We start from the raw sequence: 72,089 nt of genomic DNA, 5'->3' as shown, positions 1-72,089 counted from the left end.
CATTGGACTGCAGATCCAGCAGATGGAAGATGGAATCTTTATCACTCAGTCCAAATATGTCAAAGAGGTACTGAAGACCTTTGGCATGGAAGATAGCAAACCGGTTGGTACACCGATGGTGACTGGTTGCAAATTGACAAAAGAGGATGATTCTGCACTAGTTGATGAGAAGGAATACCGATCAATGATTGGTAAGTTGCATTATGTAGTGCATAGCAGACCGGATATTACACATGTAGTTGGCATTACTGCAAGGTTCCAGAAGAGTCCCAGAGAATCCCACTTGATTGCAGTCAAACGGATTCTTAGGTATCTGAAGAGAACAGTTGACTATGGATTTTGGTACCCATATAGCAATGATTTCAATCTGAAAGTGTTCACAGATGCTGAGTGGGTAGGTAATGTGGATGATCGAAAGAGCACAACCGGTGGTGCATTCTTTCTTGGTGGTAGACTGGTCTCATGGATGAGTAAAAAGCAGAGTTGTATCTCTCGGTCTACAGTAGAAGCGGAGTATGTTGCAGCTTTCATGAACTGCACTCAGACAGTTTGGATGAAGTGTGTACTGGAAGGCTTCAAAATCCCTGTATCTGAACCGGTAAGTATATTCTGTGATAACACAAGTGTTATCAATATATCAAAGAATCTAGTTTTACATTCTAGAACCAAGCATTTTGAGCTTAAGTATCATTTCTTGAGGGAAAAGGTTCAAAATAAAGAGATTGCACTGGAGTATGTGTCCAGTAAGGAGCAGTTAGCAGACATATTCACCAAGCCTCTCCCAAAGACTACATTTGTGCATTTAAGAGGCAAATTGGGGGTATTGCCCCTTCGAGAGGTGAACTAAAAGTAATTGTTCCACATCAGTCAGGTATTGGAAAGACAAATTTTTGGTTGATTGATGTGTTGAAGGATGCTACTCCTCAGGGGGAGCAACATGATGGAACAAAGATGCTTATACCTCCACTTTGGCATTGTTGTCAAAGGGGGAGAAGGCATGAAGCGAAAAGATATCTGCAGCAAATGGGGGAGAAGATGTGAAGCAGAGAAGATATCTTTGTATATTGCCATCAATGCCAAAGGGGGAGATTGTTGGCATTATGTGAACCAGCATGAAGACATAATGATATTGTATGTTGTCATTGATGTCAATATGAGACATGGTGTGAACCGGCACATGTGATAGGTGAAAAGAGAGAAGAACTGGCATATGTATGAATCAGCTTATATGCCAAAGTGAAGCGGCATATTTGTTCAAGATGAACTGCCATGTAGTTATGGGAACCGGCACATGGAAGCATTGTGTTACTACCGGTTGGTAGGTAATTCACACTTCAGGATTTTTGATTGGAGCACCTCAAGCCTGTGTGACTCAATCGGTGATCTTTGTGTGATGAGTTAGCAGTAAAATTGAGGATAGATCATTTTGCCACGTAAGATCTGTGCGCATGAAGGATCTTGCATGAAGAAGACTATTCCTATCTACCTTGGGAATGTGCGAAGTCTGTCAAACGGTGATAACGTGTGATGGGTTATCAGCCGCTATGAAATCGGTGGAAAATGGATGATGGAGAATGCCTTGAGATTGATTCAAGATTGTTGCATTTAAAGCAGTATGATTCAATGGTCAAGATTGAACGCTTGAATTGCTTAACCTAACAGGTTTAGGGTTAGGGTTTTTGCTATCGACCTGTCTATTTCCTATAAGGTCGATGTTGAGTTTCTTTCTAAGGTTGTTGGCAGAAGTTGTGAGTGTGTATCCAAGGGAAGAGATACATGATTCTTTCGAGACCAAAGGAGAAAAGAGATACCTGCAAAGTAAATGTGCAGAAGGAGAAGAGGAGCCAAAACAGATCTGCATTAGCATTGAGTGATGTTATCAGATCATTGTAATTCCTATTGATCTCTAACCACTTCAATAGTTGTGAAATCTGCTAACAGGGTAGCCTTAACTGGCTTGATGCAAAATCCCCTAACAGGGTGGTCTTAACAGGCTTGATTCAAATCCCTTAACTGGGTAACTCGAGGTTAATGATTTATGAGAAGCTATAGAGCTCGGGAGATCCTTTAGCTATTGAGTTTTAGAAATCCTCTAACAAGGTAACCCTAACCGGGTTTAACCCTTAACCGGGTATTATAGCTATCCCTTAACCGGGTGATCCCTAATAGGATCGGTTCCTAGCAGAACCTATTGTAATGTCTTTAACCGGACAAGGCTCCTAACAGAGTGGACTTCAAAAGAGTTCAAAAGTAGCTTGTGGGTATTCATCCCCACCATGGTTTTTCCCAGTTGGGTTTCCATGTGAAAAAAATATGTGTGTCATGTGTGATGCTTTTATCTTGTGATGCTTTGTTATTACCTATTGAGCATATGATGGTTCTGTGTTTTATGCCTGTCTATAAAGCATACTGAACTAACTGTTGTGAGGATCAGAGGATAGTTTACCTGTTCATGCATGAGGGTGAAATAGTAGTGTTGTTTTGAGTTAAATGAAAAGCTAAGTGTTCAACCGGCCAAGGCTTGTTTTAGACACTCTTGGCTTTACCTATTGCAGTTTGTGTTGAACAGGTATTCCTGTTTGCCAGTCATTTGGAGTATTTGCTGTCAAACCGGTTTTGGAGTGTATTTGTGTTTGTATTGATTCACCCCTCCCCTCTCAGTACCGGTTTGGTACTAGTGGTTCATCATTAAGTTATCACATTATATCCTACTGGTGTACCAGATACTGGTGGTTGTGCATAAGTCATTTGCTTGCTGGTGAATGTTGTTGATTCTCCAAAGTGTCAGAGTTGATAAGGTTTAGTGGGTGTTGACATCAATGGCAAAACCATACCAAAATACCAACAACCACATTTCAAACACCATATTGTATGACCACTCAGAAGCTAAGTGAACTTCATTTGTAGCTGGAGGAGTTGCTGAAGAAGGGACGCATTTGTCCTAGTATTTCCCCTTGGGGAGCTCCAACATCTTTGTGAAGGACATGTCTCTTTTCTTGTGCATAGATTATAAATTGTTCAATAAGCTTATGGTGAAGAACTAATATCCTTTTCCAAGGATATATGATTTGTTTGTGAAATGAGAGGAGCCAGAGTGTTCTCCAAGATCATCCTCAATTTAGGTTACCATCAACTTTTTTTTCATGAGGTTGACATTTAACAGATGACATTTCATACTAATTATAGGCACTATGAGTTTACGATGATCCCATTTGGATTGGGCAATACTTCATCTATTTTCATGTATGATAAGTGGAGTGCTTCACACCTACCTTGAAAGATATGTCCTTGTCTTCCTTGATAATATTTTGATTTATTCAAGGATAGTGGAGGAACGTGAGGTCCACTTACATTAGGTTTTGCAATGCCTCAATGACCATTAGCTATATGGAAACTAGACCAAGTGTGAGTTCTTTTAGACTAGGGTGAGATATTTGGGCAACATTATCCCCAGATAGGGTATCTTAGTAGATCACTTTATGATTTAGGCTATTTTGGATTGGCCAACATTGACATTCATGTCTCTAAGGTTCATGGTTCCATGGTTTGGTGGGCTATTACTGTCACTTTGTGAGATAATTTTTTAGGTTGGGTCATCCTATCACTTCTCTTCAGAGGAAAGGGAAGAAGATTTTTTCGTTAGAGAAGTGTGAGGTAGTATTTTGAGCTCTTAAGGAACGTTTGACTAGTGCACCTATCTTGGCAATGTTAAATCTAGTAGGAGATTTTATTGTTTGTAATAATGCATAATTGTATGGTTATGGGGAAACTCTCATGTAGGAAGGATGAGTGATTGCATATGCCTCATGTAAGCTCCAAGATTATTAGTTGAACTACCCCAACCAAAACTTGGAGCTATAGACAGTTTTTGACACACTTGTTTGTTTGAGGAATTTTCTGTAGGGTCATCGATTTAAACTTCATAGTGATCATCAAAGCTTGCAGTACATATTTATTCAACCAAATTTAAATTCCTAGTAGCATTGTTGGATGGATTTTCTATGTCAGTGTGACTTTGGTGTTCACTACAACAAAAGAAAGAAGAATGTTGTCACAAATGCCTTAAGTAGGAGGCATGAGATCTCAATTTGGACCCTTCATGTATATTTATAAAGTTGTCCTCCTAAGGAACTTCCTAGTGATTCTTGGTATTGGGAGGTAAGAGTGGAGATTGAGTCTAGTCCCCTGAGGGTAGGTTTTTAGGTTACTCTTTGGAGTCAGATGGGCTTTTGCGACATCTTGGTCATATCTATGTTCTAATTTATGGTGATCTTAATTCCTTGGTATTGTCCAAGGTACATCTCACTCCTTATTCAACACATCTTGGCATGAAGAAGATGCATTCTGACCTCATAAAGTTGTATAATTGGGTAGGGATGAGAAAATATGTTGATTTTATGGCTAGATGGCTAGATTGTCAAAGGGTGAAGGTTGAACATTAGCATCTGGCATGTCTCTTGCAACTACATTCCATTCCTAACTAGAAATGGGATAAAATCTCTTGACTTCATTGTTAGGCTACCTATGTCTTCATGTTGTCACAATTCTATTATGGTTATGGCAAATAGGTTATCCAAGGTGGCTCACTTCTCCCCTATTATATCTTCATATATTGTGGGTAGTAGCACGTTTGTTTATGGGGGACATTGTGTTCTTGCATGAAGTACCTTGTAGGATCATTTCAAATCATGACCCAATGTTCACATCCATGTCGTGGACTTCCTCATAGCACACTTTGGGTGCCCATCTTATTTGAAATTATACATACCACCCTCAGGTTGACAGACAAATATAGAGAGTTAATCATGTTCTTGACAATATGCTTCATATGTATGTCATGGATCAAAAGTCAAGGTGGGAGTATATTTGTACTTAGTAGAGTTTTCCTATATTATTGGGTACCATAGTTCTCTTGGAATGTCTCCTCTTTGGGCTTCATATGGTTGACCATGTTATACATTGTTTATTTGGGATTGTTTGGAGGATTGAGTTGTCCTAGGCCTTGAGATGCCTTGAAACATGGAGTAGCAAGTGGTTCAGATTAGAGAGAATTTTCCTACAGACCAAGATTTCCAAAAGAGGTATGTTGATGTCCATAGGTTGAATTGAAACTTCTTAGTTTGTTATCATGTATTCATGAGAGTTCGCCCATGTAAGAGCCCCATCCATTATGGGAGGGGCTCTAAGTCAGCACCGCATTTTGTTGCATCTTTTGATATCCTTGAGAGGATTGGTTTTGTTTCCTACCACCTTGCCTTACCACCTATCCTATTGTGCATCCATGATGCATTCCATGTATTAGTTCTTAGACAATATATTTCCAATGTGACCCATGTTCTTGATTGGGGTGCTTTATAGGTCAAAGAGGATGGGAAACTTTGGAGCTTGTGCACATTATACAAGATCATAGACTAATCCTTGTGAGTTGAGACATGGAGTAGGTAAGTGTCTAATGGGACCTAAATAATGAGACTTTAGCTACTTGGGAGTATGTGATGAAGCTAAGAGATCTTTATCCCTATCTTTTTGTAGGCTTACAAGAGTAATTCTATCCCTAGGAGGGAGGATGTTTAACAGCTCCTGCGCTTCAATTTGTCATCATTATTTGATCCCTTTTTGATACTCTATATGATATATTGGATTGTACGTACCACCACTTTTTTTATTGGCATCCACATTGTGCACACCTTATGAGACAATTATATTATTATTATGTTCTTATCATTTCATCTAATTATGAATGTATGATTTTATGATTAATTATACTTTTTATGTTGACCCAATCAGGAAATTTTTATGTTCTTCAACTATGATATATATAAATGGGTACCCTTAATTTTCATTGAGTGATTTAGGTACCAGGTATCAACTTCATACGGTATCACGGGTCTTAGCATACCTTCATGGTGGTTAATAGGAAATAGCACACTGGCCAAATGGTCACTAAACCTTACCAATCATACTTAATTGAGTATAATTTCCTATGTGTTTACTAGTCTATACTCGGCTACCATAGTTGGCAATGTATGTACAACCACAGTATCCCCTTGTGATCGACTAGTATAGAGTGTCTTCATAATTTGGGTCAATTGTATTTTTGTAAAGTTCTGATGCCAATAGCTAACAAGATGAGAGGGGGGGGTGAATCATACAAACTTAATCTTCCATAAAATCAACAGATTCAACCTCAGTAACTTATACTTCAGCAATATAACCAAAAATTGCTAAACATGCTAACTCATAAACACATTAATCATCATAACACATATAAAACCAGATTTAACGTGGAAACCCAAATAGGGAAAAACCACTGTGGGATTTTGGACCCACTAAGAAATATACTCTTCTAGAGTATGCTCAGTTAAAAACAAATCATGTTAAAGATTACAAACACATTGCTAGATGTGACCCGGTTAAGGGATTTCCCTCAGATCTGTTAGGATCTTCACTTTGTTAGAAGTGACCTTATCAAAGGATTTCAAACACTTATTTAGAATGTTACCTTGCAAGAGGATTTACAAATAAGACTGTTAAGTCCACTCGGTTAAGAGATTTTCTGTCACTACAAAATAACAGTAATAAAAATATATCTACAACTTCACATCTAAAATGCTAAAGCAGATTCTTATTTTCTCAAAACAACCTTTTTATAGGACTTATCTTATCCCTCTGCTGGGCTCCCTACTCTATTATTCAAATAGGTCTTCAAGCTTTTGTGCTCGGAAATCACTATGTAGCATCCCTGTGCTTACGCTTGCCCGCATTCATTGTTTATCAACAATTCCTTATTTATAAACAATTTGCTAACTGTTGAATCTCCTTGATCACATTTCCCATGATCAATCTTGGCCATCAGATCTTCAATCTTTACTAGGTTCAATGTATCTTTCGATCTGAAAATGTTTTACCTCGCCTTGGAACTTGAATTCCTTACTAGGAACTTGTGCTATGTTATTGCAGTTCAATCTGTGTTGTAGATCTTCCTCTTGATTTTCCATTACCGTAGATCCTTAACAAACTTCATGCATGGCATACCAATCATTTAATCATCTCTAGCTCATCAGCATCCTTCATTAAATATTGCTTTTATCCATCCAATGCGATCTATCATAACTCGGTTGTTACTTGGTAAATACTAAACTTCACTCGGTAGACATTCTGCCTTCTTTAACCAATATCGATAACCTTAGGGTTTACCGACTAGGTTCTTTGCTCAGTGACATAGTATAGTATTAACCTTACAATCAACGACATATGTAGGATGTCAAAACAATCAAAACAACATGATCTCATCATTGTCTAACTCGGTAATAGTTGCCCATTGAATAACTTATTTCTCCCCTTATTCATCACATTCTTTCTATGTCACTTACCGACATCTTAATTCTCATCAATACATACTTCTCAAGATATGGCAACATCATACTAAATCAGAAAGTCAATTTCTTGACATCAATGACAAAATAATATTATAAAGACAGTAATCATCCTTCTTCGATTATATCAATAATCTCCAACAACCTTCTCAATATCCTTATTGAAATGCCAACAATCTCCTTTCTATTGTAATGCCAACAATCTCCCCCCTTGGCATTGATGGCAATACCAGCTTGTAAATGGTAATACCAACAAAATATTCAAATTGATTCGGATTCAGATTGTTGTGGAGACTTCTCCTATTATCTGTGAGCTATTTTCTTCTTGTGAAGTCTTCTAGGCTTTCTCCCTCTTCCATTAGTCTTCTGAGCTGTTATCTTGCATTTTAATCTTCTCCCTTTTTCAGTAATCTTCTCCCCCTGTCATTAGTCTTCTGTTATCTTCTTCATTTTAGGGCTTTACTATTTAGACTACCATTTAGTCTTCTCCCCCTTTGACAAGAATGCCAAAAAGTAAAAGAACTAAATCATGAACTCTTCTGTTGTGAAGTGCTTGCTTTTGTTGAGTTACACATGCAAATGTAACATCTAAAACTTGATTAGAGCAATCTTTCCTTCAATGCTATTTCCTGCACACCTTTAGAAAACCTCCTAAAATGCGTAAATCAGCATCAATCCACAAATGATATTTTGTAGATTTATCAAATTGATGCTTTCACCGAACTCTGTCAGTGAATAGAAGATAGGGGTAGGACCCCTAACTTGCTTCTGAGATACTCAAAAGTGTCCCTTGGCAGTGGCTTTGTGAAGATGTCTGTTATTTGCTCCTTTGAGCTGATATATTCCAGCACAACTTTCTTCTCTTGAACTTCTTCTCTGAGATAATGATACTTTATAGAGATATGTTTTGTCTTAGAGTGCATTACCAGATTCTTTGAAATGTTAATGGCACTAGTATTATCACATAATATAGTTACTGGCTCGGTAACTTTCTCATTTATACCTTCCAACAATTGCTTGATCCATGCTATATTGGTGCAATTCAATGTTGCAGCAACATATTCAGCTTCTGCTATTGACTGTGAAATACATCCTTGTTTCTTGCTAAGCCAACTCACTAGTCTTTCTCCTAAAAAGAAAGCTCCACCACTTGTGCTTTTCCTATCATCAATGTTGCCTGCACAATCAGCATCAGTGTAAACTTTTAAATCAAAATCATTCATCTTTTCATATACTAAGCCATAATCTTCAGTGCCTCTCAGGTATCTAAAAATTCTCTTGATTGTTGTCATATGGGTTTCTTTGGGATTTGCAGAAAATCTTGCAACAATACCTACTGCATGTGCTATATCCGGTCTACTATGCACAACATATTATAACTTTCCAAGCATAGATTGGTAAAGTATCTCATCAACAAATGTAGATTCATCATTCTTTAATAGTTTACAGTTAGTAGTCATAGGAGTACTTACAGATTTAGAATCCTCCATTCCAAATTTCTTCAAAATTTCCTTTATGTACTTGGATTGAGTAATGAAAATCTCATCTTTCATTTGCAATATCTGTAAACCTATAAAATACTTTATCTCACCGATTAATGACATCTCAAATTCTTTGCACATTTCATTTCCAAAGTTCTTGCATAAGGAGTCATTACCACAAAAAATAATATCATCAACAAATATGGCTAAGATCAATATTCCATTTTCCTCATCATTCTTCATGTACATATTGTTGTTTTCACTTGTCCTTATAAATCCAATCTTGATCAAATAAGAGTGCAGTCTTTCATACCATACTCTAGGTGCTTGTTTCAGACCATATAAAGCTTTGTTTAATTTAAATAACTGATCTTTACTCTTGTCTTCAACAAATCCTTCAGGTTGTTCAATATAAACTTCTTCTTCTAGTATACCATTCAAAAATGCAGATTTAACATCCATTTGATATACCTTGAAATTTTTGAAAGTAGCATATGCCAACAATGTTCTTACTCCCTCAAGTCTAGCCACAGGTGCAAAAGTCTCACCATGATCTATTCCTTCTTCTTGAGCATAACCTTTGCAAACTAGTCTTGCTTTGTTGCGAATGACCTCACCTTTTTCATTTAGCTTGTTTCTGAAAATCCACTTTGTACCGATTACATTTTTGTCCTTCGGTCTTGGGACCAATATCCAAGTTTCATTCTTCTTGATTTGATCAATCTCTTCTGTCATAGCATTTGCCCAATCTTCACTGATAAATGCTTCTTTTACTATTCTCGGTTCAAATTCAGATATCAGACATATGTTCTGTCTTAGTTTGTTCCTTGTCATTACTAGATCATCCTTATCTCCTATAATCTGACTTGATGCATGATGTCTTCTGACATATTTGGCTAATATAGGCTCGATAGGCTCTGTATGATCTTCTTCATCACTCGGTAACTAGATATTCTCTTCATTTTCTTTAGTAACTCTCTCTGTAGGATTTCTCGGTTGAACATAAACAAATTCTTCATAATCTTCTGGTTCTTTGGAATTTCCTTCATCATTTCTTTCTGCAAATTCATCAATTTTCACATTTGCACTTTCTACTATTTTGTTAGATGATTTGATCAGACACTTAAATGCTTTACTTCTAGAAGAATAACCTAGAAATATTCCTTCTTCACTTTTCTGATCAAACTTTCCATTTCTGTCATCTTTGTGTACATAACATCTACTTCCAAAGATTTTAAAATAACTTACATTAGGTTTCTTGTCATACTAGATTTCATATGGTGTCTTCATAGTTCCTTTCTTCAGTTGTACATGGTCTAGGGTGTAAACTACAGTGTTGATTGCTTCTCTCCAAAATGTTTGAGGTACCCTCTTTTCTATCATCAGGGTTCTGGCACAATCTATAATTGATCTGTTTCTTCTCTCAGCTCTCCCATTTCACTGAGGTGTTCTCGGTGCAAACACTTGCCTTTTTATACCATGATAATTGCTGAATAAGTTAAATTCATCAGAAGTGAATTCTCCTCCTCTATCAGATCTAAGAGATTTCAGTTGTCTTCCTGTTTCATTTTCAACTCTTGCCTTGTACCATTTAAACATTTGAAAAGCTTCTGATTTTTCTTTTAAAAACATAACTGACATCATCCTTGAGTAATCATCCACAAATAATATGAAATATTTATCACCATAATAACTTTGAACTTTCATAGGACCACAAAGATCAGTGTGTACTAGATCTAAAATTCCTTTAGAAGTGTAGGACTTACTTGTAAAGCTTGATCTTGTCATCTTACCCATCTGGCATCCTCGACACATAGCATTCTCAGGTTTTTACAGGCTCGGTAGACCTCTTACTCTGTGCTTCTTACTTATTTTAATCAGATTATCAAAATTTACATGACAAAACCTTTTATGCCATAACCAGGTATCTTCTATTTTTGCATATAGACATTTGTTCCGAGTTGAGTCAAGATGAAATGTATTACCTTTTGTTTGTGTCCCGATAGCAACCAGCTTTCCAAGTTTGTCATGAACTTTGACACATCCCTTCTGGAATTCTATTTGGTATCCTATATTGTTTAGTTGTGCTACACTCAACAAATTGTATTTCAAACCTTCAACCCAGTATACATCATCACATTTAGCATTGTCAAGAAGTGTTATAGATCCTTTACCTTTCACCAGACATGGTGCATCATTACCAAATCTTACATAACCTCCATCATAATCTTCTAATTTAACAAACTTGTATTTATCACCTCTCATGTGATGTGAGCATCCACTATCTATGATCCAAGAATTATTATTATTTATGTGAGATATTAGGGCTTTTTCTTCATACCTTTCTTCATCTAATCCATCTTTAATAGCCACATAAACAACTTACTTTGTATCAATTTTATCAGATTTATCATCGTTGGATTCCTCATCAGCTACTAGGCATGTCTTTCGGTCTCTCCTTCTGAAGTCTCAATGTCCTCTATATTGGTTGGCTTTCAGCCTGTTATCCCGATATTCTCTCTTTTCACTAGATTCTTTGTCAGGGCAGTTAGAAGCCATATGTCCTATTTTATCACAATTGAAACATTTTAAAGGTAGCTTTCCTTTATACTTACCTTTTCCTCTCGGTAACCTCCTGGCCAACAATGCTTCAAACTCTTCTTGCTTTTTTATTTCTTCATACAGTTTGTGCTCTTCTTCCATGTTCTTACGAAATCTTTCACTTTCTCCACTATGATTCCCTCTAGAATACTTACTCATTCTATCATTGTAATCATTAGATTCACCAATATGAAAAGAACTAAATGCATATTCTACTTTATTTACCAAAAACCCACTGTTATCAAAATTACTTAATTCAAATGCATGTAGCTTACCAATAGTAGTATCCAAAGAAACTAGCATATTTGGTACAGACCTTAGTTCATTGATTGCAGAGACTCGGATTGCATAAGCAGGTAGAAGGGTTCTAAGCAACTTACTTGTTACATCCTTTTCTTCAATAGTTTCTCATGCTTCTTTGATTTGAATGATAGTCTCCTTTAACCTTGTACCGTATTGGGTTATGTTCTCACCTTCATTCATTCTCATGGATTCAAGTTGTCCTCTTAGACTATCTACTTTTTCTCTCTGAACATGTTCATCGCCGCCATACACAGATATGAGCTTGGTCCACATTGCTTTTGCATCATTACAGCCTTCTAGATCATTAAACTCTGAGTCGGTCAATGTTGATGTTATTTCAATCATAGCTTGAATATGTTCTTGCTTCGCCTTTATCTCTTCCAAGGTCATCGGGTTGGTGTTTGGTGGTATGTAATCATTCTCCAAATAATATGTTGCATATTCTTGAATTCCTAATAAGTGCAGCTTCATCCTTTTCTGCCATGTGGAGAAACTTGACTTGTTGAGCTTTGGTGCATCCCTTTTATACATCTTCGGATCTTTGCCTCAAGTACCTTTAAACTTTTCTTCCAGAGTCCAAAGCTCTGATACCAATTGTAAAGTTATGATGCCAATAGCTAACAAGATGAGAGGGGGGAGGTGAATCATACAAACTTAATCTTCCATAAAATCAACAGATTCAACCTCAGTAACTTATACTTCAGCAATATAACCAAAAACTGCTAAACATGCTAACTCATAAACACATAATCATCATAACACATATAAAACCAGATTTAACGTGGAAACCCAAATAGGGAAAAACCACTGTGGGATTTCGGACCCAGTAAGAAATATACTCTTCTAGAGTATGCTCAGTTAAAAACAAATCCTGTTAAAGATTACAAACACATTGCTAGATGTGACCCGGTTAAGGGATTTCCCTCAGATTTGTTAGGATCTTCACTTTGTTAGAAGTGACCTTGTCAAAGGATTTCAAACACTCATTTAGAATGTTACCTTGCAAGAGGATTTACAAATAAGATTGTTAAGTCCACTCGGTTAAGAGATTTTCTGTCACTACAAAATAACAGTAATAAAAATATATCTACAACTTCACATCTAAAATGCTAAAGCAAATTCTTATTTGCTCAAAACAATCTTGTCATAAGACTTATCTTGTCCCTCTGCTGGGCTCCCTACTATGTTATTCAAATAGGTCTTCAAGCTTATGTGCTCGGTAATCACTATGTAGCATCCCTGTGCTTACACTTGCTCGCATTCATTGTTTATCAACAATTCCTTATTTATAAACAATTTGCTAACCGCTGAATCTCCTTGATCACATTTCCCATTATCAATCTTGGCCATCAGATCTTCAATCTTGACTAGGTTCAATGTATCTTTCGATCTGAAAATGTTTTACCTCGCCTTGGCACTTGCATTCCTTCCTAGGAACTTGTGCTAGGTTATTGCAGTTCAATCTGTGTTGTAGATCTTCCTCTTGATTTTCCATTGCCATAGATCCTTAACAAACTTCATGTGTGGCATACCAATCATTTAATCATCTCCAGCTCTTCAGCATCCTTCATTAAATAATGCTTTTATCCATCCAATGTGATCTGTCATAAGTTGATTGTTACTCAGTAAATACTAAACTTTTCTCGGTAGACATTCTGCCTTCTTTAACCGATATCGATAACCTTAGGGTTTACCAACTAGGTTCTTTAGGGTTTACCGACTAGGTTCTTTGCTCAGTGACATAGTATAGTATTAACCTTACAATCAACAACATATGTAGGATATCAAAACAATCAAAACAACATGATCTCATCATTGTCTAACTCGATAATAGTTGCCCATTGAATAACTTATTTCTCCCCTTATTCATCGCATTCTTTCTGTGTCACTTACCGACATCTTAATTCTCATCAATACATACTTCTCAAGATATGGCAACATCATATTGAATCAGAAAGTCAATTTCTTGACATCAATGACAAAATAATATTATAAATACAGTAATCACCCTTCTTCAGTTATATCAATAATCGCCAACAACCTTCTCAATATCCTTATTGAAATGCCAACAATCTCCTTTCTATTGTAATGCCAACAATTTTATCATCAATTTTATTTATGGAAATGATTTTTATAGTTTTAATTGTAATTTAATATTTAAATAGTCAAACATGTTGTATGTGTATTCATTTTAAATTGCATAACATAATTAGGGCATTTTGGTAATTGGAGGTATTAGAAATAAGATTTTATTTTTTATTTTTTATTATTTTTCATAAAGCAAATAGGCCAATGATGTTTTATATGGGAAAATTTTTCATTTTCAACACTTAGTTTTATTATGAATATGGAGTGCTCAATACTCTCTTACACTTGGATTTTCAATTGGAGATTTAGGAGGAAATTGTGGCAATTTTTATTGGAAATCTTGCATTAGATTAGGAATATGTCTATGATCTTGTTGTTCCATGGATTCAAGATTTCATCTTGAGTTTTCGAAGATATTCAACTTTTCAATTTGTTGCATAATTGAGGTAGGAACCTCTTTATTTTCTTATTTCTTCTCCTTTTTGTTATTTGATTGTTTGCAAGTGGATTGGATTGGAATTAGGGACATTTTCCTTGTTCAGATCATTTCATTTTAATGATTGAATCTTTAGATAAGAGTAGATTTTTTTTAAAATTGCATATAGTACTCTTACCATGTCAAAATTTTAGTTAAATGGGAAAATTTTGAAATTGATCATGAAAACCTAATTTTGGGTACATGGAAATCAAAAGGGTGCCTTTAGAATTTTGAGTTTTGGATTTTGAAAATTTAGTGTTCTTGAACGTATTTTCATGATGGAAAGCACTACTTCCTGAATTTTGTGAAATTTAAAAGATGTTTAAACAAGTGGAATGTGTAATATATTATGTTAAATTATGATGTGGAATGATGGAAAACATATAAGAAAATTTGAAACTGGATCATTTAAATCCGTTATCATGATGTATATGTAATGGTGAAAATAATTAGGGTTTCCGCCCCAAGTAGGATAAAATCTGCTATTTTTTGCTTAGAGACCTCCTACATTCAAAAGAGGGTTGAATCCAATAGATTTAGTCACAAACTAGCAAGGATAAGGACTAAATACTGATTGGATTCAAGGGGGTGGGATTTGTTTGCCCTCTTTTGTGAGTTGAATTGTTGAAATTAGGGAAAAGTGTTGAAAATGAAGATAAAAACACGCAAACAATGAGCTACAGATGTGGAACAGAGACACACACATGGATTTGACGATTATAAGCATATTAAAATTTGATCCCTAAAAAAGCTCCAAAAATGTTGGGACCGGAATGCCCATCGATCTGGTCCTCCTAACTTTTTGCACACCAAAAGGGGTCAATTCATCTCTGCAAATAATTCTAATTCCGACGATCACAGCTTTGTACCTACTTCTTACACAGAGAAATAAAGGGAAATAGGTTGGGAATAGGGGCTTGCCTAAGTCAAACTCCGATTTAAGAATTAACCTTGATTGAAATATTGCAAATACTGAAATGAATAATGGAAGGATATACCTCAGATCTGTAATGACTGATAATGATGCTTTGCTTCTTGAATGTAATCACATATATTGTATGAAATGGCATGAACATGACAAAATCCTAATCACACACACATCCTTGCATATGAAATATGTAATGTTACTCCACAATTAATGAATGAAGAATGCAGCCTTGAAGACCTCTAGAGATGCTTGATGATGAATACTTCAATGCGTGATGATTATATTTTTTCATTGTATCCTTGTATCTACAAATGAGAGGGGAAAGCCTCCTTATATACTTGCCCATCGAAAAACATGCTAATTTCCTGACATGAGCTGACGTGAAGAGAGATTTCCCACTCAAATTTGAGAATTCAAGAGGGGTTCAAAATAGGGCCCAATTAAGGAGGACCAAAGTGTGGCGCCCTGGTCCCAGTGAGGACCAAAGCAACACGCCCTAGTCCCACCCTTTTTTGGGGCTAGACCAAGGGGTCATGCGGCGTTTGAAATGAAAATAAGGACATTTTTGCATGATATAAGCATAATCAAGTCTTAATTAAGCATTGGGAGATGAACACTAAGGTGAGGGCCCAAAATATGGACTAAATTGTAAGGGAGTAAAATTTAGGATGCTACATTTAGCCCCCACTTTAGCGGGAGTATGAGCTTATGTAAATACTCATAGTAAAGTAGACGAAAGAGAGATGAAGAGGAGAAATGAGGAGAAAAATAACAAGGAGTATAAGACATCAATAATTTAGAGGAACCAATCCCCCAATCTTAGGATCTTAACTAACTCAATCATATGCAAGGGCACACAAAACAAGACAAAAATAAAAAGACAAACAAAGGCAAAAAGACAAAAGATACACAACACAAGATAAAGACCAAAAACAAGACCTCAAATCAACTAGCTGAAGAGACCTCAATATCAAAATGTCTCAACAACTAATATCATTCTTGAAAAATGCCACCTCACGAACATGAGAGACCACATAAAAGAGAAAAGCACACATCATCCATGAACCATCAATAGAAAAGCTACAAATTCATGAGAAGAAGGAAAGAGAGAACATGGTAGATGCATTTTTGTAAATGATCCATGAGAAGAATGATGAGAATGAACATGGACACCTTTCCCCTAAATGTTTCTATCTAGGTGATCCATGTTGGGGAGGAGAATAGGAATAGTCTAGTTGTTTTAGCTAGTTCTGATCATCCTCATGCATGTGTGCAAGTGATGACTGGTTTCAAGTATATAGCACCTCGTATAAGAGTTTGTTTCCTCTAGTTTCAAGTGTGCATCAACCTATTAAATGCAAATGCCAAGAGGTGACTGTTTAAATGCCAAGGGGTGAACGTTTGACTTCGGGAACATCTTGCTCTAAGAGTTTCCTCTGGTTTTGAGAATTTGTAACCCCGATCAAAACAGATACATTCCTAGTTTTGAGGACATCACATGTAAGATTTTGTTCACTCTGGTTTAGGTGATGTGTAACCCCGCTTAAGACATATATCAATGTTGCATCTAGATTCAGGTGTGAAGCATCTTGCTCTAAGAGTTTGTTTACTCTTGTTATGAGAATGAACACACTATTTAAGACATGCAAAAATATAATATAATATGGTACAAAGGGAGCGATATGGGTGCCCCCCCCCCCCCCTTAAGATATCAACATAGCTCTATGTTGATGTATTAAGGAAGCTAGAAACAAGGATACCTGCCTTCAACACCAAGGAGATATCCTTTAGGCAACGATGTCATAAATCCAAGCTAAAGAGGAAATACTCTTATAAGCAAGGATAAGATAGTTGAAAAAGAGATATCTTGCAACCATTGTAAAAGGAGATCCTTGGAGGAGAAGAGATCTTTTTATTAAAAGACATCTACCTCCAAGAGGAGTTTCTTGAACAAACATAAAATCTTCTACCAAAAGAAAGAAATCAAGAATGCATATCTTTCTCCTATTTCTAGGTGAAAGAGATTCTTGATGAAGGATGACACACTTTTGACCCAATGAGAGGGGGTAAGTTTATAATAGATATAGATTGCCAAGTGAAGAAGAGGTTGTAGCCAAGGACATACACCTCTTACATAAGAGAGAATCCTTGAGGAAACAACAACTTCACACAAGGAATAACATCAAATCATAAGCAAACACCAATCAACAAAGGAAAAGTAGATCCTTAGAAAGGATAAGAGAGGTAAATCATTGCCCCCCAAGAGTAAGGAAAATGAGAATAATTACAAAACCTCTAAGGAGAGATAAAACATAAGAAAATGCACAATATACTCACATGAATAAATATCCAATGCAAGAAAATACATTAGTAAATGTAAAATGCAACTCTAAACAAGTGGTAATCTTCAAAGAGAGAGAGATAGAAGAAGAGAGAAAGATCGCAAATTCTCCTAAGGAGGGATCAGTCATAAGAGACATACCATTCCATGCAAGAAAGGATATCAGCACATGAAAAATGCAACCCCTAAAGGGAACATTGATACTATTCATAGAAAGAGAGAAAGTGAAAAATGTCATCCTTATCCCCCAAGCAAGAGGACAAGGATAAATGAGAACAAAGGATCACACATTCCCTAAGGAGAGATTATCCATAAGAGAAGTGTTATTTCAAACAAAGAATAAGTCCTAACCAAGGAATACACATGTATTCGCATGAAGGATAACTCTATCCAAGAAAGGACATCAAGTTATGAAGAATCCAATCCATTTAGGAAATGTTGAAACTTTAAATGTAAGAGATAGGATGGAGGTAAAAGGGAATCATGTTTCTATCCCAAAATGTCTAAAATTAAAACACCACCACCTCTAATGACAAAGAGCCCTCAACTAAGTTAAATACTTATGTCATAGGGTGAGGAGAAACATGAGGGTGAAAGGAGTGATAAGGCACTACCTTTTTACCAAGAAAGAGAGCAAGATATGTCGAAAGACATATATGAGCAAGATTGTATTGTTCTTGGAAAAATTCCTTAAATGCTTTACACTTTCCAAGAGAATGAGAACCACCATGATGAAAAAGAGAATATCCACTACCTTCTTTATGCTTAGTGCTAAACTTCACAAAAGGAAAAACAACATTATTGTCATACTTCAATTTCCAAAAGATTCTAGTAGCCAATTTTTCTTGATCATCAATAGTGTAAGATTATTCTTTTAAGATTGAGGACAAGGATTATTATTAGAAGAAGAATGATTAACATATAGGATTTTAAATTTTCCACTATCAATAAGATCTTTCATTGAATTTTTAAAATCGGGACAATCATTAGCATGTCGATCATGAGTTTGATGAAATGAACAAAAAGGAGTTGAAGAAGAAGCACTTTTACGGAAACGAATGGCGTGTTGTCTTGTAAGATGGTCTTTGAAATCTTGAATCCTAAGGAGGTCATCCATAGGATATTTATTATTGTTTCCTAGGCCTTACGTGGTAATTTGTGTAGGGTTTATAGGGACTCTAATTCCTTGTTTAAATTTTCTAAGTCCGTGTCCTCTAAAACCCTATTTTGATATTATGTTAAAGTCACTCCTATAAGAATCTTTAATTGATAAGGTGTAGGAACATTGTAATAAATTTCTTTCAAGTTTGTAGTGTAAGGATGTTTAGAAGGAATGAAGAGATTAGTATATGAAGAAGGAATATCTTGTTGAGAAGAATTTTCCTTTCTTTCATCATGCATATCCTCTTTGGTAGATTGGGAAGGAAAATCCTTATCATCCAAGGCCTCATCTTTAGTTAATGTTATGTGGGGAGAAAGATCATGAATAAAATTCATAACATCATCTTCTCTACAAATGTTTTGATGTTAAAGATAGGCTCTTGGAGAATAAGGAGGATCTAGGGAGATGGAAACACCAATATTTTGATCCTGCCCCCCTTGCGCTAGGGTATGTGTATGAGAAGAAGATGGGGCCATGTTTCTCTTCAATTCTTTATCTCCATTAGAGATATCATTTATAGGAGTATTAGCTCTTTCTTCATTCACACTAGATACCCTAGGAGAGGTACAAGTGTTAGGTTTTCCATTAGCATCTCTAGAATTGGGATCTACAATATCTTTGAGGTGATCTATATATGAAATGCTTTTTCCTAAAAATGTCACCATAAAAAAACATGCACTATATATGAAAGCTTTGAGATCAAGTTGATTGAAAGGAAGGAGTTTTTAAACCCTAAAAACACAATATGCCAAAGTGCTATGAATGAAAAGAAGCAATGTGAAATGAAAGAAGTCATTATCCAACACATGATTTTGATAAATATAAGTGAAAAGCAAAGTAATCATATGTGAAATAGCAAATAAATCAGATGTATTATGTGCCATAATGAATGTTTTAAAATCAAATTGGAAAATTGGTGTGGCAAATTGAAGCAATTCACAAATCAAATTAATCAAAATAAATTAGGTTTTTTATGAATTAAACCTCTAAATTTATATAATTTGATTAAAATGAGATCTATGGATTTGAATTTGAATTTTGAAATGCTTCTAAATCAGATCTGAAATAATTAATCCAAATTAAGCAAATTGCAAGCTCAATTTTAGAATTAAAAATTAAGGTTTTTGTGAAATTAACCACCAAATTTTTTAAATACAATTTTAAACTAAACTTGTAAAAGTAAATTTTAATTTTAAATTGCATAAAAACTCAGATTTGAGAACATAAATCAAAATTAAAGGTGTAAGGAGTCGGGTTCACCAAAATGTAATGGTGAAAATATTAGGGTTTCCACCCCAAGTAGGATGAAAACCGCTAATTTTTGCTAAGAGACCTATTACATTCAAAAGAGGGTTGAATCCAATAGATTTAGTCACAAACCAACAAGGATAAGGACTGAATACTAATTAGATTCAAGAGGGTGGGATTTGTTTGCCCTCTTTTGTGAGTTGAATTACTGAAATTAGGGAAAAGTGTTGAAAATGAAGATGAAAACACGGAAATAGCGAGCTACAGATGCGGGACTGAGACACGCACCTGGATCTGAGGATTATAAGTAGATTCAAATCTGATCCCCAAAAAAGCTCCAAAAATGTCGAGACCGGAATGCCCATCGCTCTAGTCCTCCTAACTTTTCACACACCAAAAGGGGTTGATTCGTCTTGGCAAATAATTTTGATTCTGAAGATCGTAGCTTTGCACCTGCTTCCTACACACAGAAAGAAAGGGAAATAGATTGGGAGTAGAGGCTTGCCTAATTCAAACCTCAGTTTAGGAATTAACCTTGATTGAAATATTGCAAATACTGAAATAAATAATGGAAGGATATACCTCAGATCTACAATGACTGATAATGATGCTTTGCTTCTTGAATGTAATCACATATGTTGTATGAAATGGCATGAACATGACAAAACCCTAATTACACACACAAGATTGCATATGAAAGATCTAATGTTACTCCACAATTGATGAATGAAGAATGCAACCTTGAAGACCTCTAGAGATGCTTGATGATGAATGCTTCAATGCTTCAATGCTTGATGATCATAATGTTGCCCTTGTATCTGCAAATGAGAGGGGAAAGCCTCCTTATATACTTGGGCATCAAAAAATATGCTAATTTCTTGACATGAGCCGACAAGGAGAGAGATTTCTTGCTCAAATTTGAGAATGAAAGAGGTGTTCAAAATAGGGCCCAATTAAGGAGGACCAAAGTGTGGTGCCCTAGTCCCAGTGAGGACCAAAGCGCCACGCCTTGGTCCTGCCCTTTTTTTGGGCTAGACCAAGGGGTCATGCGACGTATGAAATGAAAATAAGGCCATTTTTGCATGATGTAAACATAATCAGGTCTTAATTGAGCATTGAGAGACGAACACTAAGGTGAGGGCCCAAAATGTAGACTAAATTGTAAGGGAGTACAATTTAGGACACTACAATATATATGACTGGTCTATTGAGCATATTATGTGAATGGTAATAAAATGTGATGATGCATTGTGATTTTATCTTGATTCCTTGTTTGTTTAGAATTTCTAGAATGAGTTGAAGGAGTGGCTCCCAATGTGTCCCTAGCCCAAAGTGGCACACGAGCAATCACAATGTAGGGAATCTTGTAATCAATTGATAACTTAATTAAATATTTGGTTAAATGGTAAATAAGATAATTGGATGCCCCTTGCATTCCTTGAGTGCTCGTATTAGGCTTAGGATGACTAGGGAAGACTTTCTCAGACATGGAGCGTCAGATTGGGTAAGATCAAGTATTCTCATCCATATGAGAGAGGTACTTGGATCTTGCATGAGGTCATCTCTTTGTGCTCACGTGATGACACTTTCCGTTCTTGCACTCTAGCATCGAATTCCTAATGTAAATTGACTTCTAGTGTCCTAGTGTCCTTATGGCACACCTATGTTATATTTTGGTGCCCCTATCCAGTGTCAGCACCCTAGTTTAGCGTAGGCATTTGATGGGCTTTTTGAGGCCTCTAAGGAGTAGTTTTGGTCCACCAAAGATGCTCCTTAGGGCTTGGAATGTCTAGGGAACTCTGAGGTGACTTGAATGTGTCTTGAGTAAGTTTGAGAGGTGTCAATGGTGTCAAATTGCATGATTGGTGTTTGTTGGAGGCCAATCGTCGCACTTTGTAATGTCCCCTACTTGGTTTAGACCTATTATAACCATAATTAATCTATTTCTATGTACTTATGACTTGAACTAACTTGATTAAGAGACAAGTCTATCTTAATGTGAATCAAATCTATGATATCCTCTCTTCCCTTTGTCTATCAAGTATTTGCTAATTTACCATACTAGATAATTGATCTTATTTTGATTCATTATAAAACATTTACATATTTATTAATAACTAGTTATATGAATTATTCTTTTGCATTCTTGCAGAATAGTTTCTGAAAGATATTATAATAATTATTATTATTATATTAATATTCATATTTATAACCATTATATTAATATCTATATTTATATTATTATTGAATTATGCATATGATCATTATTGGGCTTCCAATCTTACTCATCATATTGAGCACAACACCGTGCATGCCCCCGAGAAGGGAATATTGCCAATAACTTAATGACAGTTTTAATCTAATATGAACAATCATGTTGACAATTATTATATAGATAAACCTATTATCCTTTTCAAACTTAAATAGAAATAAATAAAGGAATCGAATTATATTATCAAATATTTATGTATCTTCTAATTACCGAATATATAAATCAATAATACCATCACTACCTAAAAAGCAATAATTATATTTAGTGGGGAGTAAGGGCAGACAGATCTGGCCATACGTCAAATCTAGTCTCCCACTATATAAGAAATTAAAAATGACTGCCATACGTGCTGCAGTCTATATTAATATTACTGCTAATATTTTGCATTCAAACCTTCTTAGCTATCCCTTCCTAAGCATACGTGTTCAACCTCCTTTTATATTCTCAACTCCCAAGGGTCATGTCCTTTGGAAGTAGCCTTCCCTTGAGGAGACACGTCTTATATTAATGGCTTAATTGCTCTTCAATGATGCTTGATGATAGTAACAATTCCCTTCATACTATCAACGTAGACCAAGTAAGGATCATAGCGTTGCTTGGCATAGCCTGTGTTTATCGGAATTATTATAGTAATCTATGGTGATCGATTCTTGGTGCTTTTCGTTGATGATTTCATTATATCAGAGACCCTCTTCACGATGTATTGCTGAATGTAGGATTGTCTTGTCTGTTACCCAAAGTCGTAGTGCTTTAATAAGCAGATCAAATTAGATACAACACCCAAGGCAAATTTCTCCTAATCCTCACAAGTATATATTTATTATTTTAAATATATAAATTGTGTTTGTGATTAAGAATATGTATAATCTGTTTATAATATATAAATATAATATTAATTTATTTGTATTTGAATAATTTCATAATATTATCATTAATGAATATTAATTAAATAATAATATTAAATATTAAATATTAAATAAATAACTATTTAATAATTGTAATGACACACTTAGAGCCTAGGATAAAGCCTAATTTGTTGAATGGAGTCTTGTAAATTCTAGAGGGATCTTGTGTGAGTTGAAACACTTTGTAGACCATTCCTAATGTGTATTGAATTTTCCCCTATACTCAATAGAAGTTTTGGCATCTACTCTTATGCTTGTGTGTTGTCACATGTCGACTAGATGTTGTAAATTTGAGGTTTGGGTTAATGAAGTTTTGTATGTTGCATATGTTTATCTTTATTGTTTTTAAAAAAATATTCTAGGTTTACTTATGTTTGCATAGCTCATATTCTTGGGGGTTCCTTGGCGATGCATTACATAGGTGACTCCAATTCCAATTTTTTGCATAATTCCACTAAGGAACAAAGAAGTAGGAATTGGATCTCAATAGTTCTACATGAGAATGGATATTCCTTGTCTAATCTAGAAGCAATTTAGCAATTGGTTGTGTCTCATTTTTAGAATATTTTAATATTTTTTGGTGATCATAATATGAGAGATATGTGCTATATTCTTGCTAATATTTCAAGCTTAATGAATGAAGTTAACAATAGAAATATTATTGTTTGTATGATTGAGGAAGAAGTTAAGTCTAATGTCTTCCAAATGCACCCAGACAATCCTTGGGTTCATATAGGATCCCTCTTACTTCTATCAAAAATTTTGGTACAGTGTGGGATAGGATGTTTGGGTAGGGTTGGATCTTGTTGCAAATTAAACAAAATTATCAAGGACCTCTGCAATACAAATATTTCCCTACTACATAAGAAGTTGGATTGTTTTTCCATCTCTAAATTTTACACCATGTCCTTGTGTAGTAAAATTTATAAATTTATTTCTAAAGTTATATGTTCTCCCTTCTATTATCTCTTGTAAACAAAGTAGTTTCACTTTAGGTATATCCATCTCGAATAATATCATTATTGCTCATAAATTTGTTCATTCTATTCAAGTCTCAAACCCAAATTATGTTAAGGCTAGAGATTAGCAAGGCCTATGATTTAGTAATATACGTTTTTCTAATATGCATTCTCGGTGCTTTTGGCTTCAACTAGGATTGGTTAGATTGGATTATCATATGTGCATTCCATCAATTACATACTCAATTTTGATGAATAAAGCATGTGTAATTTCTTTAAGAATTCCAAAGGCCTTTATCACGGTAACCCCCTCTCTCCATCATTTTTCATTATAATGGTTAAGTTAATTGGTAGATCAATCAAAAGAATGACTATTGTCATGAAATGGTTTGGGGTGCAAGTTTCCAAGGGCCTCAAACCCATCACTTATCAATAATTCACCAATAATACTATTATGTATGGCTCAAGAATAATGGATATGGAATTAACATTAAATGGGCATTTGACTCTCTCTTTTCTCAAATCAAACAATTAGCAAATATAAATCCATCATTTTCTTTTACAATTTCAAGAAAGAAATAAAGACTAATTGTAGACTTTATTGGTTTCAAGGTTGACTTGCCTCTTAGCAAGTTTATTGGAATCGCTCTCTTCAAAGGCACTTCTAAGACCACTATCTAGAAATATTCTATTGATAATTACAAGGTTAGCTCCAAAAAATTGAATGGTAGATAGCTCACTTTTGTGAGTAGAATTGTAATGATCAAAATTTTCTTATTAGTTATCCCCATATGCATGATCCCTTGAATCTAACTTACTGGGAAAGGAGCTCAAGATTTTAATAAATATATAAAGAAATTGTTTACGAAGTGTTGGTTCTACCAACTAATTACTTGAGAGCTTCTAAAGATTTGTCAATTTATCATTACTCAAAGACTTACTTTAAATAAAGAAAAGATTGAAATTAAATTTTATTTGTAAAATTTTGAGAGTGATTCTATTTGACAAATACAAGAATTCCTATTTGTGCCTACCTAGGGTTACAAAGTCAAATTTAGAAAGCAAACAACAGATATACAACAAACTTAGTTTCAATCATAGGGTTCTAAGTATTAATGATTGCATTTATACCCCCCGTTGTATCCCATCAGAATTCTTCTTTTAGATCTCTAACATGTCACTCAAATACTTATATCTTATCTTAAGAAAATTAATCTTTTACTTGAAAATATACATAAAATAAGACATACACCATGAAAATGACATAGAGATAGAACCTACAAAACTTGTTCATTAAATTTCAAAAGAGATTGGACACAACTGCAAAAAAAAATAGCATAATTTGTTTCTCATTCTAATCAAAATATTTTCTATACTAGTATCATATGAACAAACTATCTCTTCTTCCTATAACTCCTAAATTGACATTTTACAAGACTTGACTCCTTGTACAATGGCTTGGAATTCCCTTTTATAAAGACAAGGGAGTAAAAAGTTTAAAGCCATGTCCATGTGTCACTTTTTTAATTGACAACAATTTGTTACAAGAGAATATATCAAAAGGTATCTTTGTTGTACTAGATGACAAAAAATTATGTATCCTTGACCAAAAGAATGTTGGAGATAATGATGTTGATGATGCATGCATAACATGAGGAGATACACTTTCTTCAAAACTAAATTTGTACTAGTCACCAAATTGTTGAAACTACCTTGAAGAACATGTCAATGTAGTACCTATTGGTGTGGCATGATGGGGTAATTGAAGATGGTTGATTGAAATACAAATCAAAATTGCATTATCTTCATTTCATTTCCTATTCAAAAGAATACCCGTGATTTGATGATGTGTCCAAAATTGTTGACTGTAACAAAGATTATAATGTTTATTGAGTTGGCCTACAATATTTTTCTTGCCATTGTAGGTAAGTTATATCGAGTGGCCATTGTAATGCAGATATTTGTTGAATTCAATGCAAATGATGATAACATCTATCATCCAAAATTGTTGTAGTTTCTATGATGAATTTCTCAAAACTAGATTCAACAATAACAATTCTATTTAGAGTATCAATATATCAAAATCAATTCCTTCATTTGAATCAATAAATGAAAGAATGGTGGGAGTCAAGGTGTTGAAATCTAATCTCCACTTATCATAATCTTTTATTTCTCCCTATGCATCAAAAAAATTGGGAACAACCCTAAGCTAAATAATTTCAAACATTTTTTAATTTCATTTTCACAGGTTGCTCAAACTTTTGCAAAAATGTATTCTCCTCCATCACCAATAAAGCCAACTGCTCTATAGGCTTGAGCCTTGGAGGAATATCAAGATCATAATGTGCAATTCTTCTCATTAGTGTCAAAGTGCTACTTCTTGATCCCCATCTTTCAGCTATTGGCTTGAGAATTGGAGTATTTTCCCCACACCTTCTGTGAGTTGTTCAAAGTCCTTTGAAATTTGCATAAGTATCCTTTGATCTAGCGATAGCCTTTTTTTACTCTATGGCTAAGGATTTTTCAATGGCAGTTAATGCCTACTTTTAAGCACTTCTATTTGCTTCCAATAGTTGCTCTTCTAGATCTTCAATTTTCCTTTTCATTTTAGTTTTGAATTAATGAATCTCTATATAGGCAATTGAAGATGGATGACTTGGAGGTTCTAAGGCTAAAGTGGAAGGAGCACTTTCTATCATTTTCTCATTATGCGCCTTAGTCAATTTTATGTGATCCTCCTGCAATTTATCAAATCTCTCTTGTAGACTTTTTGTGGTAGCTTAACTAAGCATTGCAATATGAACTGCTAGTGTTGTGGTTTGTGGGGCTAATGTATTTGATATTCTTTTGACAATTAAGCTCCCTCTCATTTCTTGTGTGACTTTTGCCATGTGTGGCTTATTGGTGCTTGGGGCCATTGCCCAGATAGTCAAGGTATTTGATTTTGGGCTAATCCTTGACCCATTGATTACTTTTCCTACTTCCTCATCTAATGTGAAGAATTCATCATTTTGTCTTCTTATTGCATCTAAGCCAAGGTAGAAGCAATATCCCATTTCAGGGAGGAGTAAACCACTTTCTCTTACCATCTTTTTACCCTCTTCAAGAGTGATATGTTGTGTGTCAAAATTGATTTCTTTCAACACTCTGGCAGTAACTTCTTCCTACATGGAGGGATCCACACCCATCTTTGCTATCTCTAACCTTTCTGCAAACTCTTTTCCTTTTACCCTCATTACAAAACATTTAGACTTAGAAGTTTTAACAAACTCATCATCAACAAGAAATTATGCAGAAGTTTAAGTTATGATATCTCATGTCATCCCTGCTTACTTCTCTATGCACATATATTCTATTTTTAGACTTAAGGAAGCTTCCACTCTTGAAGGTGAAGGCAAGGATGACACTTCCTATTCATCATGAACATTACTTTCTCCCATTGTTTCTAATTCTTCATCTCCTTCTGCCATGGAATAATCATCCAATCTTGGTTGCTCTAGTTTCATTCATTTGGAGGGTTGCTTTGGATACATTGCAAGTGCAGGAGAGCTTTATAGTGGTGGAGAATCAATCTCCACAAATTGTTTTTCTTTCCCCTCATATACATGTTGCATATGGGGTGGTTGATAAGTTGGCCTATCTTCAACTTACCTTTCAATCTCTCGCTAAGTCATGCAAGAAAATTATTTCCATCTCTTTAATCACCCTATAAAATCTTTGGGAACACCTTCCTTAGTAATCAACTATGACTCAATAATGAATTTCATTTGGTTGCCTAACTTGACTTTATTTCCTTGGAACTAATTATCAATATTTTTTCTTCCAGAAATGCTAAGTTAGTTTGATGCACCAACATACTCGATCACCTACCCCTCCATTACACATATCCCTATACATGTATCCCCTATCCCAACCATATGTTGACATATTCTCATACTTCCATCATATTTGCATATTTATTACACCCATGCTTCCATCTACACATTCCCTACCTTGATATGCCTCATTTTTTTGTCCTAGGTCAAGTCTGCATTCATGAAGTCAAATTGACCCCTAAACTTGACTCTTTCAACTTTAAAATTTAAAATGTAAATTTCAAATTTTAGCTAGCTCCTACCTATAACCTTTTGCCAAGGGCTGACTTTACACAGTTTTGCAAAACTTATTGTTATATCCTTGTGTTTAAAGGCATTCAATACATTCATGTTGAACATTCAAGATTTGAGAGCTATATTCCCACATCATTCGTATTACACACTTCGAATGGAATAGTAAAATGAATCTAGATCTACAAAGTCATTCCTAAAAGAGTATGCATGATTGTAAAAGTGATGTTTACAAAACATTTACACATTTTTGTGGGCTGACCTAGAACTTTTTTTCATTGAGACATAATAGCAACCCTATCGAGGTATTTATAAATTCAATTGACATTCCAAATATCAAAAGAAACTAAAATAATTCAAGCAAAATGAAGAAAAGAATTTTGCCATCTACTAAGTCAAGTTTAGACTCAATCCCAATCTCCAAACTCTATCCCTACACAGAAAAAAAGGGTATTGATTCCAACCAAATATCAAACAATCATTTACCATTTGTGATCCCAAAACGTCTCAAAATGCATAATCTTTAGATAAAAAAATGCTTCTTAAATGAGAGCCTATGTATTGTTATCAATCCCAACATATTATTAACTAATCTAAGTTAAATTTTGCTTATATATATACAGGTTATTGGATTAGCCTAGACTAGACGAAAAAATATCTTTACAATTTGATAAAATGCTATTTGAATGAAAACTCATTGGACAACCTTTTTGTTGTATTGAACGATGCAGATATACCAAAAATATATGTAGCTCACTATAAAGTAGTGAGATTGTAGAAACTCAAACCATAATATAGACGGTAGTAAAAATAGTCATAAGGAGGCATCAACAGACGACAAGAGCTGAGTATAAACAAGGCTGCCCCAGCCAAATAAACCAGTCCACCAAATTCTGTGAGAAAAGTTGTACAAAAACCACCCCAATATATATGATAGAAAAACTTACTACCGAATGGCTTCAAACAGCAACCACCATATAGGTGCAATAAGAAGAAAGGAACAAATATGAACAACTCTTCATAATCAAACCATCTCCATAAAGACTATCTCTCTGCAACTACCATTTTGAGCCAACCACTGAGATAAAGATGACTGAAGGAGCATTTTGAATGCAAAGAAACTTTCATCCAGCGAAGTGAGTAAGTCTTTGCCGTTTGCATTGAGCACAGAATATTATTTGTTTGTAGCTAAGAAACTTGTAATTTAATTTGTTTGAGCTGAAAGTCAGTCTTCAAATTCTTCTTTTAACACACCTTGCAACTATGAAAATGGAAAAGCATTCCAAAAAAAGCCATCAGAGTAAAGCATAGAATTTATGTATCATTGTTAATATCAGATCTTGAGAACATCGCTAAGCATGTAATTTTTCTTATATGCAATAAGATAGCATGTCTTAACAGTATCTGCCACCACACTTAAATGCAAATCCACACCTAATAAGTCATCTTCCCCATTCAAATGATGCCCAAATATGACAAAGCAAACTTCTGAAAATAGCATTCCATTGCTTTTTAACAAATGGACTTTCCCAAAATATATGTTTCATATTTTCATTTAGCTGACAAATTGGGCATTTGACCATCCAAACCATCATACATTTTAATATGTCATCCACAGACAGCTAATGTAGGATTTTCTGGGCCAAAATCAAAGCATTAGCATCAGCTTTAGATCTCCATATTTGTGCACTCAATTTGATCCAATATTTCTCCATAAATCTGCATCTCCGTTTTTGGTTTTGACATTAATTCGCTATCATATGAGGGAGGAGACAAATTTTCTTTAAAAGAAAAAGAGTGGAACAATATTTGGACTGCCATAGCCACTCTAAAAAAAATGCATGAAACAGGAGTACATAATTTCTTTGTTTCTTCCACAAGCACCAAGGACTGCACAAAGATAAGAAACCATTTAGACTTATTGTTCAATCCGAAATGACCTTTAGATACTTGCAATGGATCCTAGTTCAGAGCAATGAGATCCCAAATGTTGCCACATTGATGAACCACTTTTTTGAACATAAACTAAGCTTGCCTAGGAAAGCTGATAGTAAAATGTTGTCATTGGTCTTTAACATGTTTATTGACCAAAAGAATGATGTGGCAAAACTGAAACCATATTGCAAAGGATAAACTTTCCACTTCATGAACTGACTAACTTGCTACCATGCCTTCATATAGATTGTTAGGGAGGTGACGCTTTAATTTGAAAGAGATGATTGAGAAGGATCTTGTCCAACCACTTCATCAACTTACCATTTTCCTTTCAAAAAAGCAAGATTAATTCAGTGTAGCACCAAAAATTCCAAAGTTCCTCTCCTAAAACAGCTATGGTTATCCACTTAGCAGCAAAACATATCCCTTATGTCTCAGGGTCTATAAGTCCCAATCCACCTTTACTAGTCAGTTGTACACAATGCAACCAAGATATTGCTTTAAAACCATCCCAATTGATCCAAAAAAATGTATGAATGATTTTATTCAAATCTATATAACCTTTTATTGTGTAGCGCCTAGCATGAAGAGTATTGTGTGGGAAGAATGATTCTATTTGCAACTTGAATTTTACTCACTTACTACTAGTTAATATAGAGCCCAACAGATCCACATCAACGCAAGAGAATTAAATAGATGAAAATGACATGACTCTAAAAAATAAATTGACGAGTGAAGCACTACTTTGTGAAGAGCGAACATCAATACAGAGCTTGACAAAGTTAATTCAATTTAATTAATGAATTTACAAATACACAAGACTTAACACAATTTTCTGCAGCAGAGACTTGCAATCAGCTTATATAGCCTATGAAATAACAATATAAAATCCCAAAAAAAATTACTTTAAAGTGGTTCTATCCCTATCTACAGAAATAAAGATACTTTAAAGCACACCTAATTCTAAAACAATTAATAAAATGCAGAGGCCTAATAATAGGTTGCCATCCATTGCCCGAAAATAACTGCTGTTGTATTTGACAAATACCCAATGCAGTGCGCACTAGAAATAGCATGTGGCACATGAATGCCCGTAAAGCAACTCGAAACAATTTTTCACACTCAAACTAGTGAGCTTTTTGAAGATCACTAAAACCTTAACCTCTTATGGTAACAACTTCATCAATGTAATCTGATGACTTGAAATTAAAGCCCTACTTCAAACCTCTACAATCTGCTTGAGGATCTTGCTGAAATATATGAACCTTCCAGAGCTTCTAAAAGCCTAGCTATATGGAATCCGTCAACACTTGTCAGCAATGCCAATTCTCCAAACTTGAAACCCTACTTTGGAAACAGTTCGATTGAAACTTCCAGAACCATAACTCAAAGATTGAAAGATGAATTACTCTTCATTGCTTGTCCCAATATTTTGATAAGTGAAAATTAAATACTCAGACTGCTAGAAAGGAAAAAGATAGCCACTTGGAAGAGGTGAAAAAAACGTTCAAGACTGCACAACGGCAAGAAGAATGAAAGATGTTGAAGCCTCTTCAAAACTGCTGTAAGCCTTGGAAATCCTTTCAAATACACTGAAAACACCATCACAAATTTACAAAAATATGGCTGGACGGCCATTATTTCTGCAGTTAACAATTGAGAGGAATGATTGTAGAGTTTAAACACTGGATTGCCTTCGTATAGGTGCTGACATATGCTTTAATCTGCAGTTTTTTTCTTGAAACTGACTATACACAATATGGCACACATCATTAAAGCCTTGAGTCGTGTTTGACTGGGTGAAATATTAAAGTGGCAAACCCACAAGGAAAGCATGCCCTACTCGTAACTTAGTCCAACCTTCAACTTAGGCACAGATTTTTGGTGGGTAAACCACTTGATTTGTGTGCTTAAAGGAGATATCAGATGGCTTTGCCTTCTCTAAGTGTGTGTTCTCAGGATTTTCTAAAGTACCCAAGCAGAAATGTGCCAAGTTATTGCCATGTTTGAAGTGAAGTGGAATATATTAGTGGTTGAGCCCCATGAAACGTGCACCCATATAGCTTGTTATTTCTCCTCCTTACTAGCTGGCGCAAATGACCTATCATATTGCCATTTTGTCAACTGTTTAGTAGAACTTTTAGGGACTTTTTCCAATTGAAAGTATGCCAAAGTCTAACTTCATTTCCCCTTTAACTGGCTGGCACATTTTCATAAGCATTTTGCCACATTTTGGGCAGACAAATAAGAGGGCTTTGCCCATCAAATTGCCTAGTCATACCATATTTAAAGTCTTAAGACCTTCTACGGCTGGGCGGCAAAGTTCACTAAGGTATTAGCCAAGATTTTATGTGCTAGGTGGAGTTTTGGATAGCTTTTGCCATGATAAAGTGCACCAGCCTTAGGCTTTATATTCCCTATTTCACCTTTGGTAGAATTTACTAATCCTTTAGCCAACTTTTGACCTCTTAAGCAGAAAATGTCAGTGGTGGAGCTACTCAAAAAGTGTGCTTTATAAACTTGAAATTTGCCCTTAAATATTGCCATGCTATCATAAGTCGTTTGCCACACTTTCATAAGTTGTTTGCAATCATTTTGGTGGGGTTTTGGATGGCTTTTGCCATGACAAAGTGCACCTCCATCTTATATTCTAAACCTCATTTATGCCGGGACCAGATTACTTAATAGTTTGCCCAGTTTCTTCCTTGGGCATTGATTGAAGAGGGTTCAACCACCAAAAAGGTGCACCATGCTTTGATTTCAATTCTTTTTCATACTGAATGCACTCCAGTAACTTGATTGCTAACTTACCTTGAACTTGCAGAAAAAACATGTGGCATTGCCACTACATTTGTGCACTTTGAAGTTTGTTCTAATTCATCCTTAGGTGCACTTCATGGCATTTCCTCTCCAACCAAAGCACCTTTCTGCTTATTTTATATTAATTTGAAAGATGACTGAAAAATTATCTGATATCTGGCCTGCATGCTGCTCTTATGTGTTGTTGATCTTCTGTGACATCATCATCTGCTCTATCAAACTCACGGTGATCACCATTACCCTGAAGGAAGCATTAGTTGAAGTATAGAACACAACAAAACCACTTGTAATCTGACTGCGAAGATCACCAATACTTAGCATAGACACAAATTTGAGGATCAAATGACGACACATCTGACTAAAAGTGGCACCAAAACTGAGTTTTGTAGGCATACCAACAATTCTTTTTACAAGTATTTTCATCAATGAAGATATTATTAACTACACAAACCAGAAGAGGTTTCAATTTTTTCATTAAATGCATATGTGGGTGTTATATGACATATATACATTTGTATGGCATACCTGAATGGAATAACTAACAATAAGCTAAGCCTGAAAGGACACAGCTTCTATGAACTGCACATTGTAAGCTGGAAACATAAAGAGCACAAAGTTAATTTCATACTTTCATATAACAAAGCAAAGAAAATTTTCTCTAGACAGACAATTTAGATCTCCTGCATCAGGTGCAACGTACAATGCATCACATAGGGCCAAATCTCACCCCAACAGGTGCCCCATTCGAAAGATAGGGCCCAGGGTCCACAATTGATTCACTGGGCAACCTGTTCAGATTGACCACCCCTACCTCCACAGCCACAACCACCACTATAGAGGTTGCGGATAGAAGTAGCAGTAGGTGTTCATGGTTGTGTAGCCATTACAAAAGTACTCCATTATACGATAAAGGCTAGGGCCCCCAGTATATGGCATTAGGGGTAGGGACCTCTACTATTGTAAAGAGAATGATACTTTTTTTTCTGTATATCCAATCATAAATGTCACTATTCCAGCATTAAATCGTTCAAATTTAATGCCTAATTTCATTGAATAAGTGTAGCGTTGATGTAAGATAAATATTACAAACAGAAATATATGTACACTATTTCAGGGATAACTATAGCCAAAGTAGCAGTATTTGATAATTACAAATTAGGCACTGGGTATTTCAGATCGTTTATTGCATCTTAGTAACACAATAAACCAAAGAAAATACTCTTCTAAATCTTCAATGACTCAAATCATAATTTGGGTTTGAGTCAAGAAGATTGAGACAGCTTAGAGGCAACTGATCCCACTTTCCTGCTTGTTAAGGAAGGTCTCATTTGAATAATGGCTGAATCATTGGCCCCAGTCTTCAAGGCCATCCTTCCAGCTTCCAGAAAACGAGCAACTGCATCCCGTACATAACTATTTGCTTGTTTCACTGTCATTGTTTTGCCAATATCAGTGTAGCTTTTGAGTAAACAATCCCCATTCAACTGTGAAGCGAGTATAACAAGCTCCTCCTGGAACTCTGTAATCTTCTTATCTTCATCTATTGGAACAGGCCTTGATGACTTTACTGGTTCAGGAAGTGTTTCTGCACAGTATTTGACAGCGTAAAATATTTAGCAATCAAGGAAAGTAGTAGCTTTTTATGTAAGAAAATTATGGTTCAAGAACAAAGAGAGATCAGTGCCACCAAGAGATTATCAACGATGCTAAAATAAAAGAAAACCAATGACAGAGTGGCATCAAGACACTTGACTCCAAAGTAGTGTTTTAATGACCAAATTTATGGAGTCAATTTCCTAAAATTTTATTCAAATTCTATACTGGAAGATTTCTATCCCCATCATTTACTAGCAACGTGGTATCTAGCAGAGTACTTCAGCTACAGGTCAAGTTATGAATCAATTTGTTTACTTGTAATTAATAAAGCTAGAGAACTTTGAATGTGATCAGAATTCACTCATATTTTTGTCGTTCATTCACTACCTACCTAAGTAGGTAGGTTATGTAATAGCTTAATAAGTCTACTAAATGAACATCTGCATGTTCAAGCTAGATACGTGTAAGTAACTCCAGAATTTCCAAGTTCGGCTATTTTATGTTTAGGAAAGTTGTCCTTGAGAAATCATGGTTTGATGATATCAAGGTTTGCTGAGATTCATCTCTTAAAACAAAATTCATATCTGTGACAGAGAAACGCATGATAAGAAAAAGAATTCAACAAGTCCAAGCACATAATCTAATAATTCCTAGAGGAGAAAATGCCCAACCATATAATCCAAAGGATGAAGACAATTTCTCATATGGAGTTACAAAAACTCGTCTCTAGTAAAATTTAAGCCCATATCTTATTGGGCAGTAGGAAATAGGGCCTTTGCAACTCTCATCATGGTAAATGAAAGCCACAATAGATCCCAAGAGCCATAGGATCAGGAATGAGAGAAGATTATTAAAGCCTCAATGGATAAGAAGGTAATTTTTACCATGTTCAGTCTTCAGTTAGTGCTATATGGATTCTGGAAAGTTGCTGCAGCCACTTGTTTAATTTATTGTGTGCTACCCCCACTTCAACATCTTTATACCAGTGTACTTTCAAATCAATATCAGAAGACTGAAAACACAAATACATTGGTTTCAAGATAAAATATTGATTCAGATGTCTGTTCTATTGCCATCTGAGACCCTTCTTTATTTTTGTTTCTCTCATTTTTACCTGATTTGTCATTAAAACTGTTTTGTCACTATTAAACTAATAAAATTATCCATATAAAATTTATTCATATAGCTATAAAGTTACATGCCAGGAAGAATATCTTGTGCCTAATTATAAACTTTGCTGCAATATCCATCTCCAAGCATGCCAGATTTTCAAAATGTAAGTATAAAATCTTTAAAAAACCCCCAAAAAAATAAAATGTTTAAAGATGTGCAATAAATTATTTAGCAACCTAGTTCAAAAGTGTTTTGAGAGTCATTGTTTCCATACACAAGCTGTGTCAAATGCATGCTCACAGCAAAGTAGACAACTAGCATCTATCTAGAAAAGAATAACCTCCCCAATTCATGAAGATTTCAAGCATGAAGGGATATAAAAAAAGATTTGGATATTTGAAACACCCTAGAGACTCAGCCTGGAGCTTCTACTTGCACTTCTTTCTCTCCTCTATTATTGCACAGGTAACTTATGGAGTCAATACAAGGAAACTATAAAGGTGTATTATAATTACTTTAATTATCGTGTATAATCCTAATCATTATATAGGACACGAATAACGTCTTCCCCTATGGTTGGTCTCAAGCACATTCCTGGGGATTACAACAAGATTTATCAAACCTTTGATCCATGGGTTTCCTATTTTGAAAGAGTCAAAAAAGTGAATCACTCTATCTCTCTAAGACCACATGGTTTCTTCACTCTAATCATGTAATCATTGTTAAATTTCCAAATGATTTAGTTATGCAATACACACATATAAGACTGTACAATAAATTAAATCAAGTCACAAATGTGAAGGAAACCTATGCATCTCTATTTGTAGAGGGAGACAATCCCGTTAAGAGTTACTTTAAGGTGGCCATAAATGCAACTATGCTCAGCACCGATATGCAACAGCCTACCATGTCCATTATGGTCACAAGGGAGAGGACCTATCACCAGAAAGGAAATTCGTGACCAGCATGAATCATACAAAGGTTAGTATTTACATTCACAAGAAAGCTTTATGTCATATAAGCAGGCACACACCAACATCCTCAACATTCTCCATAGTCCATACCATAGATTTGACAGCAACTACTCTACAAGATCACTCTAGGGCTTGTGTTCAGTTGGTTACTACTGCTATCTCTTCATCCAATCATCACATAATATGATTCCGTAATAAGCCATTATCATTCATCATAGGCCATCATCATGTAATTATAAAGCATTACAATTCAACATATATTAGCATGAAAAAAAGTAATGGTAACTAGACCATATAATATCATCAACATTCAATCACAATGAGATATAGACAGAGAGTATAACTTATAAATTTCAACTTTTTGCATGTGAAATGGGTCGATCATGGAAGCTACCTAAACAGCCATTTTAAATGGTCAAAGGATAGATATAAACCTCAAGATGATGTTATTTTGTGATAGGATGCAGTTATGACAAGAAGTTCAAGAGAAATGTGTACCAAAACAAGCTGCCATGTCCCATATCAATAAACTCTGGTGACAAATGATAACTACACAAAAATTTCTACTATAGAGGAGGAAGACTGCACATTACATGAGAATTTTTAGAGAGTTCTCTTATGTATTAAATGCATGTTAAGATAGAATGAGTGATATTTTCTTGTTTAAGAGATCCGGGCTAGTTCTAATTCACATGCATACTTATATCCTCTTAACAGACATTGTTTTATCAATGTTTTAACAAGATCATGACTTCTTATTGGACCCAGGGATTGTTCATGGACTTCTTAATCCTTTTAAGGAGATCAATCCCAGTAAAGTGACTTCTACCTGCCAAATATGAGCTATGCATAGTTTTGAACACCAGGTTTCCTACCAGCACCAATTCAGTAACATTCTCAATTTGAATGAAATATTTTGTAACATGTAAAACTTTAGTTTTGCCATTAAAATTGGCTATTGAGAAGCATCGTGCTGATACATTCCTCTGAACAGATACATGCCTAATATAAAGCATTGGTTTATTTTAATAAAATTTCATAAGTGAGGATTGCATGGATAGTGATGCAGGTGCAATATATGATGTCTTTTAGAAAACCTTGGATGTGATATGGGTGAATACAAAGATGTTAATAAAAAACCCTTTAGCATCAGAAACATAAGAACAAATAGCACCTAACATGCTCCTGCATCCAACTTTTAATTGCATTTGACAGCTGAAAGGAAACGACTTCCAAGTCCAAAATTTAATTGCACATCATAAAAAATCAGCTACCATTGTTTGCCAAAAACATCTACGTTCACTCCAATACCCTCTTTTTAGGTTATGATTTCTTTACAAGATTAAAAATGGTCAGAACCGACCCATCCTTAACTTTTTCCTTGAGCACTTCCAAACTTTCTGGTTGCATTTTTGTCCAATTCATCCTTTTGTTTAACAGACTCATTATTCACTATAAATTTTCTATGAAAGATAACAAACCCATGCAAACGCCTGATAAAATGTAAACTAGTTTAACTAGATTTCATCATTCCCTAAGAGAAACAAGTTGTGTCTTCTACATCTAGAGGACATAGAGGCAACAAAAGAGTTCTGCATTTGTCAAATCAACGACTATACACAAGCGAATTATGAAAGAACATTATATTAGGAACTGCTAATTCTGACAATCCGTAACATGTCTATGCATAAGAGTGCTGAAGAAGGGGAAGGATTTTCAGACATGCATTTCTATCCAATGTGATTCCTTCCATCAGAAATTTATGGTGAATATGGAGGCTTGTATTTATAGAATTATCAACACTATTTCTTGTAAGTTTTCTTAGGCTGCATAATGATATTTAAGCTCTCTTTGTGTAACTTGAGCTCCATGCCATGGCTATTCCAAAGGATTATCCAGACTTGATAACAAAACTATATAAACTAGTAAAAAGTATTACACAACAAACTTTGGGCTCCTAATCCTACTCTTCCAGATAGGCCCCTGGAGAATCTCCCCAAGATTTTTTTATCATCAAGGAGTCAACATATATAAAATGATTCTTTTAGTCAAGAGATTCTGCCCCACTCAAATATTGTGAGGCTGCAGTACAGACACACAAAAAGTTAGAAACAAGTTGAACAACTTAGTATAAATGCCTAAAAACAAATAAACCACATGAAAATCGAACAATTGCTTAAAGTTAAACGAAATGAAAGCATCCCAACTGCTTATCTTAAGAATCCTACCTTAGTAAGGTATTACAGTGCTCAGGTCATCATCATAACCCCAACTGCTTATCTTAAGAATCCTACCTTAGTAGGGTATTACAGTGCTCAGGTCATCATCATAACTTAAGTCTGATGTGAACTATTCTACAAAGATTAATGGCAACATAAGTAATCAGCACCCTGAACTGAGAACTTGGGGCTTAGAAAAACCAAAAAACTACTCCAAGAAGAACTAATGCCATTTAAGAATCTAACATACATAATATTGTAGTTACAGTACAAGTGAGATCAGAAGTACTAAAATGTATAGCATTTTACAAATGCAAGATAACAAGTATAGAAGTACGGGAAAAATTTGTGCAATTTATAATAGGGAAGTTAGGAAATGTTTTATCTAATGTGAAAAGTAGAAAACCATGCTCTATTTGGTCGTATTCAAAAAAAAATTCCTCTAGTTGTTTCTCGCACCTTTCCTCTTGCCTATGCCTGTCATCCTACTTTCCTACTTACAGCAACTCACAACTCAAGCACAACTAGGATGGATGACCACATGTTCAAATATATGCCATCAAGAGAACTTGTCCCAATGTTCTCATGAGACAGATGACACAAGTTGTTTTGAAAATGAAAAAATATAAATAGTGAACATTTCCTAATTTATAAAAATGTAGAAACAGAAGATCACTGGGCAAATCGGCAATTTCAACCAGCCTGTATTAGAGAATAATTTGTGTCTTTGAACATGTAAAGGGGTGAAGAGGTGTCACATACATCATAATTGCAGTTGTTATTTCAGTTAGCAGTTAGAAAATTCACAAGAGAATAGATCAAGCAAAGAAAAATGTCTCATAAACAATCCCATGTTTTGGCTTCAGAAGCACAACTGTCAGATATAAAATGAAAATTCCAAGCCATGTTCTCATAAGACCCAAATAAAGGTCATATATCCTATACAAGGAAATAAAAATGATTTACTTCAAAAGAGTTAATATGATACAAAAATAAGTCCAGCAAAATGCACTAAATTTGAAGAAGCAATTTTAGTTGTATAGGAGAAACAAGTTGTTAGTCGAGACATCTGCAATAAAGAATGAAAATAGCTGATCCCTCCACTAGGAGGCTAAAATGTCTATTTGTCTCTATCCCAAGCCAGCCAATTTAGACACCCGCTTTGTACCATTGGTACAACTAAGCCCACTCAAGCTATTTCCAACCATCTAATGAGCTCTTGTGCTTGGGATTTGACCCTCATAACTTATAGATTAAGGGTCTGCTTGATATTAAATGAATTTTACTACTTTTATCTCAGGAGATACAAATGCTCAGTTCTCCAACTTGTTTCTATGCTCCAGATTGTTCAATATCCTTGCATGGTGATTTGCCAGGTCTTGGCATCTTGTGTGTCTTCTTTTATTCCAATTTGCTTTGCCATGTATGTTATTGTCATCATCAAATTAACAAATATTTAATGACTGTTAAATATTGAATACTTGCAAGAATATTTCATGGATGTTTAGTAATGCTGTAAAAGTGGAAATTCTAATCATAAGTCTAGATGAGCAAAACTTTAAAATATATCACTGGCAAATCAGACAAAGTAACAAATTATAATAAACTCATTCAATCCTTAATCAAAGAAAATAGACGATGCAAAGAAGCCCAAACCTGGGCAATCTGTCCGTGGAGTATCTCTAATATAAAAATAGCTTTCAAAACTGCCAGCCCAAGCATCTCTTTTTGTTAAAAAATCTGATTTAAGATTGAAAAGCTTCTTCACTGTTGCAGGCAAAGATGAATGCTCAAAATGTGAATCTGGAGTAGGGCCATCTGGCTCATGGATTACTGCAAAGAAAAACAAAGAAATCATCAACCTTTGGCTGAATGACCAGAAATTCAAATTACTATTACATATATATCTTGCACAACTAAGCTCATCATTTCTGCCAAGTCAGATGAAATAGCTAAATTAAATTGTCTTTCCCATTCTTCCATGAAGACAGAACTTTGTCCTTGTCCACAACTCTTGTAACATCCTTGGTAGATATAGGCAAAGCACTGATGATGCAATAGGAATTAACAAAATATTCACAAACATATATGCTAGTAAATGCAACAGCTCCGGGGCATATTTGTTAGCGTTGGGTCCAAAATTGGTTTAGAGGCAAATACTGAATCTTTAATATGAAATGCTCCACCTAATTGATATTTGCATTTTATTATTCTGTTACTTGCCAAAGTGAAGACTTCAGACCAATTATTCTCGATGTGATTCCAATATCCCAAATCTCCATTTCTTGAATTAAAGATGGGCATTTTATTTTCTCCCAATAGAATTAAACCATGTTACAGTTGCAAATAACTTATGCTTCTCCAAGTTTCTGAAACAGTGGAATAGGGGGAGGCATTTCCAGGATAACATTTTTTTCCTCAGATTGTGTGAGGATGGCAAATAAAAATGTATGTGGGTGTACACATGCACATACAAATAAAAAATACAAGTAAAAAAATTTAAAAATGTACTTTATAGTTTATAGCATAATTAAACTCTTGAAAATCATTAAACATTCTATAGAGTTGAACTTTAAACAACATTGGATATATGGCATCGGACAATCAAAATTGACCAGTGAAAATAGCGTTCAAAGTTTCCATTAAACACTGAAACCAGAAATGCAAATACAGAATTGGACTATGAAAATATTCTTGATATTTTATCAATGGTCACATTTAATATTTTATCAATGGTCATGTAAATACAGATTAAAATACTCCCTTTTTTGTTCTTTAATTTTATAATTTTTCTTTTTCTTAATTTTTCAACAATTATTGACATGGGTAATATCTGGGTGCCCCTGGAGTGTTTTCAGCAGATTGGGGGCATCGTGCAATGTCCCAAGGGTTCAAGACATCCCAGAGTGTCTTTGGGACACCAAAAAGACACAGAAGCATTTTGGAATCTTGGATACACGAGATTCAAATACAATAAAAAATGGGGACAAGTGAGATGTTCAACCTGCATCCCTGAAACATTTGAGATGGCCCCAAAGGGCAGGTGATGTATCTGGAACTAAATACACAAATCACATCTGTCTGTGTTGTCTGAATTACATACATAAATCACAGAACTTGAGAAGCCAACCAGGACCACAACAAGAGAGGATTTAAATAAATAATCTTATGATCTAGATTCTAAATCATTCTGTATAGGTCAAGAATCTGAGTTTCTGTTCTAAGTGTGAAAATGTTTGCCCAGAAAGTCCAGCAAATGCTCAATGTTGCCCCAGCATACCCAGAAAATTTCAAAACAACTACCACCAAGAAATTGTGGGAAGCCTGGAGAGACTGGGAATGTAAGCTGTATTTTCATCAATATTACACCAAAGCTTTATGGTCTATGGTCTTGACAGCATACATAAAATCTGTCATTTAAAGGTTATTTGTGGAGAGCCTGGAGAGACTGGGAATGTAGGCTGTATTATCAGCAATATTACACCAAAGTATTCTGGTCTATGGTCTTGACTCTTGACAGCATACATACAATCTGGCATTTGAAGGTTATTCATCTATACTTTGATGCATGAATCTCAACATAAAATTGTGCTATGGATCAGACAGATTATTCCCATGCATCTGCATTCTGCCAAAATTTAGATAACAGAGCAAGTGAACTCTTATGTTTTCAAGGGACAACAAAATGTGCCGGTCACTCTCCCAATGCAAGAAAATATGGATTTAGTTCTGCAAAGTAATAAAAATACTAATACCAATCATAGCTCTGGTACATCAGGTTCCAGGTCCTGTTCCCATAAAAGATTATATAGAAATTTAAGCTAACAACAATGACTTGGACAATTTATGCTGGAAGTTTGTTCATCAAATTCATATGTTCAGAATCTCTACACAAACATCATCATGGGATGCAATTGAAATCCCTGATTTGTATAGTAAGAGACCCAAGAACAGCTCAAAAACTTATTCATAACACCGCCAGTGGGAGGTAAATAAAAGACACTTAGCAAGCCCTACATTCCAATCTTGTGGATATTTTGCCCTTTAAAGTCCTAGTAAAAGATCTCATAAATTGCATATACACTCGGATCAAGCTAACACCCAATTGCAGGTTAGGCAAAGGTAAAAATAATAAGCTTTTGTTGCTTGCCTAGCTGGGGAATTCCTCCATGGTTTTCTATAAAAGTGTGCACCCCCTGGTAGATATTTGATATTTCACACCGAGTTATGAACTCAAGAGTGCCAGTACACTTGTTTTTTGAGCCATAGTCCTGAGCATTTATGAACTCAAAATTTCTGCATCCCCAGTTGCATGGCAATCCAGATCAAAGAAACGATAACTGATTATACTTATACATACATACATACAAATATTATTTAATACACACACACACACAGATTTCTAAGTAACTAAGCTATGAACTCAAGAGTCCGAGAATGATTGCTGTTGCACCATAATCCTGAGACTTCATTAACTCAAAATTCTTATCATGTGTCTGATGCAGGAGCATCCCCTGTTTCATGGCAATCCACATGATATAGATAACAATTACAATAGCAGTAGTAAAAGCAACATCAACGAACTGAAGACAAAAACTTATTTAGGAGGAACTTAAGGCATATTTTTTCTGGTTTTTTAAAATAGATGAAGGATCCACCTTCAGATTTTACACGCAATACTTCTGGCCGAGTTATTACTGTACTTAATGCTGCAAAACATGTCCTTTCACCCTGTTCTGCATTTGACTTGTTATGCTCATCGTAGATGAGGGGATCTCTTTTAAATACAACCCATGTCCATACTTTAAAGGGAAAACTAAATAAATAAATAAAGAGGCTTGCAGCTTTGCATAGGGACCTTATCTATTTGTTTTCCAGGCACAACATGATACTGGGTCTGTAAAGAAGGGCAGTGTGGAAACGTCCCTGTTGTGGTGGAAAGGATTCTCACATCACCTTTGAAAACAATCCGCTAAGAGTTATCATCAAGCATTCAAGGGCATACATTCTAGATTTGATGAGGAGAGATTGGAAAACATATTATTGAAGCTCTGTCAACAGGATTCAAATTGAATGTTGTCAGATATCTGTATACCATTTAAAGTTTCTTATAAATCTCTCCTTCATGCCTCCCACGGTCATAGAGGCAGTTCAGTTGACATCCTCGATTTTTGCATTTACATGGATAATCAAATTGTGTTATTTTTCTTGAAAGAATCTACTTGGGCTGCAAGGATCAAGCAGTCCTTAATTGGAACCCCTTCCTACTGCATCAGAGTCTTTGTGGACTGCAACCTCGAGCCTAACAAACTATAAATAAAAAATATACAGGAAAAAACTTAAGTTGCAGGAATTATTGTAAGGGGTCCTTCTTTTTCCATATGCAAAACTGAAACAAAACCAAAAATGGAAAATAACCAGAATCACAGGGTCATACTCGTAAATGTCATGGAAACACAAAGGACGTTCCCAGAGAGTGCAAGAATTTTCGTGATATTTTTATGAAAAAATATAGAAAATCGTGTGCACTTTTAAGTTTTCTCTTGACATTTCATATTAATTGAGCAGACTTACTCGCCATTTCATTTCCAGAGTTTGGTAGAAAATCAATGTTTATGGTTTCTCCTTCAGTTTCAGCCTCCAGGTAATTTTGAGTAAAAAGTATCTTCAATTATACAATCCAGAGATTCACTTCTATGTAAACCCAATTGCCAATACCAGATTCCCATATTACATAAATTACACTAGAATTGAACAAAAGACTTCATCCAACAAAAAAAATATAAGAAAGGACACCCGACAGAGCTATTCCAAATAGAAAGAAAAAAAGAATTTTTAAAACAACAATAGATTTTCCGGCATCTTCAAAGCATGTCATATTGTAGGCAGCTTTGTATAAAAGCATTTTAGACAAAAAGAAGCGAAAGGAAAAGACATACCTGTGCCCTTTTCAATCCAAGGAGATATCAGAAGTGTGGGTACTCTAACTCCAAGCCTATCAAATTCAAAGTAGAATGGTTCAGGCCCATTTACGCCATCAGGATTGGGCACATTGGAGACAGGAGTAGGAACATGGTCATAAAATCCCCCGTGTTCATCATAGGTAATCAAAAACATCATTTCATCCCACTGAGGACTAGCCCTAAGGGTTTCATACACCTCCTTTACAAACTTCTGCCCCACTGTTACATCATGGGAAGGGTGATCATCATTGGCAGGGAAAATATTCACATTAAAATATCTCTGCTCAATCACCACATAATTAGGAAGGACACCCAATTTGGCATGCAACTTGAAGGACAAGTCAAATTCATGAAACTTAACAGCATTCTTAAGCCTTCTAAGTTGGTTGAAAAAAAGAGTCGCAGGGATGTTCTGGTAATAAATCCCAAAGGATAGCCCTGATTCATCTAATGAATCAAAAATGGTCTTTTGAGGGAAGCCCCTAACTAGGTCTCTCTTAACATTGCTAGAGGCGCCATGAGAAGTTGCAGAATGGACATAGAATCTATTGGGTTGTGTTGAGGTGGGTACAGCGGAAAACCACCTATCAAAAACTGCAAATTCAGAAGCGAGTGTTTTGTAAACAGGAAGAACATCAGGCCTAAAACCGCTCATAACCTGCTTTGACATGCCCAGGCTCGTGTTCTCTGCTTGTTGGGCAAATCCATTCATAGGTGCTGGATTTGCTGAGGTGTTCTCAGACCCAAAAATCTGTTCCCTTATGGCCTGAAAAGAATGGCCTGGATCAGGGTCCACAAATTCTGCATCATTGGAAAAATATACTTTTGGAGAATTTTCGTCCTTGATTGACACAGGATTGTATTCATTGCCAGTAACGCCATCTATTTCATTGTTCATGGCCTTCAGCCATCCTAACATGTGATCAAATGACCTGTTTTCCATGACCAACACCACAATTGTTTTGATGGGTCCATGGATTTTGTGCTTGTGTTTGCCAAATTCCAGGCCTAAAGAAGTAAAACTGAAAAAAATCAAGTTTAGTACAAGAGCCTGCAATAGAATTTTCCGCTGATACTTCATTATCATGATTCTTCATGAAACAAATATGCTTTCCTAGATTGTATTCTGGGTGTTTATATTCTGAAAATTCAAGTGAGGACAAAAGGTTGGTCGTCTACCTACAAGGTATATTCTATATGCTGTTTTTAAGGAATGGATATAAATGGAACTGGTCATCAAGGCTTTAATTTGCCCTAGATAGGGAGGAAGATCATGATTGGTGAACTGAAATTAATAAAAATATCTTTTTCTTTTCTCACAATTGTTAACACATTAAATTAATATTATTGTGTCAGTCACCTGGGCAGGTGATTGCTGACATATAATGTTATTTTGTGAGTTGCCCAAGGCAGGTTGGTTTGGAGTCAAAGTGAGGGTTGTATTTTAGATTCATTTCTTAAGAAATTCTCTAGTTTTTATAAGTTGGTCGGTTTATAAATCATTTATTTGGTTTTTAATTAACTTATTATCAATTAAAAGCATACTAAATCAATGATATATTTAAATAATTTAGCTAAGTTATGTGAGTCGTGCAAGGCAGGTTGGTTTAGAGTGAAAGTGAGAATTATCCATTTGGTTTGATTTTTTTAAAGAAGAAATTCTATAGTTTTTTAAAGTTGGTAAGTTAAAAAATTATTTATTTATTTTTTATTAATTAAGTTATAATAATTAAAAATATATTGAATCAATGATATATTTAAATAATTTAGGTAAGTTTCATTTTTAAGTATAAATAAAGGTAAGGAGATTGGTTTTTTAATTTAAAGTATATTATTTAATTTTGTAAAAGAAAATATTTTTTTAAAAGAGCATCATTTAGATTAATTATCAATATTAATAATAAATACATAAATTAATTTAGATAGTAGAGTTGAAGGTATATATATTAGAATATTAAAATATTAAATTGTTATTTGTAAAGTTAAATGAGAAGGTTAAGGTATTTAGATTTAGGAATGAGGATGTTGAATAAACTTCTTAATCTTCAAAAATTTAGATTGTCTTAGGGCTTGAAATGGTAAGTCTTTTGTCTATACTTCACCTCATATTTTGAATAGTTTGTGCACTTTGTGGAGGTCAAGTCCACGAGTTTGGGTCACTTTTATGAACATAAATCTAATCTTTGACCTTGGATTTGATCTGGTATGATGTGTGCTCCTTGTTCATAGTTCCCCGATTGCTTTTATCTACTCTACTCTAAAAATTGATGATATTTTTAAGTAGCTTTAAAGGGTTGTTGAATTGCTATGATACATATTCTAGATTAACCCCTAAAAAAGATTGACTTTACAATCATGTAAATGATTAAGGATAACAAATTTTAAACATGCATATGATTCTAGGATGATTTCGTAGATTCATGATTTGTTGTAGTGCTCCAATTGATTGTTTAATCTAAATAATACTCTTTAAAAAATATTTTCTTTTAAAAAATTTAATGATATTTTAAATTTTAAAAAACCAATCTCCTTGGCTTTAATTTTACTTTAAAAATAAAACTTACCTAAATTATTTAAATATATCATTGACTTAGAATATTTTTAATTGTTATAACTTAATTAAAAATCAAATAAAAATAATTTATTAGCTAGCCAACTTACAAAAAACTTCAAAATTTCTTAAAGAACCAACCTAATGTACAACCCTCACTTTCACTCTAAACCAACCTGCCTTGAGCAACTCACATGATAACATGAATATGTCAACAATCACCTATTAGATGACTTGCACAATAATATAAATTTAAAGTGCTAACAATTGTGAGAAAAGAAAAAGATATTGTTGTTGTTAATTTTAGTTCACCAATCTTCATTTTCTTCCCCACCTGCAAATTAAAGCCTTAATGACTAGTTACAATTATATCAATTCCTAATAAACAACATATAGAATACACCTTCTAGGTTGTCAACCAACCTTTTATCCTCACTTAAATTTCCATAATATTAACACTAGAACACAATCAAGGAAAACATATTTGTTTCATGAAGAATCATGCTTGTTCATGGTAGAACAATGAAGTATCAGAGGAAAATTTTTATTATTATTATTATTATTATTATTATTATTATTATTATTATTATTATTATTATTATTATTATTATTATTATTATTATTATGACCTTCCAAGTTCTGTAGTAGGCATGAATAGAGGCCCTCAAATATATACGAGTTGGCAAACCTTGAATTAAATAGGAAAAATGGATTGCAAAGGATAGAAGGCCAATAGCTCTAATTGGTCTTGGACTTTCAGATGTGTACCTGCATCACATTGACTTATCAAAGACATCAAAGGAAGTGTGGGGTAATTTGAATCTCTTGTTTGGATCAAAAGCATCAAGTATAAAGATGCATCTAAAGAAGAAATTGTTTGGGCTAAAAATGATGGAAGGTGACAACATTGTTCAACATATTAGTATGTTTTGCTCTCTATCGAATCAACTAGATGGGATAAAGGCTAAAGTAGATGATGATGATTCAAAAGCTATTTTGTTAAATAACATGCCTCCTAGTTATGAAAACATTGTCTTCACATTAAACAAAGTAGATGTTATCCTAGAGGAAATAATATCTACTTTAATTGATGAAGGAGTCAAAAAACTGAATCAACTATAGAGGAAACTACAATGTATGGAAAGAATATGCCTAATCATTCCTCCAAATGTAGATCTTCCACATCAAATGGAAGTCATTTCTTCAAGAATAGAATCATGTGCTACTATTGCAAGAAGAAGGGACACATTGTTATGAATTGCACTCCAGGTGCCAAGGATCTTCTTGATGGCAAGCTAAATATAGATAAAGCACTGGCTATAGATGATGATGAATAATACCTTCATGGGATGGCTACTGAAAATCCTCCAACGAAGATAGTGAGGAGGAATATCTTCTCTAAATAAAATCAATTGGAGGTTTGAGGCACTGGAGGCTGGAGGACACTCAACAACCTTTTGTGAGTCACTAGCGACAAGGTTACAAAATTGTTTTAGTGACAAAACAACTTGTGCCAAAATTACTAAAGCCAAGATCGATTTTCAAGTGGAAACGACAACTGTCTCATATCATTTGTGATCATAGTGGTAATGATCTATAATGGTGGCTACATATGCGACAACGAGGACTTGGTTCTCAAACATTTTATATTATGGTTGGATGTGTATGTCCCCAATCATATTTCTTAGTTGTTAGTGAATGGATGTGTTTTTCCACATTCATGAGGTAGTGAAGTGATTGGAAGTGTTTGTCCCCAGTCACACAAATTGGTGATTATGATTGGATGTGTTTGTCCCCAATCATAATTGTTCTGAGCATATGTGTGTGTCCCTATTCATAACCTTGTTGTTGGATAGATGTGTTTATCCCTATCCAAAATTTATGTAAGACTTTGGATAGATGTGTTAGTCCCTATTCATGGTTCCATGGGTAGAAGTGTTTATCCCTATCCTTGGATGAAAGTATACTAAGCATAGTGAGGCTATTTCCACTATTGCTTGACATGAGTATATGTGTATGATGGTATGATGAAAGAATAAGGATCCAGTCAACTACTGAGAGAGGGGGAGGGGGGGGGGTGAATCCATAGATAGAAAACTGATAATAACTTTCACCAATCTCAAAATCAACCTCTCAAAGTAAAATCTAAACTGACAAGTTAAACCACTGAACTACAAATGCAATACACTGTCAAGTTTAACCAGTTGACTATTATAGCAGATTAATAGTAAACAACTTGAAACTCACAAACATCCAAATACTTTACTAACATAAGTAAAACCTTATTTCATATTGTTGTCGGTTATCATAATATATCAAAGTGGATTAAGCAGTTAAGCAATTCAACCATAGTAAACATAACCACAAAAACATTCACCACTTGACACAGTATTTTTGACGTGGAAACCCAAATGGGAAAAACCACGGTGCAGATGAATACCCAAAAGTATTCTGAACTCTTCTGAAGTACGCCCTGTTAGGAGCCAAGCCTGTTAAAGATTTACAAAAAGTCTTGTTAAGAACAAATCATGTTAGGGACCACTCGGTTAAGGGATTGACTATAATGCCCTATTAGAAGCAATACCCTGTGAGGAGTAACCTCGATAGAGGATTTGAAATCCAAACTAATGGACCACCCAGTTAGAGGATTTGAATAACACTAAGCTTGTTAGAGCTTACCCGGTTAGGGGATTTTAACTATTGTAATTGTTAGAAAACAACAAGAGTTTGTTGATCTGTTTGAATAGCACTACACTTGCTTGTTCATATCCTTTTCAAGCTCCCATCTGCCTTTACACAAACTGCAGATACATCATCCGGTTTGGAAACCACACACTCAACCAGAAATTTGCCAACTCTGAAACAAAACAACTCATCGACCTTATAAACAAATCACTAGGTTGGTAACACAACAAAAACCTAATTCTCTCATAGAGATTACAAACAAGTCGGTTCAAGTATGACCGTTGGATTACATAACAATCTCTGCCCATCATTCAAGATAGCCTCGACCGCTCCTTGATCACCACTTCATCAAACTCAATAACTCATCATGCGGTTTGCAGTACATGCAATATACTTGCTCATTCCCAAAACAAAAACCGTTAAGTGCCAAAAACACTTTGAAACTCTTCTCATATGATATACATACATGTCATAATCATTACCGCTCATCATCAGATCATAAACCAATATAACAAACTTCATCGGTTAGGGTTTATCAACTCAACAGGTAGGGTTCACTAGTTCAACTCTCCAATACTTAGCAATACCGGTTCACTCCACAAACTCACCTACCGGTTACAGTTCCCTTCACTAGCTCTTCCTAATGGTTATAAAACAATATTATAACAACATCATTACCAATTAAAATTGACATCAATGACAACATAACATTTCATTAATGCAATCTTCATGCAAATGACAATAGTGTATGTCCCTACTGTTAATCCCAACCGGTGTTGAGAGGGGAGGGGTGAATCAACACTTTACCGGTTTTATAAAATTAAAACCTTTTTACTCAAGTCTGCACTAAATTAATATTCATCAATACAAACCGTTATTTCAGGAGAACATGCATGCATGAAAAGATACACAGTAGCACCAAGATCTATCTCGTGGAAACCCAAATGGGAGAAAACTACGGTGTGAGTAGAAACTCACAAAATTTGCACTCTTCTGGAGTACACCCAGTGAGGAGCCATCCTTGTTAGGAGATTACAAAGACACTATTAGGTGCCACCCGGTTAAGGAATTTTATTTAAGGCATGTTAGTGCCTTTACCCTATTAGAGGTAGCCTTGTTGAAGGAGTTAGGATCATCAATTAAGATGTCACCATGTTAAGGGATTTTACAAAGGGACCTGTTAAAGTCCACCTGATTAAGGGATTTTGAGTTGCAATGGTTAGAAAGCAACAAGAAGTTGATCTGCTAGAATAGCTACTGATAGCTTGATCAAATCACAATGAAATTCATACTCTGTCTGCACCGGTTGTTTCTGCTCTACACTACACTGGTCCTCTGCTCATACCCTTGGCTCTGCACTCTGCCGGTCTACTTCACACACACTTTGTTCTACTAATTCATTTATCACTTCCTCACTCATCACATTGCACTTTGGATCGCCTCTTACAAGATTTGCACTTTGCAAAATTTTTGATAACAAATATTTTGTATGAACTCAAAACACTTTATACACTCTCTGTCATCACCTTCAGGTGTTTCCTTAATCAATGCAATCACAAATCTCAGTAGATTTCAAATTCAAATCTTCTTGCTCTTGCTTGGCGTGCCCTACAACAATTCTGCCAACTACTCAACCAAATTTGCCACTACATCCCCCAAAAATAGCAACTTCTGGGTCGAGTTCAGTCTTTTAAATGTGAACGAGAAAATCCGCAAGTAATCATGGATTAACTGCATGATGACTAAGGTTGACTTCACCAACCTTTAGCTTGGCGTTGACACAAACTCACCAACTCACCTTTTGCCATCGCAGCTATGTAACTGATCACCGCTTTGAGATTTATGGTGACCACCTATCTTCCTTTTGTTGTATCGGTGTACCACTGCGTTCTCCACTACTGGTTCATCCTCTGATACCAGTTTGTGGTACTTTCATCAAGCCTCTTTTCTTATTTGCCAATGAGGTTCTAGTTTGCATAGGACCTCAAGCCTTCTTACCTAAGTCACCTTCTGTGACTTCATCATCATCAGAATAGCCAACTTGAAGATCTGACCTTAACACCAATCTTCTTGAATGACAGACTAGTTAGCTTAGTTTGTCTTCCCTTGTTTGAATTAACCGATTTACTCAATATCAATGATGCCAACAATCTCCCCCTTTGGCATTGATGGCAACACTTCAGAATCTATCTTTTTAGTTGCTCCTGCATGTACTTTCTTTATTCCTTTCTTTGTCTTTGTATTGGTCATTACTTCTGCTCTAAGTAATGAGTATTTCCCCCTAACACTGGCAATACTCTATTTCCAACAAACCACTCTAACCACTTCTAGCAACTTTCTGCTTCAACAACTTTTGCTCAACACTACTTCACACATTTTTCCTACTACTCACCAATACTCAAACACTATAATAATCTCCCCCTTTGATAGCAATGCCAAAGATGTATTTCAGTACACTTACAAGATTGCTCCCCCTAACTGGAGTAGTCCACACTTATCAATCTAGTCTTAGAAATTTTTCATAAAGAAAGCATACCAAATTGATGTAGAGCCCTTCTTCGCTTACTTTAATGCAGGTAGGGGTATCACCCCTAACTTACCTCTGAGGTATTCAAAGGTGTCCTTTTGTAGTGGCTTGGTGAAGATATCAGCCACCTGTTCTTTTGTTGGTATATACTCCAACCTCACTTCCTTGTCTTGAACCTATTCCCTGAGGTAGTAGTATTTGATAGCTATATGCTTTGTCTTGGAATGCATCGCCGTATTCTTGGATATGTTGATAACACTGGTGTTGTCACAGCGAATCACCACAGGTTCAATCACCTTTTCTTGGATACCTTCCAATAATTGCTTGATCCATACTACCTGTGTACAGTTGATTGCAGCAACCACATACTCTACCTCAACTGTGGATTGAGAGATGCAGTTTTGTTTCTTGCTTGTCCATGACACAATCCTGTCTCCAAAAAAGAATTCACCTCCACTAGTGCTCTTTTTGTCATCGATGTTCCCTGCCCAATCTGTATCGGTGAAGACACTTATTTTAAATCTCCCTTATATGGATACCAGAGACCATACTCATCAATCCCCTGAAGGTATCTAAATATTCTCTTAACCACCACCATATGAGTCTCTTTTGGATTTGCAACAAATCTAGCAACCAAGCCAATTGTTGTGCTATATCCGGTCTATTGTGTACTGCATACTGCAACTTACCGATCATGGATCGGTAAAGTGTCTCTTTCACTTCATTAGCCTCATAATTTTTGGAGAGCTTGCAACCTGTAACCATTGGAGTTCCAACAGGTTTGGAATCTTCCATTCCAAAAGTCTTCAAGATTTCCCTTATGTACTTGGTTTGGTTAATGAATATACCATTCTTTAGCTGAGATACTTGCAGACCGATGAAGAATTTTATTTCATCGATCATGGACATTTCAAATTCTCACTTCATTTCATCTGCAAAACCCTTGCTCATCTCATCATCTCCCCCAAAGATGATGTCATCTACAAAAATCTCTGCAATCAGATATTTTTCCTTTTCTCCGGTTTTCAAATACAAGTTGTTGTTGTCACTGGTTCTTACGAACCGTATGCTTAACAAATATGAGTGCAACCTCTCATACCAATCTCTTGGTGCTTGTTTTAGCCCATACAAAGCCTTGTTCAGCTTGCATACCATATCTCTTCTATCTTCTAATACAAACCCTTCTGGTTGCTCTATGTGCACTTCTTCCTCTAAAACACCATTCAAGAATGTCGATTTAACATCCATTTGGTAAACTTTGAACTTCTTGTAAGCAGCATAAGCAAGCAGGATTCTGACCCCTTCCAATCTGGCCACCGGTGCAAAGGTCTCTCCATAATCCAAACCTTCTTCCTGTGCATACCCTTTGCAAACTAACCTTGCTTTGTTTCTTACTACTTGACCAATCTCATCCATTTTTTTTCTAAACACCCATTTGGTGCCTATCACATTTTTTTTCTTTGGTCTGGGCACAAGAGTCCAAGTTTCATTTTTCTCAATCTGCTCCAGTTCTTCCTCCATGGCTTTAATCCAGTCTTCATCTTTTAAAGCCTCCTTTGTTGTTTTGGGCTCAATTTTGGAGAGAAGATAGGTATTCTCTCTTGATCTTCTTCTAGTCAAAACTCCAGCATCTTTGTCACCAATGATATTGTCGACAGAGTGATTGTTTCTAACATACCTTGCTAGTACCAGTTCATTTCTTGGATCTTCTTCTACTAGTTGTGCAGGTTCTACTTCACATGCTTCCTCATTTGCCGCCACAACAGGATTCTTTTCAGCAGGTTCCACTGGTACAATGTACTCGAATCCTTGATAATCTTTTGTTTTACTCTTGTTGTCCTATTAATTTTTCTCAGAGAACTCATCCACTCTAACATTGTCACTCTCCAGAATTTTACCGGTCTTTTTGTTCAAACACCCATATGATTTACTCTTTGTGGAGTAACCCAAGAAGGTTCCTTCATCACTCTTGGGATCGAACATTCCAGAGTACTCATTGTTGGTGTAAATAATTATTCATCATGGATATTATTACACCTTACTTAAGTTTACTTAGGAAATGCATTTCTTAGTAGTTTGGGTATGAGACACTTGGGTGTTTGTGCCACATTGGGATAGTGTATGTAGGAGAATTTCCACCTTTTATGGTGTTGATCTTATCTTGTTGTTACATTCCACCTCATGTGGAATATTATATTATTTCTCCTACCTACCCACACCTATTTCCTACCTACCCTTGTTTCTTATTGAGCCACATGTCATGTTTGTGTGCTCACATATCCATATAGCCTTGCCTATATAAGCAGGCTCATCTACATTGTTTGTACGGGCAATCATTGAACATCTTGTAATGATCTAGTTGATCATATTTTGCATCTTGATAGAATACAGTTTATTCCTATCATATATTTTGTCTCTCTTATTTGTGCTTTCCATTGCCTCTTGATCTTGGCAAAATCTCACATGGTATCAGAGCCATTAGAGTGCCATTGGTTTGCTAATTGAGAGAAATTTGGGGTTTGCATTTTGGAGCTTTCTATTGCAGGTTATTATTGGAGCTTGTTGGGTTAGATCTAAGGTCACCATTGGATTAAGGAGGTTCGAGCAATTAAAAATTGCCTTTTATTTTGTCCAAATCTGACATCCAAGGCCAAATCTAGAGCCGTTTGAAGGTGGAGGGTGGTGACTTGTCCCAGCACCGATCTGCAATTTTGGAGCATTTTTGGCCAAATCCGCCATCATCATTGCACTCAAAAGGCCCCAAAAACCCCAAGATCGACTGTTAATTCGTCGAAATTGGTCTCCGTCACCCCGAGTTGAAAAAATCTCCCCTCCTAGCCTGTCGTATGGACTTGCAAGTATAGGTCTGAATTTTTTTTCATTTTTTTTTCCGTTTTTAATTTTCCGGAAATTTGAAAAATAAATAAATAAATAATTTTTTTTGTTAAAAAGTGGGGGAGGCATTTTTTTTGTTTGTTTTTAAAAAAAACGAAAATTTTCGCCGGGGGGGGGGGGGGTTGGGAGTCACCGCAATACCTGCGGCCCCGCAGGCACTATAGCCCCGTAGTGTACCTACGAGTGACCGCAGTCACGCCCCGCAGTGTATCTGCGGTGGTCCCACAGTTGTTTGCAGGTCCCTCCCCGTATGGGGGTTACATTGTATTTTTTAAAAAAAAATTTAATAAATAAAAAAAAATCAACTTTTTTCTTTTTTTTTTTAAATAATTTTTTTTAATAATCAAAAAAGATAAACTTTTTTATAAAGTTTTTTTTCTTTGATAGATTTTTATTAAAGTTCTTTTAATTGAAAAAAATGACTATCGCCTTTTTTTTATTTTTTTCCTTTATTTTTTAATAAAGTTTTTTTATGGGCATAATAAGTTGTTTTTATTTACATTTTTTAAATCTTTTAAAAACACAAACATCATTTAATAAATCAAATTGGGAACACTTTTTACTTGTCATTTCACACCTGTCTTGTAGTGCTTCCAACCGGCAGTCAAGCAGGGGGGGGGAGGTTGATTTGCTCCTTTATATCTCTTGGCCACATCCTAATCAGAGGCGTCTTTTTCTACAGTATTCTATAGGGCTTCTTGGTGGCATCATTTTCATGTTTCCATATTTGCACTATCATGTTGTATGCTCTTGCATGAGCAATGTTGTACTCGCACTATCATAAAGTGCCACACCTCTTTGTATTTTGTCATTGTTGACATATTTGATGTAATCCTCTTGTACACGTAGATTAGGAATATCTCGTGAGACTTATATTGTACACATTTGTGCATGGCTCCTGTTAGACTTGGATTGTACCAGTATTTCTGCTATTTTTGAGTATCCAGATGATGCTCATAGCAGGTTGTCTCCATGCCCGATCTTCATTTTATTGCAGCGAGTGATTCATCGTCATCGACTTGGTACCTGATTTTTTCACACTTTGACATTATTGGTGTAGCATTGGCTCTCTTTCTTCCTTATGGGGAGGAATTTTGGTCATCGTCATTGGACCATCTTTGCAGGAGATTCGACATTGAGGGGGGGATTCATGGTCTTCTCTTCTCTCTTATGGGGGGGACATATTTTTTGTTCTTCTCATTCATTATTGAGAGAATTGTGTGCTTTCTTCATCTCTCTTTTGGGGGAGGGTTTTTTCCCATTGGGTTTTTCTCTCTTTCTTCATTTATGGGAGATTGTATTTGCATTTGTACATGGGTACCTAACATGGCCTCGTAGCCGGGACCCATCTTGCATTGCTTAGTTGCATTGTAGACTTTAGTGTATTCCCCTAAGTTGCACTTAAGGGGGGGTGTTGGTGTAAATAATTATTCATCATGGATATTATTACACCTTACTTAAGTTTACTTAGGAAATGCATTTCATAGTAGTTTGGGTATGAGACACTTGGTTGTTTGTGCCACATTGGGATAGTGTATGTAGGAGAATTTCCACCTTTTACGGTGTTGATCTTATCTTGTTGTTACATTCCACCTCATGTGGAATATTATATTATTTCTCCTACCTACCCACACCTATTTCCTATCTACCCTTGTTTCTTATTGAGCCACATGTCATGTTTGTGTGCTCACATATCCATATAACCTTTCCTATATAAGCAGGCTCATCTACATTGTTTGTACGGGCAATCATTGAACATCTTGTAATGATCCAGTTGATCATATTTTGCATCTTGATAGGATACAGTTTATTCCTATCATATATTTTGTCTCTCTTATTTGTGCTTTCCATTGCCTCTTGATCTTGGCAAAATCTCACACTCATCCCTCTTGATATAGCACCTACTTCCAAATACTTTGAAATAACTCACATTGGGTGACTATCCACACCATAATTCATAGGGAGTTTTATTTGTCCCTTTCTTCACCTGTATCTAGTTCAAGGTATACACAACAGTGCTTACTGCTTCTCTCCAGAAGATATGTGGAATATCCTTCTATATCGTCAGATTCCTTGCACAATGAATCAAAGTTATGTTCCTTCTTTTAGCAACCCCATTCTGCTGAGGTGTTCAGGGTGCAAACATCTGTCTCATAATCCCATGTTCTTCACAATAATTCATGAACTCTTGAGAGTTGAACTCTCCTCTATCCGATCTTAAACATTTCAGACTCTAGGCTTCAAATTTTTCTTTCAAGAACACAACCCACATCATTCTTGAGAAATCATCTACAAACAACATGAAATATCAGTCCCCATAGAAACTCTTGGTCCTCATAGGACCACACAAGTCTATATGAACTAAGTCTAGCACATTCTCAGATGAATAAGATTTGTTGCTGAAACTAGACCCGGTCAACTTTCCTAGTTGGCATTCTTTGCACATAGCATTTTTCAGGTTTCATAATATCAGGCATACCTCTGATAGACTTCATTTTACTGAATTTTGCTATGCTATCAAAGTTAACATGACACGGTCTTTTGTTCCACAACCAATTGTCTTCTACCTTTTCCATTAGACAACTACCTACAATGGTGTCTAGGTGAAACAACTTACCTCTAGATTGTTTACCGGTAGCAATCAGACTTCCTGATTTATCATTTATTTTTCATATTCCTTCATTGAATTATAACCGGTAACCCTTATTGTTAAGTTGTGAAACACTTAACAGACTATATTTTAGCCCTTCTACCCAATAAACATCTTAACAATTTGTTTTATCATTTAGGGCTATAGATCCCTTACCATTTACTACACAAGGAGCATCATTGTCAAATCTCACCATTCCTCCATTACAGTCCTCCATGCTGAGGAATTTGTTTCTATCACCAGTCATGTGGTGAGTGCAACCACTGTCAATTACCCAGTCTCCACACTGGTTTGAACTAGAGATCAGTGCCATATCACATTCCTCTAAGTAATCTTCCTTTACCACTACAAATGCAATTCCATCTCCATCAGATCCTTCTGATTTTTCATCAGTAACTCCTCCTTTTGCAAGATAGCACTCCTTCTTACTCTTGTCCTTGTATCTTCGAAAATTATCCTTACTATCATTGTCAGGACATCTGGATGCAATATGACCTATTCTATTGCAAGAGAAACACTTCAAGGGAAGTTTACCTTTATACTTTCCTTTTCCTCTTGGCAGCCTTCTTGCTAATAGAGCTTCAATCTCATCTTGTTCATGTTCTTCAGATAACAGGTTGTCACATTCATGAGAATGACCAGTTCTTGTAGTAGAACTGTTTCCAATTTCTTTTCTTCTCCTTGCTGGTGTAGATATCATGGAGGCTTTGAAGGCAACATCAATCTTTGGTACACTGTTACCATAGTTGCTCAGTTCAAAGGCAGTCAACTTACCGATTAGTGAGTCAAGCGAAACACTAACTATTCCCAAGGATCCAAGTTCCTGAATTGTAGAAACCCATATGGCATATTGTGGTAGCAAGGTTCTTAGGATTTTGCTGACCACATCATCTTCTTCAAGCTTTCCTCCAACACTTCCGATGGAATTTACCACATCTTTTATTCTTTTGTTATATTGTTCTATATTTTCTCCTTCTTGCATCCTCATCTCATCAAATTTGCCTCTTAAGTTGTCCACCTTAGCCTTTTGAACATGAGGATCTCCTCAATAAAGAGTCTTCAACTTATTCCACATTTCATAGGCTATTTTCAGATCTTGAACCTCAACATACTCATTATTAGATAGAGTGCTAGCAATCAGATCTATAGTTGCAGTGTTGTCTTGCCTTTCTTTGATCTGATCTACAGTGAGAACCCCTGTGGGTTCATTGTACTCTATGATTACATGATTCCAATATTGATCTCCTAAGGTTCTTAGGTAGAGCTTCATTTGACCACACCATAAGGTGTAATTCTCCTTAGAGAACTTAGGGCCCTCCTTTCGTATCATCTTGGATCTTTTCTTAAGCTGCTAAGATCTTTTGAATCTAAGAACCAAGGCTCTGATACCAATTGTTAGTCCCAACCGATGCTAAGAGGGTAGGGGTGAATCAACACTTTACTAGTTTTACAAAATTAAAACCTTTTTACTCAAGTCTGCACTAACTTAATATTCATCAATACAAATAGTTATTTCAGGAGAACATGCATGCATGAAAAGATACACAATAACACCAAGATTTATCTCATGGAAACCCAAATGGGAGAAAAACACGGTGTGAGTAGAAACTCACAAAATTTGCACTCTTCTGGAGTACGCCCGGTGAGGAGCCATCCCTGTTAGGAGATTACAAAGACATTGTTAGGTGCCACCCGGTTAAGGGATTTTATTTAAGGCCTGTTAGTGCCTTTACCCTGTTAGAGGTAGCCTTGTTGAAGGAATTAGGATCATCAATTAAGATATCACTCAGTTAAGGGATTTTACAAAGGGACCTATTAAAGTCCACCCGGTTAAGGGATTTTGAGTTGCAATGGTTAGAAAGCAACAAGAAGTTGATCTGCTGGAATAACTACTGATAGCTTGATTAGATCACAATGAAATTTATACTCTGTCTGCACTGGTTGTGTCTGCTCAGCACTACACCTGTCCTCTGCTCATACCCTCGTCTCTGCACTCTACTGATCTACTTCACACACACTATGTTTTTCTAATTCATTTATCACTTCCTCACTCTTCACTCTGCACTTTGGATCGCCTCTTATGGGATTTGTACTTTGCAAATTTTTCGATCAAAAATGTTTTGTATGAACTCAAAACACTTTATACACTCTCTGTCATCACCTTCAGGTGTTTCCTTAATCAATGCAATCACAGATCTCGACAGATTTCAAATTCAAATCTTCTCGCTCTTTCTTTGTGCACCCTACAACAATTCTGCCAACTACTTAACCAAATATGCCACTGCATCCCCCCAAAATAGGGACTTCTAGGTCAAGTTCAGTCTTTTAAATGTGAACCAGAAAATCCACAAGTAATCATGGCTTAAATGCATGATGATTGAGGTTGACTTCACCAACCTTTAGTTCTGCGTTGACACAAACTCACCAACTCACCTTTTCCATCACAACTATGTAACCAATCACCACTCTGAGATTTACGGTGACCACCTATCTTCCATCTATTGCATTGGTCTATCGGTATACCACTGCGTTCTCCACTACCAATTCATCCTCTGATACTGGTTTGCAGTACTTCCATCGAGCCTCTTTTCTTGTTTGCCAATGAGGTTCCAGTTTGCATAGGACCTCAAGCCTTCTTGCCTAAGTCACTTTTTATGACTTCATCATCATCAAAATAGCCAACTTGAAGATCTAACCTTAACACTGATCTTCTTGAATGACACACTGGTTAGCTTGGTCTATCTTCCCTTGAGATGATTGAACCTTGATCATCTATCTCTGATGCTGCTTCGATGTTGTTTGCAAGCCATCACCTTTGCTACTGAGATAAACCATTCCACTGGTCAGTGTTAGTCATCAATGACAAATCTTATCTAATATACCGGTTCACTGAATTAACTGGTTTACTCAATATCAATGATGCCAACACCTACTCTTATCTTATCATGTTTGGTAAGCTACTATGTGTGGTCATCAAGTATTGTTTTTTACTTTCACCCCATGTTCACACTAAGGGGGGGTGTTGGGAATTAGTGTTCACATATGTGGTAATATTGCATCATAGGATGCATAAATAATTAAGCATAAAATATTTAGGGGGGTGTTGATATATGCGTTGTAAATACTTGTGTCATATTAATATTAAATTGTTGAGAAACAACTTAATATTATTGTAGACACCTAAAATTGTCTTGTCCAATTAAATAAATATTTCTATTTATTTAATTATTTTACCCTAAGTCTTCTATTAATTAAATACATTCTTATTTATTTATTTATTAATCCTCTTCTAAGCCTTTCCTCATTTAAATAAATACTTTTATTTATTTAAATTGTCCCTTTCCTAAATTAAATAAATATTTTATTTGTTTAACTGATCCTACTTCCTCTATTAATTAAATAAATTTTTACTTATTTAATTAATTCATTAGCCTTTTGTACCCATGACACATGTCTTTTACATCTTAATTCTTCTCTTACCTACCCCCTTTATCATTTAATTATTTCCTCTACCTACCCTTTAATCCTAGCTAACCATTTATATTAATTCATTAGCCTTTTCTACCCACGACACATGTCATTCATCTCTTAATTCTTCTCTTACCTACCCCCTTTATCATTTAATTATTTCCTCTACCTACCCTTTAATCCTAGCTAACCATTTATCTTTACACCTCTTAATATTATCTCTTCATTTCTTACAATGTTCTCTATATAAAAGGATGCCCTCTTCCTTTTCAACCCTAATCAGTGTGTCTAAACAATCATATGCAATCAAGCCTTCGTGCGATCAAGCTATCAACCACAATCTATTCTTTGTTGATCTCTTGTGCACACATAAAATCTGAAAGCAAATATACTAAACAAGATCAATGGAGATAGGAGAGAATGAAGATTGAAACCCTACTTGACATGTGAATGGTAATATTGTTTTATTTTGTTGATTTGCATGATCTTAGGTATCTCTATTGGTATTGGTGAATGTTTCATTGTAGGACCTAGATTGTTTGTGGTTGGATCTTTATGGTTTCACAATAGTTTATCATCATCACTTTCACTGTATACAATTATTATTAGTCACGTAGTTTGTTAATAGGTTAGTATATTGGTTATACATACTTGGTTGTAGGAAGTTGAGTTGTTAAATCAACTCATATATTTAGTAGAGTTGTTATATGAGGTTTCCAATAAAACAGGATTTTGGAATTCTATAAGTATGTAATAAATTTGGATGAAAGATGTACCGTGTTATTTGTATTAAATTATTTTTAGCTTCTCTGTGTATCTTTGTCGATATTTCTTTTACTCATACTGAGCCATAGGGCCTTGTTTAATAACATATAAATAATGTTGTATCTTAAAGAGAATATTCTTACATGAATATTGGAGAATACCCCATGTAGATCTCGTCATGAAGATCACCATGAACAATTTCACTCTTCACATCCATTTCACAAAAAATCATGGGTTTAGTTGGTTTTTGGTTAGTTTATGCAAAATTTAATATTAGAGGGAATTTCAAGAGATTTTGGAAATTTTATATTAGATGGAATTTTAAGATAAATTTGACCAAGTGAAGGTTCCACCATGTAGAAGATCCAAGTGTGAACCCATGGATTAAATTTAGTGAAAATTGGCTAAGTATCAACCAAGTTATGGAGTTTTGACAATTTCACAAGTTTGTGAATCACTGGGTTTGTTGATGGATTAGTTCGTTAATGACTCATTTCGTTGAATACAAAGGAACAAAAGAAATTCATCAGTCAAATCATAATTTAGTGAGCTCTTCCTCAAGATGAAAACAAATATTATCAATAAAGTCTTAAGTTCACGAACCACTTGGTTCATTGATGAAGGAGTTCACTGAAAGCCAAGTTTGTTGAAAACTCACTTTCTCATTGGAAGAGGTTCACAAAAGCTCCATTATATAAAAAATATGAGGTTGACAAATTTTCAAATGACATTTGGTGTAGAATTGACAAGACAAATACTTAGGAAGATGATTCAATTGTTATAACCATCAAAAGAAATTTGATTCATCTTTCATTTCTCAAAATGGTTCAAATCCTAGAAGAAAAATTTAAAAAGAAAAACATGTGTAGCAATTAGGGTCTTGGAAAATTAAGAAAGAGACAAACATGGATTATGAAGGCTTTGTGGGAAGTCGATTAAGAGAGAAAATTCACTATTGATCGAGAAGGTGGAGTAGAGAGACAATATTTTTGCCAAGTTAGGGTGTGATATAAGGGCATTTGAGAAGGTGAGAGAGTCACCATGATTTTAGAACATAGAGAGACAAAATTTCAAGGATGAACAAGGCTTGAAGGAGAAGTTGTGAAAGAATGACATAGAGTAGATGTGTTGTAAACAATAATCTTGTAATGGATGATTTTATGAAATATTCTATAACTTGTTGTGATTGTGGAGATTGTAATTTTTTAAATTAAGATAATCTAACAAGTATGTTTTTTTTTTAGCATTAGCTTTCATTTTGTGTTTTGGTTGAGTGGTTGGGCTACTTGGTAAGGAACCTTGACCTCAATATTATCAAATTAATTGTGGATAAAATCCAAAATGGGATAGAGGCCCTGGCTTATTGGCTAAAGCATCTTGTTGCAAGTAAGAGGTCATGAGGTCCAAGCCCCCCGTCCTTGTGATATCAGAGGGTGATTCCCGCTAGTATTGTCAATCACAAGAACAAGTTTACACAACACACTATAGATCATAGTGGGGTCACCGATCTTCATAGTCTAACAAAACAAAAAACAAAACATAAAATATAATAATATAATATAATATGGAGAAATAGATATAGTAGTAAATTAAAATTAGTAACACCATACGATATTTAATGTACACATGAAACACTATCTAGGAAGCAACCACCACCAAAGAGACATTGAGCTTGTGTTAATCTTAATGTTAAAAAATAATGACATAAACAATCCACTTCGACCTCTTGGTTTGGAAATATTATTTCAACATTATAGTACTTCACCCATATAACATTCTCAAACCTATATTTAATGCCTCCAAGATATAGAACACGAAAAAAGGGAAGCCGCTAATGGGTTTCATGAAAATAATGGACACCAAATAAGGATTGCCAGTAAAAAATACACCCTATTGTACACATTGCATATAGCACTTGAGATATGTGTTATTAATATACACAATATTTAATTTATAAATCTCTGAAGGCACTACTCTCCAAGTATAACACTAAAAAATGATAATAATAACACTTGAAGGCACCAAATTTTCTAAAAATATGCTCCGCTCCCAAAAATTAACTCCCTAGTACTCCAAGATAAAGAAATAGAATTTCATTCAAGAGTGATGACTATGTAATTGCTCTTATTGACCTTCCTATGACCTCTCTACTTAATGAATCACTCCAATAATATTTCAAGTATCTAGGAGAATAATGATAAAATGATAATTTCTTTCATAACTTCATAGATGTCGAAGTATCTCATTCCAAAAATATTGGAGACACAATAGGAAACATAAAAAAATAAGTTTGAGAGGTGAGGCCCATAGCCTTCATATACCAAAAAAGGGTTATATATTGTCACTAGTTTCATAAAAAAATCTAAAACATTATCCAAATTTTGAATCATGGCCTTACCATCACTACTTAGTAGAGGCTCAATATATGGAATTCTTTATAAAATAGATAGCAATCTAACTATCACAATCAATCCTCACCTTCTTGCAAATAAAACCTTTTAACCAAGTTTCTTCATTACATGTGTATGTAGCAACTACATACTTTGCTTCTATTGTAGATAAATTAATTATTGGTTTCCTCTTACTGAATACAATTGATGATACTTTCAAATAGGGTGAATACACAGACCTCATGGACCTCTTGGTATCGAAATTGTTAGTCAAATTTGAATTAACAAATCCCTCTAAGAACTCCCATTGTTTTGGCAATATATATTCTACTACATACCATTATATATATCAAGTTGCCTATAACAGTTGAATAAGTAACATTTACATCTTCTCAAAATTATAATCTAACTTAGGACACCAATCCAAAGGTAACTTATACCAACATGTAAATAATAGTGACTAGCTTATAGTCTTGCATAGTAAATCACTGTAAAATAATTTCACATATAATTGTATGCGGGAAAAGCGGGTCGATAAAACTTAATATGTGAAAATATGACTAAATGACTTGTCCCCACACACACACAGGACTTCTTGATGCAAGCTATGGAGTAATAACGTATTACTCAGCTTCCCAAGGTGGGTCCCATGGTTCTCTATCTCACAATGTCCCTCAAACCAATGTTTTTGCTCTCAGATCACTGAGCAAAATGGTTTAGGGATGGCAAATGCGAGAACGAGGGATGCTTTGATAGTTTTTAGTATGAAAGGTATGCTAAGCTATGCATGATCTTAGAAATGTAATAAACTAAATGATAAGATGACAAGATTAGTATAAATACTATCCTAACATGATATATTAGTCTATGATTGAGCTAAATGATAAAGAAATTATTCTAAACATGCATATTTAGACTAATTCCTGATTTCAAAGAGGCTAAAATGATGAGCATAAAAATGATATGAAAGCTTGAATGTATTTGAGCATAAGTGTGATACTACAAATTTGGATTATTTTAAAATGGAGGAATGAGAGCTCTATTTATAGTAAAAATAAGGCAATGGATGGTCAGGATTGAAAGATTCAATCAAGGGTTGAGTTTGAAAGTTGGGGATCCATGTGCACAATTTGCACCTAATGAAATGGTGACAAGTGTCAACATAGGGTTGGGTTGAGAGAAGGGGTTCGAGGCATTAAAGGCCTGAGGAGACCTTATGGTTATCTAGAGGGTAAGGGTCAAGTCTAAGTTAGGCTTACCCATTAGATTAAGAGTTAATCCAAGGATAAACCCTTGTGCAAATGATTAAGAGATAATCATGGTCAAAGCATTAAAGTCCTGATGAGACCCTTGGGTTGGATAAAGGTTGAGTTAAAACAAATGTTTTAACCATGTAAGAGGGTTTGAGTTAACCATTAATGGTTATTGAAAACTTTGGGGGATTTAGTGGTTGAAGGTTGGAAGCCTTTAATGGCTATCAAAGACTTTGAGGATTTAAGTGGTTGAAGGTTTGAAGCCTTTAATGGTTATCAAAGACTTTGAGGTTTTGAGAAGTGACTTCCCTTTTCTTAGGGATGTGACAAAGTTTAGAGGAGGGGTTAGGCTAATTAGAAGGGATTAGAAAATTCTAGAAGGGATTAGAAAGGGGTTTAGGATTTTGCAAGTGGATGGAGGGATAATAGGATTTAATTGAAATAATTTAATTCAATTTGGTTGCAATTTAAATAAATTAGATTTATTCAATTTAGGATAATTCTTTAATTAAATTTGAATTTAATTAAAAGTGGATAGGGGAGATTTAATTGAATAAAAATGATTTATTCATTAAATGGATATAGTGAATTTTATTTAAATAAATGGAGTAATTTACTTAATAAAATAGAAGAATGTGGATAATTTAATTAAATTGGATTTAATCAAATAGAGAAATGAACATAAAATATTCATTTAGGAATATGGTCATTTTTATACGTCTACATTTTGCCCCTCTTTGAAGTGACGTGTGTGCACATGTTATTTCAAAGAAAATGATGTGTTTTTGTGATTTATGATCAAATGCAATTTTTGTGTCGCTCTTATGATTTGCAAGTCGTGCCCCGGATTTGATTTGATGGTGATGCCCCCTCGGGAGATGAATCAATATTTTGAAATTTTTTGAGTTAATTTGATGAGTTGCATATGATGTGTATGATTTCGTGCATGTAAAATGTGTGCAAATTGATTCATCTCCTGATAAGTTACAAATGTTATGGTATAGGGGAGACCGCGACCATATTACAGGTCCATTCGGCTAACCCTAATTTCATTTTCCTCCTATAAAAGGGAAAAAGGGCTTGAATTAGATTCATTTGTGCTTTATTGACTTTGGAGAAAGAGAATTTGGTCTATAGAGAAAATGCCTATTCCGTATCATAGACACCGTTTCGAGCACGTTCGGAGGTACCGGAGACCTGTAGTGCATGGACCACCAGTAAGTCAACGTTTTTTACCCTCTTTTGACTTTTCATTTTGTCATTTTTAGTCATTTTTTTATTTTCAAAGATTGGGTTTAATAGTTTAGCACGTCTAGGGCATAGATTAGCACATACGAAGTTTAAAGTAGTGCATCTAGTCAAATATTAGGGGTCGCGTCCAAAATAGATAGGATAGCGCATAAAACAAATATGTTAGCGCATACATGTAGAATAGCGCATAGAAACTATCGGGTACCGCGTCCGGTCAATAGGTTAGCGTGTAGGGTAGACCTAACGCATAGGGGTCGCAGGGGTTCGCATAGGTAAGGGGGTTTAGTGCGTAGGGTTAACCTAGCGCATAGGGACAAACGGGTAGCGCCTGGGAGGTGTAGATTAGCGCGTAGAGTTAGTCTAGCGCATAGGGTAGGTTAGGTGGTGCATGGGGGGAAAGAGTTAGTGCGTAGAGTCAGTGTAGCGCATAGGGTAAATAGATTAGCGCGTAGGAAAAATAGCCTAGCGCGTGGGGGTTTTTTAGCGCATTGGGTATCTATTTTAGCGCATCTAGAAAAATTTTGCGAGATGAGCCGATTTGTAAATTTGTTTGCTTCGTCTGTCATGATTTTATGGATTTGTCCAATATAAGCATCGGTATAACTTGTTTTGATTTGCGATTTCTTCAAGTTATGTATAGATATCAATGTGATGTTTTGATCAAAATATGAGTTGTTTGCGTGTTCTGTTTCAAGTTCAATGTGTGAAGCTTGAGTTGTGTTACAAGCCGATATGGGTTGGAAACTTGATTTGTGTTACAAGCTGATATGGGTGGGAAACTTGAGTTGTTTTACAAGTTTATGTGATTGTGGAGACTTGAGTTGTGTTACGAGTTTTGATATGGTTTTTGAGAACTTGAGTTGTTTTACAAGTTGATATGAAATGATAGGATTTTGAACTTTGATGTAGATGAGTAAATTGTTTCATGTTTGTTGATGAAAGTTTGATTTTGATATCTTTGATTTGATGTGGAAACTGATATTGGATTTGTTTTGCTTGTTGACAGGAGCGATTGGGTGTGGTTCAGTTGCGGGAGAGATTCCCCAGACCATGGACATTGATACCGCGGTTGTCGCAAGCCGATCTCGATATCATCGAGAGATGTGGTTTGACTTCTCTCTTGGATATGCCTCGGTTCACTGTGAAACGAGGGTTACTGACAGCTTTGGTAGAGAGGTGGCATAGCGACACCAACACCTTCCATTTTGCCACTGGAGAGATGACAGTCACCCTAGAGGACTGTTACAGGATCTTACGCATTCCTGTAGTAGGTGCACTACTACCATATGAGCAGTCGGAGGAGGGTGGCACAGAGGCACTGCGCCACATTTTCCAGGATGATACAGTCTATGGCTATGAGATCCCATGGCAGGAGTTTCTAGACCCGGACTACGCACCACTGCCATCCTTACTAGCAGGGTTCATTAGTGGATTCCTTTGTCTTGATCGCAGGTCAAAGGGATTTTCGGTGGGATGGGGGCTGGTTTTGGAGGAGATGGTTACACAGGGCCGGAGGTTTTCATGGGGGTCAGCTATGCTAGCCCATTTATACAGGGGTCTGCATGAGGTAGTATACCTCGGTTATGACAGTTTGTCAGTTGGCGTGACTTTATTACAGGTATGGTGCTGGGAGCACATTCCAGCAACGAGGCCATTAGCAGACAGAGACAGGCCTATAGGTGCAGCATATGCTTACGGATACAGGGGTCTAGTTGTCCAGCGTAAGCTGGGCAAACTAGAGCATTGGAGGAGAGTGTTGGACGACATAGATATGGTCACCTGGCGACCGTATACAGGATGTGAGGTGTGGGTCGAGGATGGGCTGGAGATGCCCTTTGTATTTATGACCAGGTACCTAATCGGGAGGACCCCGTTCGTTATAGAGAGGTTTGTGGTGACCTGAGTTTTGAGGCAGTTTGGGCGCCAACAGGGTATTCCACAGGGAGCGTGCCTATATGCACGGTGGTAGCAGGATGTGGCTGATTGGGGGCCGACCATTGATAGTGTCGTGGCGGTGGAGGAGTTTGTGGGGTTGGCTAGGCAAATATGGGACTATGCCCCGGAGATTCAGGATGCGGGCATGACGGATGAGTTTGTCTGATTGTTTGCTGCGCGGGCAATGGCCAGGATATCTGATCCTGAGGAGATGAGGCCATCGTTTGATTCGGATGAGGAGGAGGGAGATGGGGGAGATGATGGAGATAATGGGGATGATGGAGGAGATGGACGAGGGAGAGGAGCTAGAGGGAGGCAGGGAGGTAGAGTGAGGAGAGGAGATAGGGGTGTGGAGAGAGCAGTGCGATAGGGGAGGATAGATAGAGGGAGAGGTGGATTGGCTATCGGAGCCGGTGTAGAGGGGAGAGTGGGGGAGGTGCTAGCGGCAGTGGGGGGTGATGATGAGCCTAGTCGACCAGCGCAAAGGAGGAGGACGGATGTACTCCCACCTCCAGCACCAAGGACAGGCCAAGTGGGAGGGGTTCCTCCAGCACAGGTACCACTATGGGTTCAGATCCCTGGTCATATGGAGGATGCACAGATCCCGACTCTACAAGTGACTGTTCAGCAGCTGCAGGCACATATTTTGACTTATCAACGGTAGGTTGCTCAGTTGACCACTGAGCGAGATACCGAGATAGAGTGGAGGGGACGAGCAGAGGAGGTGGTGTCGAGCATGTAGAGAGCAGCGACGGGTGGTCCAATGAGAGACACCCTGAGAGAGTTGGCGCTGAGAGCTCAGGAGGCAGAGTATTATAGGCAGCACTATGAGGTTGTAGTACCCAGGGACCGGCGAGTACAGAGCTTTGCACAGTCGAGATCTAGTCGATCTCGAGCTACTAGGTCACAGTCTGAGAGCCAAGGTGTTACGGGGCCACTGAGACAGGACCCTCCTGGGGATCCAGGGGCGGGTGCATCTGGAGCGAGACCATCTCCGTCAGGGGATAGTCATACTTGAGAGACATAGTCTCTGTTGTATTTTTGAGCATTGTTTTCTTTGTACTGGACACAGTGTTTGGACACATTTTGTAGATTTTGATCATTTTATATATATATATATATATATATATATATATATATATATATATATATATATATATATATATATATATATATATATATACGGCCCCATTTGCTTTGATCATGTGATGTTTTTATATGGATGCATGTTATGTGGGTTATTTTATGTGATGATGCAATGCTTAAATGTATGATGTAATGTATGATGCAGGATGTATGCTTTTATATGATGTGAGATATATCTTGAAAATGAGATGTATGATTTAATATGTTGCTAAACATATCTTGATATGAGATGTATGATTTAATATGCTGCTAAACGTACCTTGATATGCAAACATGTTAAATGATATGCAACTAATTGTAAAATAATATGCAACTATGTTTTTGGGAGCATCCTCATTCTGCATTTGCCATCCGATATAGCCATTTGTTTGCTTTCTTTGTAGATATCATCATTGAGCATTGATTTGTTTAGGATATGTTGAAAATTTATACAAGCATAATGGTATAATTGAACCATAATGACCTAAGAAAAATTTACATGATATTTGATTTTGCAAGATAGCACAAGCGTCAAGGTAAAATTGAACCAGGACGACCTGAGTACGTATTGCGAAAACAGACAAGGTTAGATCATTTGTATGCATGAAGTGGAATCAGGCCTTCAGTGATATTCGGTGTATCACGTCTTGAGGCCAATATTCACATAGTACCAGTGATCGCCTCACAGACAGAAGACTAAGAAGATTTTGGAAGTTCCTCATGATCTCTAGCTTTAAAGCTTTTGAGTGAGAAAAGGAAGAGAATCCAATAATTCATAAAGTTTCAAAATGCAAAACTAGTTAAGATTTTTATGCGATAATGCAACATCCAGTACTTCAGAAAATCATCCATCCTTGGTATTTTTGTGAATTGTTTTGTTTGGTTTTGCGATGAAGCGCAGTTTTGGTTGTTGGATGTCATGCTGTTGAGTTTTGCAAGTAGTCTTGATGTTTTGAGTGTTTACCATGTTTAGATGATTGGAATGCCCCTAGCTGAGTGTGCCTTTTGATGTGAATATGTACAGTGATTGCCAAGCCATGGTGGATTAGTGGTAAGAGGATATATATAGATAAACCAGGAAAGTGACTACGCTAAGTATGTCCTGAATGGATATTTGCTAAGTGTCGGGCGATGGTCGATAGTGTTTGTATGGATAAAATGGTATGGATATAGATGGAGGAGCCATTCTTTCACAAGAGTGCCTGTTTACCAGGTTTTCACCCTTTGTTTTTATCGTACTTTGTTTTTGCTTTTTCTGGATTTTTTTTTGTTTTTTTTGTTTTTTTTTTTTCTGTGCACTAGGCCACTTAAGTGTAGTACCTTTTCAGATGAATGTTGTTAGTTGGTTCGTCGAGCACATCACCTTCTGAATTTGTTAGCTGATAGGCACCTGATCCATAAACTGATATGATGACATAGGGACCCAACCAGTTAGGTTCAAATTTCCCTTTCTTTTCTCGATCTTGCTGATTTCTTGGATTTTCTTTGAGGACTAGGTCACCGACCTTGAAGTTGCGGGGGATGACTTTATGATTGTAGCTCCTGCACATGCGCTGCTGATATGTTTTGAGATGAGTGTAAGCATGTTGACGTCTTTCATCTAAGAGTTCAAGTTCTTGCAGTCGGTTAGCTCGATACTCTCCATTTGGGATTAAGCCTTTCAAAGAGACTCTGAGAGATGGGATTTCTACCTCTAGGGATAAAATGGCTTCTGATCCATACACCA

General features: G+C 35.7%; 1 protein-coding gene across 1 annotated transcript; it reads right to left on the bottom strand.

The window, feature by feature from the left end:
• Positions 1–34,021: 34,021 nt before the first annotated feature.
• Positions 34,022–46,057, bottom strand: LOC131039597 (non-specific phospholipase C1). Its single transcript, XM_057972388.2, has 3 exons — positions 44,845–46,057; positions 40,562–40,738; positions 34,022–34,588 (listed from the first exon to the last, which is right to left on the bottom strand). The coding sequence occupies exons 1-3, from the start codon at positions 45,953–45,955 to the stop codon at positions 34,266–34,268; spliced, it is 1,611 nt and encodes a 536-aa protein (XP_057828371.2). The 5' UTR covers positions 45,956–46,057; the 3' UTR covers positions 34,022–34,265.
• Between the last annotated feature and the right edge of the window lie 26,032 nt (positions 46,058–72,089).

The sequence above is a fragment of the Cryptomeria japonica genome, chromosome 5 (genome assembly GCF_030272615.1).
Source record: "Cryptomeria japonica chromosome 5, Sugi_1.0, whole genome shotgun sequence".
Classification (NCBI taxonomy): Eukaryota; Viridiplantae; Streptophyta; class Pinopsida; order Cupressales; family Cupressaceae; genus Cryptomeria; species Cryptomeria japonica.
The sequence above is the reverse complement of the archived record's forward strand: the minus strand, read 5'-3'. Positions and strand labels throughout refer to the sequence as shown.

Coding starts and splice junctions, on each gene's coding strand:
- LOC131039597 (XM_057972388.2), bottom strand. CDS start 45,955: ATGATAATGAAGTATCAGCGGAAAATTCTATTGCAGGCTCTTGTACTA. Junction 40,739..44,844: donor TTGGATTGAAAAGGGCACAG/GTATGTCTTTTC, acceptor TTTTCTTTGCAG/TAATCCATGAGCCAGATGGC. Junction 34,589..40,561: donor TCCACGGACAGATTGCCCAG/GTTTGGGCTTCT, acceptor AATACTGTGCAG/AAACACTTCCTGAACCAGTA.